The 72089-nt window shown below is 35.9% G+C and overlaps 2 protein-coding genes across 2 annotated transcripts; both read left to right on the top strand.

The window, feature by feature from the left end:
* The first annotated feature begins 14866 nt into the window (after positions 1-14866).
* On the top strand, positions 14867-28755 carry LOC131037943 (ethylene-responsive transcription factor ERF112-like). The gene is made up of 2 exons (XM_057970209.1): positions 14867-14903; positions 28331-28755. The coding sequence occupies exons 1-2, from the start codon at positions 14867-14869 to the stop codon at positions 28753-28755; spliced, it is 462 nt and encodes a 153-aa protein (XP_057826192.1).
* A 21000-nt stretch (positions 28756-49755) lies between these two features.
* LOC131037960 (ethylene-responsive transcription factor ERF071) lies at positions 49756-51582 on the top strand. The gene is made up of 2 exons (XM_057970226.1): positions 49756-49992; positions 50630-51582. The coding sequence occupies exons 1-2, from the start codon at positions 49812-49814 to the stop codon at positions 51256-51258; spliced, it is 810 nt and encodes a 269-aa protein (XP_057826209.1). The 5' UTR covers positions 49756-49811; the 3' UTR covers positions 51259-51582.
* The last annotated feature ends 20507 nt before the right edge of the window (positions 51583-72089 follow it).

Raw genomic sequence — 72089 nt, 5'->3', positions numbered from 1 at the left:
GATTGCTTTGAAATCTTGAAACAATACATACTACATTCATTATATCAGGTCTGGTTTGTGTCAAATATAGTAACCCTCCAATCATAGATTTGTACCTTGTCGGATTTATAGGAGCTGAATCATCCTTTAATGCCAATTTATCAGTTGTAGTGATAGGAGTGCTTACTGGTTTGGAGTTTTCCATTCCAAATTTCTTCAAGAGTTCCTTCAAGTATTTTGTTTGAAATATGAATATACCTTTATGTATTTGAGAAATCTACAAACCTATAAAAAATTTTATCTCTCCAATCATAGACATTTCAAATTCTTCTTGCATCTTATTAGCAAAGTCTTTGCCTAACTCTTCTTCTCCTCCAAAAATGATATCATCCATAAATACTTAAATAACCAAAATGTCATCATTGGTAATTTTGTAATACAAATTATTGTTAGCATTACCTTTTGTGTATCCAAGCTTTAAAAGATATTTATCTAGTCTAGCATACCAAGCTCTGAAAGCTTGCTTCAATCCATATAAATATTTCCTTAACCTGCAAACCATATCCTTGTCATTTGTTAATGAAAATCCATCAGGTTCCTCAATGTAAACTTCTTGTTCAAGATCTCCATTCAAAAATGCACATTTTACATCCATTTGATAAACTTTATACTTCTTGTGAGCTGCAAATGTAAGAAATAGTCTTACTTCTTCAATTCTGGCTACCGGTGCAAAGGTTTCATCAATTCCTTCTTTCTGAGAATAACCTTTACAAACTAATCTTTCCTTTTTTTTGATTACTTCACCATCTTCATTAAGTTTATTTCTAAATGCCCATTTAGTTCCAATTACATTTTTTTCTTTAGGTTGGGGAATTAATGTCCAAGTATTATTATTTTCAATCTATTCTAATTCATCTTCCATTGCTTTTATCCAATGTTTATCTTGACATGCTTCAACAACATATACTAGTTCAACTTGAGAAATTAAACATACCTCTTCATTTCCCAATCTTCCTCTTGTCATAACACCTTGATTTTTATTTCCAATTATCTAATTTTCTAAATAATTCAATCTTACATACCTAGGTTTATTCTGATTTCCACTTGTAGGTTGTTGTTCGTCAGTCACCATTGACTTCTCTGATGATGTCGGTGTGACTGGTTCTTCATTCTGTTCTACTACAATCCATGTTGGTTCATTTATAATCATTTCTATTGTCGGTTCATAACCTATAGATCTTGATTCTCCTCTAAAATGTTCATCTATCTTGACATTAGTACTTTCAATGATTTTCTGGAGTCTTTTATTATAACATATATATGCCTTCCTTCTAGTTGAATATCCAAGAAATATTCCTTCATCACTTCTAGGATCAAATTTATCAATAGACTCATCTCTCCTAATATAGCATTTCCTTCCAAATATTCCAGAATATTTAAGAGTAGGAATATGACCAAACCATATTTCTTAAGGGGTCTTACCGGTTTCACCTTTGATGTGAACTCTATTGAAAGTATAGACCGTTATATTCACTACTTCTCTCCAGTACATATGAGGTAGATTTGCTTCCATCATCATGGTTCTTGCTACATCCAGTATAGTTTTTTTCTATCTTTCAACAACTCCATTCTATTGGGATCTCTGGGGTGTTGATAGTTGTCTTTTGATCCCATTCACTTCATAGAATGCATTAAATTCTCTATATGTAAATTCTCCTCCTTGATCTGATCTTAAACATTTTATTTTCTTTCCGGTTTCATTCTCTACCATTACCTTGTATATCTTGAATCTTCCAAAAGCTCATGATTTCTCTCTGAGAAAAGTAACCCAACACATTCTAGAATAATCATCAATTATTAGCATAAAGTATCTATCACTCTGAGGAGTTCTTGTTCTTGTTGGATCACATAAATCAGTATGAATTAAATCAAGAATATTATTGGATTTCTCATAAATTCTCTTAAATATTATTCTAAATTTCTCTCCCATTTGACATTCCTTACATACCAGATTATGAGGTTTCACAATCTTAGGTAAATCCCTTACTGCCTTGATTGAACTGATCTTTACAATGCAATCAAAATTCACATGACAGAGTCTTTTATGCCATAACCAACTTTCATCAATCTGAGCAATCAAACATGTCTTATCGATGGTATTCAAGTGAAAGATATTACCTTTAGTCTGATTACTCGTTGCAATCTCCAATCGAGTTCTATTTATGATTTTAAATTTTCCATTCTTGAATTGTTATTGAAATCCTTTTTCCACTAATTGACCAACACTCAAAAGATTATGCTTTAAACCTTCAACATAATAAACATTGTCAGTATTGTTCTTACCATCCAAATATATAGTGCCTCTTCCTTTGATTAAACAAGCTTTGTCATCTCCAAATCTTACTAGAACTCCATGGAATTCCCAAAATGATAAGAATTTTCTCTTATCACTAGTCATATGATGTGAGCAACCACTATCAATGATCCATTCATCCCTTTCTTCAATTTTTGCTACTAATGCCTGCTCTACCGGTTTGATAATAGGTGTTGGCTGATATTTTTTTAATGCAACAAATTCCCATCCACTATCTGTTGGATCTTCATCTAAATCATCTGTAACACCTTCATCTACATAGTTTTTAGGATTCCCAAAGATACTGAGAGGGGGGGGGGGTGAATTTGTATCTGACCGGTATATGAATTTTTTGTAACTTATAACATGAAAAGCATTTCAAAACTATGTATCAGTAGACCAAAAATAATACAGTAAATAAGAACAATAACCACAACATAAAAGACACACCATGACACAATATTTTTAACAATGAAACCCAGTGTGGGAAAAACCTCGGTGGGATTTTTGACCCACAATATCCACTTACTGGTCAATAAGGGAATAATACTATTTACAATAGGGGCTTGCACATGCAAGAAGGCCAAGTGCCTAGAGGTCACTGCTCAGTTACAAAAGGAAGTCACACTGACTTACAAAATTGGATTATACAAATCCAATGTCATGTACTAATTCAGATCAGCATCTACTATGCTAGGTTCATTACTGGTTTAAGATTTGCAATAATCATAAACCCATATCCAAAATCTGCCTTACAATTCACACATTAGGTTTGCAAATAATCCTTCCTTCTTTGTACATCCTAAATGATCTACAATGATCTCATACTTATATGAGTCATATTACAATCCACCATGTCGGCTTAGAAAAATATTTTACAGTTAAATATAAAATATAATTAAACAAAATTCTTGTTGGCCATGGTGTCGGTGATCAATCTTTTCAGTGTCGGTGATCTATGTGTCGGTGTAGAATCTGTCGGTGTCAGTGTCTATCGATATCACATAATTTTAAGGTTGTGATCAATGACAATACCTTCAATCACCTATAATTTCTCATTGGAGTGTGCATTTTCCAACAATCTCCCCCTTTGGCATTGATGGCAACACTCACGAGAAAAATCAAAACTGTATATCCAAAAATGTTATCAAAAAAAGATTTGCCAAAATTGTCTTACCAAAACTATGTTATCAAAAAGTGTGCTCCCCCTGAGCTGATGATGTCTTTCCTCTGATCTTTTTTCTCATTTCCACTACTCCTCCTTTGGCATCAATGACAAAGGTTGTCAGTCACTGTCAGTGCAGTGTGGTCCCTACCTAGATCCTTGTAACCGATGGGTTACAATCTGATAGATGTCCACCAATGCAAAATTTTGACTGTCGCTGAACCTTTTGTTGTCTTTTAATGTCGCTTCTGTTCTCTGAACTGTACTGGTGAGTATGTGCATTTTCTCTTCTGGTGTATTAAATCTGGGAACCAGAGCCTTAGAAATTTATTTTCTCAAAGAAATTAGGTAACCTATTTTAGGACCTAGTTTGAATTTTAAATCCTCTGCCTTAACCTTTATCTTTTCTTTATCTTTTTCTAACTTCTCAATTTTCTCTTCAAGATCTGCAATGTTCTTTTCAATTTCCAAAAATTGAATCTGATGTTCCTATTAAATTGTCAGCAATATTGTTAATTTCATCTTATGCTTTGCTGATCTCTGAATCTATGTCTTCTATCAAAATATCAATTTTCCAAGTATCTTTGTACAATTTCTTGAAATCCAAAATTATTTCTCCTAGTGCCCATAATAAGGTTTCCATTTGTTCCTTATTCTTCTTCACTATTTCCTCAAAGATTTTTTATTTCTCCTTATTCATTCTCTCTTTGAATGTGCCTTCATTTATCTGGTCAACTATCAAAATGTTACTGGTGATGTATTTAGACAATGTGTCTAGTTGACCTAAGGAATCTTTACTTCCCACAATGCACTTGGGTACTATCAATTTAAGAATAGGAATTGTGTCATCAATAGCCTTGTAGGCTTGTGCATTACACTTTGTGCATTACAATTTAAGAATAGGAATTGTGTCATCAATAGAATCTAAAAATACCTCTGTCATGTTCATTGGTCTGAATTCTATCATTGAAGTACCAAATGTCTGCCCAACTATTTTCACAATTTCCATGCTACTGGTTGTAGTAATAACTTTGCTTGTTTTGGCCTCTGGTAGGTTTGTTTGTGTTTGCATTTCTACTAGCAAAGGTTTAGGCTTTTTAGCTGTTGTCAGTGGCACTGTCTCGGTTTGAACCTGTACCTCAGCTTGTTTGTGTTCCTCTTTCTTAATCAGTGTTTTAGAGGGTTTCTCTGTGCTCTCTACTACCGGTTTTTTTTATGAAGTCTCAGTATGCACCTCTGCACTGTCCATTGCTAGTTTTCCTGATTATTTCTCAGAGGTGTCCTCTGTCGGTTTCTCTGTCTGAGTGGGTTTTTATGTGCTTATCTTTACAGTATCACTAACCCCAATCTCAACATCTGTAGTCAGTGGCTCAATAGCCATATCTTTCTTCTTATCTTTAGTGGTCTCTTTGTCAACCACAACATTTACCTCTTGTGTATCTATGTTCATAGTGTACAAAATTTTTGACTCAAGATTTGTATCCTCTTGAGGAGTCTCCATACTCTTAGTTGATGGTTGTGTGTCACCGGTTTCTATCGGTGGAGTATCAAAAAGAGGTGAGGGCAAGTTATTAGTTATCTTAAGGCTCGGAGGTCCACCTTTCTTACCTTTCCCCTTATCCCTATCCTTTTGGTATACCCTGATGGTCTTAGGTCTTTTGAGTTCATCTTGTTTCTCATTTTCAACAAAGAAGATGTCACACAAATCTATAGTTTCTTCAGAAACTTCATTCACTCTGTCTGCCATTAGTGTTACTTGTCGGTGACCGGTTGAAAATACTGTCCAGTTGGCCTCACTGATTAATTAATCTATCTCTTTAGGTGAGTTTACTGGGTGTGCTGCAATAATTTTTTTTTTTTTTTTTATCTAACTCAACAATAGCTACCCTTTTAGCTTCTAGTCTTCTGTATAAATCATTAGGTATTTTATCAACAATTTCCATCACAAATTTCTTGTATATGTCTAAGTGTAAAATTACACTATTCTCTATGCTCGCTTTATCATCGGTAGAAAGTGTGTTATACAACTTGCTAATATTTCTCAACTTTCCATCTTCTGTTATTTCACTTAGAAGTTTGTCCAGTGGACTAATAACCTTTTTTTCCTTCATTTTCTTTGGAGTTAACTTCTCAATTGGAGACCTAACTGCCTGTTGCTTTTGTCTTGTTCTTCTAGGTGTGGGTGAGGGTACCAGTGAGGGTTTTCATTTCCTTTCTACCCTTTTGAATTCAGTCGGTATGTCACTTTCAAAAGAAGTTGCAACCAGTGAAAGATGAGCTTCTGGTTGAAGTCCTTCCAACTCACTTTCCTTGATACCAGTTTGCTTCAATACATCTTCCTTAATTGCTTTATCTTATCTAGTGCCCTTCCTCACTGTCTGTTCGATTTTCTTTACTCTTTTCTTAGACTGAATACCACTTTCAATTGTCTCAGCATTGCCAAAGGATTTCTCATCCTGTTTTCTTGGTGCCTCAAGTAGAACTTTTGCATATGTCTCAATTATGTTCTCATCAGCTTCATATCCCATTTTGGTTACCCAAATAGTCCTTGGGACAACTGCTTCCATCTAGATTTCATCTTTCTTTACCACAAAGCATATGTCATCTTTGTATTTGTCAATAATTGCTTGGGACAGCCTTGTTCTAGATTTCATCTTTGCCTTAAATGCTTGGAAATATTCATTGATGTTCTTATCTCTGTTTTCTCCCATGTTGTTCTGTAGGTTCAATAGTTGTTTTCCTACCAGTATATCAAATCCAAAGTCTCTCTTGCTAGTACCAGGTACTTCTTTGGTGATATGTGACATTAAGCTTACAAGTAAGTTGCCAAATCTGAAGGTTCCATTATTGTCACCTTTGATTTTCTTTAGGTTTTCTATTAATTCATCTTTCAGCCATTCATAGATGTCAATCTTAGCATTATTGTTCACTAAGTCATAAGCACTTTTAATACACAAGCTAGAGACTGAGTTTAGTCTATTTGTATGAGTGGCTTTGTAGCCAAGTACCATGATAATGAATTTGACATTTTCATCTTTAACATCATTGACTCTAAGTGATCTCTTGTCAAAAGTTGCACCGATTAAGTTCGTTACAGTGTCATTAGAAACTTTCTTAGTTTTGTCAGACCTACTACCGGTGGAGGGTAAGCCTGTCGCTGCCCTAACTGCCTCTTTCATGATCTTGTGAATTGAATCCAACCAAAAGAATTCTCCATGCATTCTTCTTAGCACAATCCTTATAACATCCTTGGGAAAATCCAGGACAGTAAGGATTTCAGTAAAACCTAGGGTTTCCACTATCTTATGTTCTGGTTTGATATTTCTAGATTCATCACATAAAACAATCTAATACATATTCTTGATTTCATCATCTTCTAGTTCTTCTATGTGACAATGTATGTACATTCTAGGGTCTTCAGCATATACTTCTCCTTTAGGAATTTGAGAGAATGCCCCTAGGGTATCATCTTTCTTTGCAATGTCAGGAATAATCTCAAACACAGGTCTAGGGCATTTAACTTCTTCTACAATAATAGTGTTTCCAATAAATTTAGGAACATAGGAGGATGCCATGGTTATAAATACCTCAATCTGCCTTTAGGATGAGTGCTTGGATGAACTGCTTCACTTTATGCTAAGGATGCCTTCGCTCAGGAATTTTGCACTCTTTGAAGATTTTCATTGCTCGATGAATAAAAAAGAGCCAAAACACTTGCTTTATAGTGTTATTTCCTTCAACTACCACATTTAATGCTTTCTGGTTAAGTCAAACTTAACTCATCTGTCGGTAAAGAAGTAATTCAACTTCTCACCATCAACCGAGGGTATATTAGCATGTTTTTTAGTTTGTTGCCAAACCCCCAAAGAATTTTCCTTCAGTTAGATGAAGAGTCTCCTACCGATGGAGTGTTACTCTGTTCTACTGGTGGAGGAGTATTCTCATCAACATTCTGATCTAACTTTCTAATCCATTGTTTTGAGAATTCTTGCTTTACCTCTTCAACCTTTTCTTTACCGTTCAAGCTAGGTCCTTTGTTATTTGTCGGTGATGCCTTCTACAAAATTTTGCAATATGTCCAATCTTGTTACAAGCATAACAAGTCATCTTATTTTTCTGAATAGCTTTCCCAGATCCTATGCCGGTATGTGTTCTGCATTGATTAGATAAGTGTCCAAATCTTCCACAATCATAACATCTTACATTCATTCTGCAATTTTATGAATTATGACCAAATTTGTTGCATTTAGAATATTGACCGGTGGGTATATCAGTGTTCTGATAGTTTCTAGATCTACACTGATTTTCTCTATGACCATACTTGTTATAGTTAAAATATTTCCCATTACATTTGTAAGCATTAGGTTGTCTTACCAGTTTGCTATGATCATGTTTGTTTGCAGTACCAGAGCTTTCACCAACTTCAAAGCCAAGGCCATTTGTATCACCATTAGGTTTATAATTCTTCAGCATGTTGTCAAGTTCTTCTAAAATTTTCTTGAATTTCTCCTTGTGTTGATTTGTAGTAGCCAACTCATTTCCCAAGAAATCTTTATGTCTCATGAGTTCAATTTTGTCATGTTCTAAGTGAATTAGATTTGTCTTTAGCATATCATTTTGATGACTAAGTCTTGTTTTTTCATTTCCAGCATCATTTAGTCTTCTAACCAAGTCATCTTCATTCTTCTTTCTATCTTCAATTTCTTTACAAAATCTCATAGTCATGTCCTGCATCTCATTCTTCATTGTATTGTTTTCTTGTCTTAGTTTGTTCACCAAATTATTGAGAGTTTCCTTTTCATCTTCATCATTCTGCATCTTTTCAAAAAGTTCTCTTCTTTTAGTTCTTGCTATAGTGAAATTTTCTTGAAGTCCTCGAATAATATCATGTGCAGCCTTTAGATCATCTTCAAGTTTGATATTCTTCACTTTTTGTGCATCATAGCCTGAAAGAGCTATTTTCAATTGATTTCTCAAATTTTCCATCTCTACCGGTGTCAAGATCTTCCTCAAGCTATTAGGCTTTTGAAAATAGAGGACCAGGCTCTGATACCAATTGTTAGGATTCCCAAAGATACTGAGAGGGGGGGTGAATCAGTAGCTGACTGGTATATGATTTTTCTTAACTTATAACATGAAAAACATTTCAAAACTATGTACTGGTAAACCAAAAATAATGCAGTAAATAAGAACAATAACCACAACATAAAAGACACACCATAACACAATATTTTTAATGAGGAAACCCGGTGTGGGAAAAACCTCGGTGGGATTTGTGACCCACAATATTCACTTACTGGCCAATAAGGGAATATTACTATTTACAATAGGGGCCTGCACATGTAGGAAGGCCAAGTGCCTAGAGCTCACTGCTCAGTTACAAAAAGAAGTCACACTGACTTACAAAATTGGATTATACAAATCCAATGTCATGTACTACTTCAGATTAGCATCTACTATGCTAGGTTCAGTTTTAGTTTAAGCTCTGCAATAATCATAAACCCTTATCCAAAATCTGCCTTACAATTCGCATATTAGGTCTGCAAATAATCCTTCCATCTTTCTACATCCTAAATGATCTACAATGATCTCATACTTATATGAGTCATATTACAATCCACCATGTTGGCTTACAAAAAGATTTTACAATTAAATACAAAATATAATTAAACAAAATTCCTGTCGGCCATGGTGTCGATGATCAATCTTTTCAGTGCCGGTGTAGAATCTGTCAATGTCAGTGTCTATCAGTATCACATGATTGTAAGGTTGCTACCAATGACAATACCTTCAATCACCTACAATTTCTCATTGGAGTGTGCATTTGCCAACAATAGTAACATGACTTATCTCTATTTTTCTTAAATCTGTATCTCTGATATTCAGGGTTAGGTTTATATATTATTTTTGCCCCATCTCTTAGTCTTGAATGTCTATTAGGCCACCTAGATGCCATATGACCAACTTTATTGCAATTAAAACATTTGAAAGGTGTTTTACCTTCATACTTACTTCCTACTGGACCTTTAGGCATCTTCCTTGCAAATAGTGCTTCAAGTTCTTCAAGTTCTTCATTTTCTCTTCTGATATCTTCAAGTTCTTTTGCATAAAGTGCTTTCCAATCAGATTTGTTAGATGATGATGATGATTATTTGAAGACTATATTAGTCTTGACTGTAGCAATAGGACCAAATTATTCAAGCTCAAATGTTGAAAGGTTTCCAACTAGAGTATCTCTAGATATTGATGTATTAGGCATTGTTCTCAACTCATTAATAGTTGTCACTTTCATTTTTTATGCTGGTGGCAAAGCTCTTAAGACTTTAGAAACAATTTCATCTTCACTTAAAGATCCTCCACAATATTTTAATCCTACAACAATTTCATTAACTCTTTCCATAAATGCAGAAATTCTATCATCCTCTTCCTTTTTTAAATTTTCATACCTAACCCGATAACATTCCAGTTTTGCAATTTTGACATCAAAATCTCCTTCATTCAATGTTTCCAGTTTATCCCAAATAGCTTTTGTAGTAGATCTATCTAATAATCCCATGCTTTGTTGATATGATAATGTGCTTAGAAGTGTTTCTCTTGCTTTGCAATCATTCTCCAAGTCTTTAGCCAAGGTCGGTGGACTAGGGTTATTCGGAGTAGGAGCAACATACCCATTCTTTGTAACATCCCATATATCTCTTCCAATGTAGTTCAAATGTGTTTCCATTCTGATCTTCCATATACTATAGTTAATTCCATCAAGTTTGGAACTGTCCTTCCTAAATATATTTACTGCCATAGGATCTCCTCAAGTTGTTAGGGTTCTGCAAAAAGAGGACTAGGCTCTGATAGCAATTGTTAGGAACTGGGAAGGACAACTGAGACGAGGGGTGAATCAGTTGTCAATAAATTATAACCCAAAACAAATTATTTCAACTTAAAACTCAGTGTCGGTAAAATAGATTAATAGTTATAGCAATATTGGTACAACTTAATGCATGAAACAGAAAGAAAAACACATCCACAACACATGACACAAATATTTGACATGGAAACCCTATAAGGGGAAAAACCACAGTGGGAAACCTTAACCACAATCAGATGATACTAATGCAGATAGTAAGTAAATACAATAATAAGGTTTGCACATGCAGAAAGGCCAACCGCCTATAGCTCACTACTCAATCACAAAATAGGAGTCATACTGACTACACAGTTGGATGGTTAAATCCAATAACAATGTACTGCTTCAATTTAGTATCTTCAATGTTGGATTCAATACCGATTTAAGCTCTCTGCATGAGGACCAAACACTTTCATGACTTTTAACAACCTTTCTTCAACCTTCAGATGATATCTGCATGATTCGCACAAGGATTTGGTTATTTTCGCTCTTCACAATGATCTTCAATATTTGCACAATCACACACTTCTTCCAAATAAGATCTTAGAATTATTTATACAAAACCTAAGACCTAATCATTAGATTGGCTCCCAAAAGATATTACATTTAAATTAATTACAAACTAAGCCTTAGTGCAATACAATATGTTGGCCTCAATACATTTACACATTATCCAATCAATAAACCATTTCCAAATCGTGTCGTCCTGATCTGGAACATGATATCTTATACTAGTCCATACCCTAGACCTATCTACCAGTTAAGGCAAATATGTGAACCCGATCAAACCAATATGCAAAACACCAAATGTAAACATCCAATCCATGTCTTCGACATAACCAAATGATCTCTAGATGATAACAAGTCATCATGAACTTCCTGAGCTGTCGGTGAAACATATTCCTATGACTGTTCATAAGCCAATATCCATGTCGGGACCACAATGTGTCAATTCATCAATAAACCAATATAACCAAAGTGCCAAATCAATAATGTAGATGTCCAGATAGACAAGTGTTGACATCAATGACAAAACCAATGCAACACATGACAAGGTCATCCATAATACCAACAATTTGTTCCTTAATAAGAGGAAGTTAAGATGTTGAAACACTTCCTACGTTCTGATTAGATTAAATCAAGAGAGGCTCAAACCATTATACACACACTAAAGTGGGAAAAAAATCTTTCTGCATTATTGAAGAAGGAAATATATAGAAAACTTATTATCTAAAATAATTTATAGTAAATACAACAAAATAAAATCATTCTCCATAATATTTATAGAAAAAAATTTAATAGAAAAATCCAACTTCCAAACTCTATTTACCAATTTATTTTTCAATAAAAATTACTTAGAATAAAATTCATGCCAGGATCCTTTATACAGAATTACATGAACACTTGAAAATAGAGTAATATTAATAGAATATAAATACATACAAAAGATAAAGTATAGAAACTTCATCCTAGGAACCCAATAAATAGAGAGCTTTATATATGCAATCATCAAAAAGAAATTTAAAATTCACATATAATTTTCTAAATCCCTAAAAAGTAATTCCTATATCCCTTTTTCAAATTATAACACCCAAATCTATAGAAAAATGTTATAATATTTTGTCATAACATCACATGGCTACCCTCCTAACTCTAGAAATGCAATGCGTTTTCTCTAGACCCTCTAAGGGTGTTTTATATTAGTCATAATGTCATGTCATAAGTCAGTGAAGGATCTTGATCAACACGTGTCACTCTATACTACACATTTTTTATGCATCATAGATGTTGTTACATTGTTTTTGATAAAGATAAATGGGTTTTACATGGACCCAAAACCAAGAGTTTTACAAAACCTTACCATCAACCAACCAAACAGAAACTAATAGCAAAACAAGGGAGCACCCCAAACCAAACACAAAAGAAAAAAGAAACAACAAGCAACAAAAGAAAACAACTCAAATAAGCGAGTGCACAAGCTCCTTGTTCTTCTGGATGGTAACCTTGTTGATTTCCTCTAGTTCCTTAATAATGAACCTGGAGGTACCCTTATTGCTGCTCCTTATTTTGGTCCTGGAACAAGGGATTGTAGTTTTATTGCCGCCAACAACGGAGTCTTCATCGCCCAGATCTTTCTTTATGTTACTGTCATCAAGATCACTCTCACTAGGATTGGATTTGTACTCTGCCACCATTGCATTGATCTTTTCCAGTCCCTCCATACTATTATTCATGGCCTCCTTGCTTATGTCAAGTAGATTCTTAAGGTTTTTCTTGATCTCCTCCATAGACTCCTCAACCTTCTCAAGTATTTTATTCATGTTTACATTTCATAACATCGACATCATGGGAAAGCTTTTGGGTCATGATCATGAGATTCTCAGTTTTCCTAGGCTCAGATGAATCAGTGAAGATGCCAATTATCGCCTTAAACCCCTCTTTCAGGGTATCAGTCTCCTTCCCCACCCACTTCCAATAATTCTCTTGCCCTCTAGTCGCTTCCATCACCAAATTCATCAGAGAAGTTTCCTTCTGTAAACCACTATCCACATCTTTAGGCATAGTCCCTTGGTTCTCCTTGAGGACATTAAGAGGAATGTCCAATTTGATTTCTTGGTCCAATGTCTTGGGACCATAGTCTTTAGCAACAAACTTCTTCTTTTTAGAATAAGGATCAGTTTTATAAATCATCTTGCTTGTCGATTTATATTTACTTGCAGCCCATCTGGGGGGTTCTTGCTGCTATGGGTTCCTAGAGTGACCCACATCTCACCCTCTTCAACCAGCTTATAATCAGGGTCAATGAGAGGTTTGGTGCTTCCACTATCCTCCATCTCCATATCCAAATCAGAGACATCTTGAACATTAGTATTAGGGATTTGGCCTTTCTCAAAGAGAGAGGGCACAACTTCATGGGATTTGGCATACTCCATAATGAGCACAATAAGCCCTTCATGGAGGACCGAATTATTTGGATTATCAACATGTTTTTCAAGACTATTCTCTGAAGAATAAACTAGATAGAAAGGAATTGAAATAACTTTGTCATGCCTAAAGTGATTCAAGATGGTAAAATGATAAGAAAAGATGTTGTTACATTGTTTTTTTTAATCAGTAATGGTAGAGCCGAGATTCATATTATTTTTGAATTAATTACAATATTGTCATAGCTGAGTGGCATAGCATAAAAACCATTCTTAGTATTTCCAACGAAAAATGGTTTTCAAGCAGGCAGAAAACCATAAGCATTATGATTATCCTTATAAAAACCTAACGAAATTATGCAGTCTTAAAATAATAAAGCTAAAAAGAGTTTAGATGGAAGATTCTTAACTACCTATATAAAATAGATTTTAAACATAAATAAGTAGCCAAAATAAACTATAGACAGTCTTGGATTAAGCTTCAAAAAAAATTCACAACACCAAATTAGAAAACCTAGCTTGCACTAGATGGTTCAGATTGTGATGGTTCAATTCTCACTCTCTCATAGCCTCTGCCTGCAAGGCGGCCACAACCATGACCAGAGCTCCGTTGGCCCCTCCTTGCTCCACCCCGATAATCTTGATTGGCTTGAGGTTGTTCGTCTACATCTTTCAGGGGAAGGATTCCATTAAGACTTGCAAATTGGAAGAGGTTTTCCTCTCTATCTTGGACCTCCAGATTTTCCCCTAGGAACCACCATTTGAGGTAGCTCAGACCAACTCTAGCAAAAACCTTGTGTCTGTCCAAGTCTTTCCCTTTCAAGTCCAGCAAGAAAGGATAATAATTGATGAGCTCTCCATGGGCATTGAATAGTATCCGTTCGCTTGGCCGAGTAGCCCCTGAGTCATGGAGGGCCTTACTCAAAATCTCTTGAAATTCCCAAAGAATTTCCTCAGGAAAGAGCTCCTTAGTGAGGCTCCATACGGCTTGCTTAGGTAATTTTTGGTCCAACAAAGAAGCCACAAATCTGGAGGAGATACTGGTGTTGTCTCAAAAATACTCATCCCTATTCAAATGGACGCTACCCAGTATCATCTTTACTGCAAGGAGAACAAGAGGGTCTGAGTGAATGAGGAGACGCTTCAGTCTCAAATATGTGATCTTTCTGAAGGATACCTGACGCGTGGAGGCTGAGAAGGAAATGGGAGTGTCTGCTCCAAAGCATGAGGAAGGCCTTGGATAAACACTCATAATGAATCCATACGGATCCTCAGTCGACATGGTTGATCAAAGAAGGAAACTGAAAAGAGAAAAAGACTAGAATGAACTATGAAATGGTTTTAGTAGGATAGGAATGAAAGCGGCTTGCAGAAAATGCTAAGACAAGATCATCAAACACGCTCTTCAACACCCAATAATGAGGAATGGGTTTGCATTAATATCTCCAGCTAAGGTGGTAGAGAATAATTGTCCTGGGCAAGCCAAATCTCCCAGGCGTAGATAAAAAGGATAACCTATGGACAACACATACCTTGGCTACAAAATGACGGCTCTTACCAGCTGGAGCTTCAGAAAGCGAGGTTAGGAGAAAGATTAGTTAGGTTAAGCATTAGGTTGACAGAAAATGATTCGAACCCACCACTAAACCTATGGAAAAATGAAAATTAAATTCAAATATTATATAACTGTTAACCCAAGACCGCCAAAGGTATGCATATAGACAATTGCTTTAAAAATAATAAGCAACTATAATCTTCCCTCCTCATTCAAGATGATCTAGAGCATTTTTCAAAGACCCTAAATGGACAAAATGTGTTGATTGTTCTGATCTACTTTACCACTAGACCGATCACTCTGCTCCCACCAGTGAATGAGAGTTCATGGAGCTACTAGTTTTGATAGGGCATCTACCACTGCATTTGCTTCCCTATAGATATGTTTAGCTTCATAATGCTCAATTCTGATCAGATTTTCTAATATTTTATCTAAAATTGCTTGAAGTCTCAAGTTTAGAGTTTTTTCTTCCCAATTTAATTAATTGCTATCTCCGAGTCTCCTTCCACTAAGACATTTTTTAAGCCATGGTTGATGCAGTCCAGCAAACCAAGTTCCAGAGCTTTGAATTCTGCTATATTGTTGGTGTCTGGTGGAATCGACTTTGCCATTTTTCCTATGATTGCTCCTGAGTGATCTCTGATTATGTAACCTATTCCAGAGGGACTTAGGTTACCTCTGGAGGCACCATTAAATTTTAACTTTCACCAGCCAGGCTTTGGAGGGGACCAGGTTACAACTTTTCTAGAATTGCTTTTTTTACTAAAGGATGGAGGAATTATGATCCCTTGCCATTTTTTCCTGATACTTTCATCCCATGAAGAGAAGATTTTGGATTGGTCTAAAGAAAAGGCTATTTTGCAGTTGACTGAGTCCACCATTACTGATTCAATTGAGTTTAGAACTGACTCTTGCCTCATAGATCTATCTTCAAATAACCTATGATTCTTTTCTTTCCAGATTTTCGAGACAAAGCATGATGGGGACACTTCCATAATTTGAATCAGGGAGCTCTCCTTAAGTAGAAGGGGCCAACTTTGGAATAGAGACTTGATGTCATTTGACAGGGCAATAAATAAGCCCAACTTAGCACAGAGCCATCTCTAACATTTAAAAGCAAAGGGGCAATTCAATAGGAGGTGATCCACTGTCTCTATCTAGGCTTTGCACAAAATACATCTTGATGGTCCTTCGTAACCATTTTTATAAACTTTTCTGTAGTTAGAAGTTTTTTTGAAAGGCTAGCCATGCGAAGATGCATGCTTTTGGGATGATTTTGGGGCTCCAAAAAAGCTGAAAAGGGATTTCTTGTTTGTCTTGATCTACAAAACTGACTAGAACTCTATATCCATCTTTTGAATTATACTGCCCTATTTTGGATGGTGCCCAGATCAAGTAGTCTACCCCTCTTCTAGGGCTGATATTTCATGCTTCTGGTTGTTCTAGGAGTTGATCTAGATCTTCCCTTGGGATTGGAAATCCCTCCATTGATTTCCACCTCCAACTTTGGGAATTCAATAGCTCATCCATTTCCAAGTAGTCTCTAACTTGGGAACCCCAATGTTGTTTAAACCAGTATTCTGCAACAAGAATATCAGTGGAGTTTTCTAGAGGTGGATAGCCACCCCAAGAGTCCTCCCAGAATAGACTAGATGATCCATCATGAATATCGCATGTGATTGATTCTGAAACCAGATTCCTGCAAGAAATGATGAAATTCTAGGCTCTAGACCCCTTGGGAAAATTGCCTGTTCTAAGATTGTTGAGATGGTCTTGTTCTAGTAGATACTTGGTTGCCAGCATTCTAACCCATGTTGCATTAGGGCTTTTTATGAACTTCTAGAGTATTTTAACCCCTAGGGCTATGTTTTGTAATATAAGGTCTTTGATGCCTAGACCTCGCATTGTCCTAGGCTTAACAATTTTATCCCAAGCTATTAAGGCAATTTTGTGTTTTTCCTCAGTATTTTGCCAAAAGAAATTTCTCATCTTCTAAATTATGAAAGAGTTAGGACTAGATGATAAGGATAATATGGATAAAAGATAAATAGGAAGGGTTGAAACCACCGCTTGGATCATCACTAGCCTTCCCACCCAAGAGAGTCACTTTCCCTTCCAAGAGTTTGAATTTTGTTCCACTTTTAGTTTTAAAGGATCCCAAAATTTAGAGTTCCTTAGACCTCGGTCTATAGGAATGGCCAAGTCAATACAAGGGAGATATCCTTCTCTATAGTTTAGAATTATGAGAATTTTGGTCTGTAATAAGATTGGAGTAGTGAAAAAATAAACTTTAGTTTTATCCTTATTTCTTAATTGGCTTGATGCCTTTCCATAAGTTTCTAGTATCTGATTTAGATGGGAAGCTTCCTTAACTTTTACTGCCCCCCAGAGAAGGTTAGCATCTATAAACTGCTGGTGTGTGACTACAAAATCTTTTGTTACTTTGATTCCCTCTAAAAGACTATTAGTATGACCAGCTTTGATTGCCCTTAACAAGGCCTCCCCCATTATGATGTAGAGGAAAGGAGATAAAGGGTCTCTTGTCTGATAACCCTTGAAGAGAAAAAGAAGCCCATTGTCTTTCCATTTATCAAAATTAAAAATTTCGGAGTTGATATGCATAGAAATACCCAGTTCATCCATTGATTGTCAAAGCCAAATGCTTGCATGATTTTGCAGAGAAAGCGCCAATCTACATTATCATAAGCTTTTGTTATGTCTAGTTTTATTATCATACCTAGCCTATTTGTGCTTTGAAGAGTGTGGATTGTTTCTTACGCTATAATCACCCCATCAAGGATTGAGTGACCAGGGATAAATCCTATCTATTCTTCTGAAATGATGTTGTCCAAGAGAGGCTTCAATTTGTTAGTCATAACTTTTGAGAGAATTTTATAAACTGTGTTGCATAAGGAGATAGGCCTATAATCTCCAAGATTTTCTACCTTCTCCTTCTTTGGAATGAGAACTATGAATGTGTTGTTTACTTCTTTGAGAATATTTCGTGATCTTCTTGAGCACTCTAGAGCTTCTGAGAGGTCCTATCCTAAGATATGCCAACACTTCTTGAAGAAATCCGCAGGAAAGCCTTCCGAGCAAAGTGCCTTACCAAATGGGAGTTGATTAAGAGATTGGAATACTTCTTCCAACTTAATTATCTCATTTAGGATCTGATTTTGCTCGTCTGTTATGATCTTGGGAATCCCTACCAGAATCTTTTTTTTTTCCAACAATTGAGATCCTTCATTATTGTTTCAGAGATTAGAATAAAAGGAGATTATCTCTTTCTTTATTTTCTCCAGGTCCTCTGAGATTTGGTTATGCTCAATTTGCAGTTTTGATATCCAATTCTTGCTTCTTCTAAGTTTTGTTACATTATGGAGGAACTTGGTGTTTTTATCCCCCATTCTGAGCCATTTCTCTCTAGACTTTTGCTTCCAGAAGATTTCTTCTTTAGAAAGAATGTCCTCATACTCCAAAAGGAGGGTCCTTTCCTATTGAAAGGATTCTTGATCCATTCCCACCGAGATGATCCTATCATTAAGAGCTACTAATCTCTCTTCTAGTGATCTTTTTGTTGAGAATGTGTTTTTGAAGTGCTGAGAATTCCATTGTAACAATTTTTGCTTAACTAATTTTAGCTTTGCGATGAAGCAGAAGAGTTTTGATCACTCAAATGATGCTTCCTTCCATTAATTTTCTATTAGGGTAAGAAAATTTTGGTCTTTCATCCACATATTTTCAAACCTGAATGGAGTCCTAGACATTCCCTGAGTTCCTTTCAAAGAGAGCAAAATGAGGTAATGGTTTCAACCTGAACAAGGAAGGATAGTACAAGAGGGAGTGAAGGGAAAATGCCTCAGGTCTCCTTGCCAAAAGAATCTATCTATTTTTTCTACTATATTACTAAATCCTTTTCTTTTGTTTGTCCATGTGAAGGTGTCCCCTGAATATATTTCCAAAAGACCATTCCTTACAATCCAATCATTGAAGTCTTGTTGAGAACCACCTAGCCGGATGATTCCTCCCCTTTTGTCTGAAGCACTCCTGAGAGCATTGAAGTCTCCCCTAATGAAGACTTGTTCCTCAGCTAAAGTAGACAAGACTCCATCTAAAGAAGACCATATGAGTCACTTTTTGTGTGGGGACACTAGGCCATAGGTATTTATAATAAAGAATGAAGTGTTTGTTTGAAGATGAGTGATTTTGGCAAGAAGCCAATTCCTGTTGGATGCAATACCTTCAACTTTGACTTGAGAAGACTTCTAGATTATCATTAAGCCTCTAGATGCTCCTTCTGAGGCTATTGTCAATCGAAGGGATGCCTGGAACAGGGGGCTAATTCCACTTCCAAAGGAAATTGCTTACTTGTCCTCTAGTTTAGTTTCTTGCAATAGGATTAAGTCTGCACTAACCAAAAGAATCCTTCTTTTGACCACCCTCTATTTGTTAGGGGCATTGAGGCCCCTAACATTCCATGATAGGATTTTCATTGTTGTTACATTGTTAAATTTAGGCTAACTTTTATATTTCATAATTGTTAATTGATAAATCTAATTGAACTCATTTTGATAAAATTGAAGATCTTTAACAACTCCACGTTACCATAACTATATTTAAATAATTAAAATTATTTCAATTATGTTTTAGGTCAAAATTTACCTTTATAGCCAATAAATTATTCAAATGTCTTTCATGAAAAACTCAATTATCATTGCCAAGCATCCAAAATTATTTTTCTCCAAACTACTTGGTCTTACATGTTGAGATTGTTGCTAGAAGCTATGCCTTTCCTATAGAAAGGGAAATACTATGTTATTTCTTCAGTCTCCAATTATGATATCACTACAAAGACTAAAAATAGATCATGAAGTTAAGTTTTAAACATATATTGAACTAGTCCAATATAAAAAATGAAAAACTAGATGACTTCATAATCTCCTTTTTTGTGTAATGATCATCATAATATATGTGCCTTTGATATTTTGATATGGCATTCCCCCTACCCCTCACCTCTAATATGATTATCATGTGGGTCTGCTATGAATCTCAAAATGAGGCTTAATACAAAAATAATTTATGGTCTTGTAGTTGTAAGATATTTTAGAATAACTATCAACCATTTGTAAACACAATTTTATTGATGTTTCTTGAGACGATTAAGTGAGTAAGTGAACAAATTTTCAAACAAAAAATGCAATAGATTCAAATGCACAACATAATCTTCAAATATGGATTTGTAGAGATTAGATCTCCAATTGACAAGATAATCTAAAATATAACATAAACAATTTCATATTTTTTTAATAATCTAATAAATATCTATTCTTGAACGTTATTTTATACATATTTGTATACTTGATTGTAAAACACATACATTCGAATTTTTTTTAAGTTTCTTTTATTCCTGATTTGGAGTTAACCCACCCTAGATATCAATCTAACGAGAAACCCATTTTTACAATGTTTTCCTAAGATTAACGTTTTTATAGACTGATTTATGATATTAATTAAAATATGTTCTAGAAACCTGTAATGTCCAACCTGTCATCTATCTAAACATTACCCTTGAGTCTATTCAATACTTGTATTTGACGTCGATATTCAAAATCCACCATAAAAAGTCAATGCCAGAATTTTTGTTTCAATTCTTTTGATTTTTGCATGAGATGTATTTAAAAATAGAAAAGTTTGTGTTGAACGTTAAAATCATTTTGACTTGCTTGCATTTCCATCGAATAAGACAACGAGAGCTTGCCTGACTTGCCCCGCCGAACACGCATTATGTGAATGACAGCAAATTGGGTCTGTCAACAATTAAAACGAGACTCACAAGTGAGGGAGAAAATACAGCAACATTTTAAGGACAAACTTATCTTGAGCATTCAAAATTCACCTCTAGGGAAATGGGTTTTCGGTCTTCCTACGAAATAAAAGGTAACAAGTACAAATTTCAATTTCAATTTCACTTATAGATAAATTAGGTTAAAGGTCGAGAGATCAAAAATAAATTACAAAATCTAAAGTTTATATTATTAAAATAAGTGTGAAAATTAAATTAGAAGGCTACAACATATTTGACACTACCAAGACTTTAGGCTCATGTGAGGATGTTTCGGGTAGTGAGGACTTTCATTAGAATGGTGGTGCTATTGTGTATATCATCCCCCTTTTGATGCTAAAATGACAGAGGTAGGGGGATGAGAGAAAGTGGTTCTGAGAAAAAGAAAAATGTTAGTAGAGCTAATAGTGCTAAATTGGAGGGCGAAATAGGAAAAGGAATTGATATTCTAGAGTGCTTTGAATGAATTTATAGAAGTGGTAATGCCAAGCCCGAGGAGAATTAGATGATGTTACATTTCTTAAGTTGGAACATTCAGGGATTAGAATCCCCATAGAGGAAGTATATAGTTATAAATCTATGCAAACAAAGGAAAAACCTAGACTTTCTTATTCTACAAAAAGTTAAAGCTGTTAGATTTTAACTTGAATGTAGTACTAGATTTATCTAGAAAGATGCTAAGGCTTTGCTCACCAAACATGATAAAGGGTGGGGGGGCGATTTGACTCTTTGTCAACCCTAAATGGAATGGACATATAAAAGGAATATGGTGTCTCCTTGTGTAATAGATGTATGTGGGTAGAAATTGAGAAAGATGATAAACACTTTGGTATTTGTGTCATTTAATTCTTCCAATGACTATTGAGAACATACAACCCTATGAAAATGGATGGTTGAACATCTACCCAACGTGCTTTGCAGTGTCCTCTGCTTAAATTATATTTTTACAAGCCACTATTACTGCCATTTTTGAGAACCTATATACCACAACATACACACAATTGTGGCCTCTTTTGGTGGAAGGAAGGCCAGACACAAATTCCATAGAAACTGAATGCAAAGGTTTTTCAAGAACCCTATGTGGTGAATATAGTCCAAGTTTACGATTGGCGGGCTTAGCAATAGCACATGTGGTACAAGCTTGAATATATGAAATGACATTATTTCTCAACTTTGGCCAATAAAAATACCTCTCAAGTATAGCAGTAGTCTTATCTATGCCAAAATGATCAGCAACCTTACTATAGTGAGCTTCCCATATCATCTTTTTGTGTTCTGCATTGGGCACAAAGATTTTGCCAAGGTGACAAAGCATTCCATCCTGCAAATAGAAGTCATTCACTTGATTTCCATTCGCCAATCAATTATAAACATCAGTAAACTCAACATCATTCTCATACAAGCAATCTTAGGCTTCATTTTGATGATCACATGAGTCCAATACCATACTTATTGCTGCTATCGGAGGCCTGCTCAAACAGTCTACTACTTTGTTAGTGCTTCCCCTCTTGTGGTGAATATTGAGATGAAATTGTTGAAGACAAGCTGACCATCGTTGATGTCGATCATTCTACAACTTCCCTTGTGTTTGCAAAAAAATGAAGAGGTTTGTGGTCTATGTCGATGACAATATCCTTATCCAAAATATAATATTTCCATTGCTTATAGGATTAAACGATAGCATATAGTTCCTTGTCATAAGTGGCATACCGATGCACTGTATTAGAATAATTCTCACTATGATATGCAACTGGGTGACCATGTTGCATGAGGACTACTCCTAGGGCATATTTTGATGCATTAGTTTGTATTTCAAATGGTTGTTGCAGGCCAGGAAGAGATAAAACTGGTGTAGAACATAACCTTCATTTTAACTCCTTGAATGCTTCTTGTTGAACACCTGTCCATTTGAACTTTTCTTGTGTCACCCCCCCCCCCCCCGCAATGACTTTTTTAAAGGCCAAGGCAAATGGGAAAACCCCAACACAAATATGCGATAAAACTTAACCAACCCAAGGAAACTTCGTAACTCTGTGAGATTTCTAGGAGATGGCCACTCCTTAATCACTTGTATCTTGTCAGGATCAATATGGACACCCTCATTGTCAATAACATACCCTAAGTATCTAATACTTTGCATACCAAAGGAGCACTTTTCTTTGTTTGCATAAAGCCCATGATCTTGTAAAGTTGAGAGAAATTTTTCCACATGTTGCAAATGTTCCTCCCAAGTTTTGTTGAAGATGAGTATGTCATCCAGGCCATAAAGGAATCAATGAACGATCTAACTACATAATTCATCATTCTCATGAATGTTGTTGGGGCATTTGTTAGACCGAAAGACATCACTAGCCATTCAAACAATCCCTCTTTAGATTTGAAAGTTGTCTTCCACACATCAGCTAAGTCAATTGGTACTTGATGGTATCCCGATTTCAAATCATTTTTTGTGAAAAATCGAGCCCCTCCAAGATGGTCCAAAAGGTCATCTATCTGGGGAAGTGGATACCTATTTTTGACTAAAATTTTGTTCAAGGTCCTATAGTCAATACAATATCTCCAAGTTCCATCCTTTTTCTTTGCTAGAACGATGGGACTGCCACAAGGTTATGCACTTGGAAGAATATGTCCCTTCTCAATATTTGACTCTTAATTTCATTATTTTCTAATACTGATCTACAATAGACCAGTTCATTAGGCAATGGAGTTCCTGGTATCAAATCAATAGTGTGTCTCACTTGGCAGTGTGTAGGTACCCCAGTTGGTAACTTAAACAAATTCTCATATTTTATCAAAATCTGATCTATTGATCTTTTCTGCAGTGTTGTGGTGTTTGTGATGGCATGGGAATTATATACTGGTTTCCTTTTTTCTTCAGAATGAATCATCAATAATATGAATGTTCCCATTTTGGCAGCCAATCTCCTACATTAGTTAGCACTAATCAAAGATGTAGAGTATGCAAGGCTTACCTCTGGTATTTGGTATTTCTACTCACCTAATCTGATTGTCACATTGTGAGGTTTGGACTCATAAACACTATGGCACTAGTATATATATGGTTGTCCCAGTAGAACATCACAAACATCTAGAGGAGCTAAATCATAGATTACCTCATCTTTGAAAGGATTTATAGAGTATGAAAGGTGGCACTGCTAGTGCACTTGAATAACTCTCCCTTGACTTACCCATCCCATTGAATAGGGTTGCGGGTGTGCTATTGTGTTTAGATTCAATCTCTTCATAGCTCTGTTGATATTAGGATCTTTTGACTTCCACTATCAAGAATAAAGTGCAGGGTTTTCCACTCACCCACATCTATGAGTGGAACCATCTTTCCTCATCCTCTCAGGGCAATATCTTTGTAGTAGCTATTGTTACATATGGATCAACCTCAATGACATGTTCATGACTTTCTTCTGTGCAAGATTCTGCCGCCTTAGGTTCTGCGTTATCCTCATGTGTCTCCATCTTTAAGATTTTTATGGTTTTGCATTTTTTTGTGTTATGAGAGGGACTTTTATGGAATTCACACCACATACCATTCTCTTGTGCATTCTTCATAGCCCATGCCTTTTTCGGTGGTGAATTGGGAGAAGATTCCTTGGAGGTTTGTTTCCATGCAGTTTTGCCACCTTCACCCTTCCATTTGTTGTTTGTGAAGTTATCCCTCCTTCCTTTTTGTTTGAATTTCTCCTCAATTTTTGTAAAAAAATTATATGCACTAGGTAAAGTCTCTATGTTCAGGAATTCCATTTCAGTTTGGATATACCTATGGAGCCCACTTTGATATTTCAAAACTCAGTGCTTCTCACAATCTTTGATGCCAACCTTTGTTGCTAAAGCATAAAACATATTAGTATATTCCTGAATAGTATGGTCCTTTTTCTGTCAAAGCAATTGCCACTACATATATTTATGTTCATATGTATCTACAAGAAAATATTCTTCCTTTATGTGCTCCATGACTTATCCCCATGTGGGTTTTTGATCAAAAATAAAAGTAGTGTCAGTTTCTTCTGCCTTGGATGCTAACTTTGCTTCCAATGAATCTTTCACATGCTTTTTATGTTTGAGTAGAGCGAAAGTTATTTTCTCTTCATCTGAGAACTGGTTGATAGAGAAATACCTTTCCAGCTTTGAAACCCAATCATCAACAACATCTGCATCAATATCTCTTTAAAACGTGGGTATATTGAATTCACTTGCACCTTGAATAGTGTATACCCTGTGAATGGTGGGTTTGCTTGTGACGCATGACTTTCTAGCATTTGCTTGAACTACTCCATCATTTCTTCACGTTGTTTTGTTAATGCATCTGCAACTAACTCTTTAATGCCATTGTCGGTCTACAACTTAGCCATCTGCGATCGTGTGCATCTCAAAGGAAGGTAGTCTGAAGAATTTCTTGTTTCTAACCCCAATATTTGATATGTTGATCGCATGTGATATGACATACAAGAGCGTACTTTCTCTGATACCACTAATCCAAATTATGGATTAGGATGACAACACTTGAGTGAGAACCTACGGTATTATGGATTTGTTTACACGAACAAGGTAAAGATAGAATTGAAGAAAGCCAAAAAGTAATCCATTCAATTCGAGAATCCAAAATATAACAGTTCATGAGATTCCAAGGGTCACCAAAACCCCTTAAGAATCAAAACTCAATATTCATATTTGTTTATTACAAAATAAACTCCAAAACTGCGAAATTTACAAAAAACTATATGAAATTTTGTCCTAACTTTAACTAGACATAACTTTCTACTCAGGACTCAAAATTACGAGCTGTTTAACTCATTGGAAAGGTCTCCAAGAGTTGAAGGCAAAGTTTCAAGGGCTGAAAAAGCACTAAAGGCCTTCAAAATACCCAATTTCTAACATGTAGAAAAAACTAGAAAAAATATGAAAATATTTTGTTCAATATTTCAAATTTGTTTCTGATTAGTCTTTGCCCATATAATACAGCAATAGACTGCATCTTCTTGTGAATGCTTCCTTCTATAGCCTTAACTCTATATAAATACTATTGTCCAATGATCTGCTCAAACTAGTAGAGCCCAAACAATATCGACTAAATATAAGGTAATTGAATTCTACGCTTTGTTTCTCATCAAAACATTTCACTTGCAGTATCAAAGCTCCTCGTTCTGCACTCTATTTCTCATTTCAATTGATTAATATTTCATTCTCAGATATACAACTATTGTTGTTTTGGTAAGGAATAATTTTCCCTGTTTGAGCATTTTGATTCAATGGTTGGAACATATAGATTTATGGTTGTTTGTATGGCTCATTTCCATTAGTTGCACATTATTTTGGATCAATTTAGCTAGACATAACCTATTTAGATTTTTTTTTGCTCAACAATATCTACTTTTATGTTTAATTCTTAATCCTAGATAGGTAAAATGTCCCTTGCTTACTATAATACCCTAAAATTGGTCATCTAAACCATGGGCCCCTAATCTCGACAATATCACCAAGGTCCTAACAAAAGACAATTAAATCAATCTTGAGCACATTAATTAATTCTTCAATCATCAAATGTCACATGGCAAGTGAATTTTTCTATATTAAATAAATATTTATTTAATTAATTGAATCATTCCAAGAATATCATTTTGATCAATTATCGTGTTTAATTTATTAAATATCCTAGCATATTTAATTAATTAATAAATTTTCTATTTAATTATGCAAAAAAAAAGAATTAATTTATTACAAAAGAGGAATTAATCACAAAGCAAGAGTTAAATTAAAAAAAAAATAAAAGAATTAAATTGAGAGAGAAATCAAACTTGAGATATTATTTATTTTTCTAAATTGAGAACTTAAAATCAGAAAAACAATTAATTGAATTATTAATCATTCTCTAAAATTGGTACTCAAAGTTTTTGAGAAAAAGAATTTCAGTTGCATTTAAATAACTCTTTTCTTGAATAAATCAAAGAATTACCTATTTTTATCACAAAGTGCATGGAATTAATTAATTCTTATTTCTAATGCAACTTGAACTTCTTATCAGAATACATTTCAATTAAACTATAATTGGAATCTATCTCAAGGTTAACTGAACCTGATTTTTCAATTATTTCAATTAATTCTAAATTGTGTTTTTTCTTGATCTCTCTTGCGAATTTCTATAAATCCAGCCTTCAGCTCTCATTCAAATCACCCAAGAGATACTTGAGAAACACCTTGAAGATTATTATTATGTTGATTATGCTCTGAAGTCATTGAAGATATTGTGCTTGCTTTTTTGAGATTATTGCATCTTAGTTTAGCTTTTTGCATATTTAGTTTATTCATTATTACTTGAATCCATATTGCTTGAATTATTCATCCATCTTGCATCCATATAGTTCAATCTCATGCTCATATATATTAAATCCTTCATCTTGGTGTAGTCTAGTCACTCGTATTGCTTGCATCTTTTAGAAGGCAATTAGTCGCTTTGTTATGGTTTTATTATTCATGCTTATATCTGTCTAACCATGCATCTAATGAGTTAATTGAAATGTTGTGCATGCAGCTATGAGACTTCTTTTCACTTTTTCTCACACACACTTACTGTAAAGCTCAATTTTTTATTCGTCTTATTTAATTTTTTTTTTTCTTTTTATTATTATTGTGATAGAGTTTCGTAAACTAATCCTGCAAACTCTCCCCATTTTTTTAATCTGCATCATTGATAGCACAACACATTTAGTGCAGAATTTTCACGCAAGTCATTTGCCATAAGTTATATGTTTGGAAATCTGTATGCGGCTGGACCATTGTTTTTGTTGCATTTCTTTCATATTTATCTATTGACTTATCCCTTGGCACCTCCTACGACTGCAAGTGCTAGTTAATACATTTACATCTGTTGTGTCTACATATCTTATTTGTACAATTTCTTATAAAGATTTTAAGTTAAATTTAAATTCTTCTAAATAAAACGTTACTCGTTAAAAATGAAAATTAACATACCAAAAATGTCATATTTCCTGAAAATATTTGTTAGGAAAAAAAAAATGATAACAGAAAACATAACACAAACCCTTGAACTAGAAACAAAGGATATCTTTGTATTATTTTGTCTTACTGATAACTTTTTAATCAGCAACCTCCTGAAAGATTTTCTTAACTTGTAATTTCTAATCAGAAGTTTTACAATTAAATTTGAGAATTGAAGCTCCCAAAAAATACTGCCAGAAAAACAACTGGATCTCTCTAGATTTTTTCTAATATGTAAACTTTACTCAAAAAAGAAAATATGAAATATTTCAAAACAACTCAAGAAAAATCAATGAACAATCTCCTCGAATAGTTGAAAAGTCAGGTCCGTGATCAACAAGATCAGGCGAAAAGTGGGAAAAAATAAATTACTAGAAAATGGCTGCCAAAGCCTCACCTCTTACACCTGAGTGACAATCTACAGGAGCTCAAAAAATCCCTACGAATCCACTCGCACTTATCATAGTCCTAAAAAATTCCATACAGTGTAAAGATATTCTGTGCAGTTAAGATTCATTAATTTCAGCAAATATGAACATAATTGAGCAAAATTTTTTCCCAATTGTAATGCTTTTTTTTGTGATGGTTGACTGTCAAGTGTAGACACAAACAGTATTGAAAGAAATCAGAAAAAGAGTGCTTCCGAGCAGGACATATTGAGAAGAAAAGATTATGAGCAGTGTGCAGTGAAGAAACAAAATTCGAATCTACAGCAGCAAGAGAGGAAGAGGCGTTACAGAGGAGTGAGAGAGAGACCCTGGGGTAAACGGGCCGCACAAATCAGAGACACAAACAAAAGAGTTCGGGTTTGGCTCGGCACTTTTTCCACTGCAGAAGACGAGGCCAAAGCATACGACGATGCTGCTTTTATATTCAGGGGTAGAAGAGCTAAATTGAACTTTCCAGAGCAAGCCTCCCTCTCTTATAAAGTCGGTGTGAATTCAAATCAGAAAAATGTTGACAATGGTAGCAGTATGAATAATCCAAGATTAACAGATTCTTTTTTACCACCAACTCATGAAATGTGAGGCTCGCCGCTAATTCTGACTTGCATTATTCCGCACAATGTTTGTCTCAATTCGCCGACATTTGGGAGAATATGGAAGTCGTGAATAATGCTGGTAACCCACCTTATGATGTTTGTCAGCGGTATTCTGGATTTACAAGGCAGCAGCGACGCCAGTTGGCTGCATTGTCCATCCAAAAGTTAGCCCATGAGCAATTTATCTGGACAAACCTTAATCAATTTGGGTGAATTGTTATTTCTACTCAGTCTGCCATTTTGGATCTGCAAATTTGGGTGAATAATAGGTGAGCGCATATGTCATGATCCAATCTGATTGAATTTATGAGCAGACTTTACTAAAATGACCCATGCCTTGCTTTTAATTAGGCTGCGCCTCGTTTCAAATGCTTATCTATTTATTAGATACGCTATGGCTTTAAAAGAAGTTGCGCAATGTTCCTCCACTCCGTGGCACTTATGCCATAGTCCATTCGCTTTGTGGCTGGCTGTGCAATTATTTGTTGATTTTCCGTTGTTATGTATGCCTGGATAACATGGCCACTCCTCTGTGAAGATGCTGCGTTAAATTTATGGCTATATTATTATAATGCTAAATAAAATGAGAAATGGTACTTGTTGATTCTTCTAAACAAATCTATATATTATAGGAGGGACATATTTCTAATACCCAAATTTGAAAAGAAGTCTAACAATATTTTGTCAGGACATCTCATGCTTATCGTCCCAACTCATAAAATGTAACTTGCTTATCGTCCCGACTCATAAAATGTAACTTGTCTTATCTAGACCCTCTCAAAGAGATGTTTTATAACTTGTCTTATCTAGACCCTCTCAAGATGTTTTATATTAGTCATAATGGCATGTCATGAGTTGGTGAATGTTCATGGTCGATGTGTAACTCTCTCTTACAAATCCCTTATACATCATAGATGCTCTTACATTCCTAAATTGAGACTAACTTCCCTTCTTTATTATTTTAACCTACTTATTTATATTCATATTTGTATAATATTTCTAAAACACGTGCATTTGAGAATACAATCCCGATATAAGGAGGGAGATGGCATTGGCTCTGCATGTAAAAGAGTTTCTTCTCTCGAGGCATGCAACTTGTAATCCACTTGGCTCATCCTTGCCTTGGTCGTTGTGCATTCGTTCTTTCTCGATTTTCTTTGGATGTCATTGGTCTTTGTATGTTTTCTTTTCTTTGGTTTTTTGGATTGATTGATTGCTTGTCGTAAGTTTGTTTGTAGAGGTTTGTTAGTAAGGCTACATGAATGCCATCGTGTGTTGTTTGTTTATCTTGTATGGACCCGAGACAGATTGTTGAAGGACAAGAGAAACCTAGTGGCTTTAAGTTTGAACAAGGGAGGCTTAATGGAGAAGATAAAAGTGGCGAAACATTCAAATAAGTTGTATAGGAGGAAGAAGTAGAAGAAATGATAGTGGAAGCAATATTCAATGTCAAAGGAAATGGTACAAGGCCCCCCAAGGGGAAGGAGAAGAAATTAGAGAATCGGTCAAAGGAGGTAAGGATTCTATAACTCTAAGGGTATTTAAACTTATCCCTAACGAGGAAATGATTAAGGCCATCAAAAGAGAGGAAAGTTGGGTAAAGAACACTGCAATCTTTTTTGTGTGCTTAGATAATAAATCTTTGGGCCAGCAACAAGGTTTCTTGACAATTGGTTGAACATAGTTTGGGCAATGAAACTTGGGGCTTATATAACCATTTGTAGAATGATTAAATCTAGCTTATTAATTATTTTTCTTAAAAATCATAGCAGGTAGAAAAGAGTGATTGAAATGAAATACTGGAATGTAAGCAACTCCTTCTTCAAAGTCGTATAATGGGTACTAGATGTCTCTCAAAATGATTCTATTTTGTTCTTCACTTAGGTGGATTCAAGTTAAAAATGTTCATGTGCTAATTTGGATATTTTTCTCTAAACTCTTAGATCCATTAGGTAGAACATTGCAAGTAGAGGAGTCTCGTATCACTCTTTCGCATATGAATGCTAGGGTTTTCATATCCTTTAATGGAGTTCAAATCCCTAAGATAATTGAATTCCTTGTGATAGATTACATTGTTAAATGCGAGATAGAAGCTCTGGAGGCCTAATATCTCACTTTATGTGTGAAACTAATAGGCACCATAAAAGAGAGTCCTAAAATTGGTAACAAAAAAGGGAAAAAAGTGAAATGAAGGCTTTAATGTTGAAACTACAACACAACGAGTAGCTTGCACTCTTTGTTGGCCTTTGGAGGTGGGTAATGAAGGGAATCCTGCAACCCCAATAAATAAGCAAATTTATCCATCTCCAAAGGATACCATAAATGGAACCCCTGATGTGCTATAGTCTAATGTAGATGATGATAATAATTCTAATAGGAAGATTAATAATAAATAAGGAGGATTACCAATAGACAATAATGAAGATATATATAATACGATGCATAACAAGCAAGAGGGCTCATCCGGTCAGAAACATAGAACTTTAAATGCTGAAGAATTGGTTCTAGAAAAGATGAGAGTCTTGAAAAAAAAAGAATCAGATTATAGATGACCCTTAAGGTCCCAATTATGTTCCTAAGGACTCAAAACCTAAAGGTACAATTCTTAAAGAACCTTCACCTCCTTGCATAGACAAGAACCTTGCCCTTGCCATCTTGGATAGTATCCCACCTTCTTGTAGTAATCCGACATCTGACATATTTGACACCACCAAGAGTTTAGGCTCATGTGAGGATGTTTTGGGTAGTGAGGACTTTGATTCGAATGGTGGTGCTATTGTGTATATCATCCCCCTTTTGATGCTAAAATGACAGAGGTAGGGGGTGGGAGAAAGTGGCTCTAAGAAAAAGAAAAATGTTAGTAGATCTAATAGTTCTAAAATGGAGGGCAAAATAGGAAAATGAATTGTTATTCCAGAGTGCTTTGAATGAATTTGTAGAGGTGTTAATGCCAAGCCCGAGGAGAATTAGATGATGTTACATTTCTTAAGTTGGAACATTCAGGGATTAGAAAAGCATATAGTTATAAATCTATGCAAACAAAGGAAAAACCTAGACTTTCTTATTCTACAAGAAGTTAAAGCTGTTGGATTTTAACTTGAATGTAGTACTAGATTTATCTAGAAAGATGCTAAGGCTTTGTTCACCAAACATGATAAAGGGTTGGGGTGGGCCGGGGGGATTTGACTCCTGATCAGCCCTAAATGGAATGGACATATAAAAGGAATATGGTGTCTCCTTGTGTAATAGATGTCTGTGGGTAGAAATTAAGAAAGATGATACACACTTTGGTATTTGTGTCATTTAATTCTTCCAATGACTATTGAGAACATACAACCCTATGAAAATGGATGGTTGAAAACCTACCCAACGTGCCTTAGATTGTTATAGGCGACTTTAATATGGTAAAGAATGATAATAACAAAAGGAGGGTAATAGATAAAATCAGAAAAAAAAAAGGGGGGTAATATGGTTGAGAAGTTATTTTGATCAAGACTTAAAAGGATCCTAAAAATATATGAAGCTTTGGATGGAAGAAAAACACATAGCAAGAGTTTTTGGTTTAGTTGGTGTAACAACCAAGGGGCTGGGAAAAAGTATATTGTAAGTTGGATAAAATGTATGTGAACATGGACCTATTCTTCTTTGAGGAGAATCACATTGTAAACTATTTGCAGGTTAAGCCTATGGCCATGTTAGACCTTCACCCAATTGAGGCTAATACTACTATAAAGGACAAAAGCATAAACATGATAAACATGAATAGTAGTTTGTTTGAAAGCTAAATTTGGAATTTATAAAGAAAAAATGCATCTTTGATAGAATCTCTACTCTCAAAATCATATCTAAACCTCTAAACTATAATGGAGACCCAGTAACATATTGGAGAAGACAATTGTGTCATTTCCTAGAATAACTTTTATTTGAATTGGTAACTTATGAATGGAGCAAGAGTAGGAGTGAGAGTTTTGGTTCATTCATATTTGAATTTGAATGGACCTGGTGTGGGTTTCCCACATGTTGGGGGTCCAGAGGTTTCCCCCATGACTCAACCCTCTTCCGAATTGGATCCTGATCCCAGAGACGGGGCCTCAAACAATACTTGGCATGGTGGTACCCTATCAAATACTGCTAATGGTAATCTGTCATCTCTGACAAACCTAGTGGTGTTGAGGGCCCCAATAATGTGGAGGTATTATTAAGATTCTATCTGCAGAGTGCAATAAGAAATGGGCTTCTTTATTTGGGTCTGAGCTTAAGGGTAAGGCCATTTCATCGGTTCCACATAAAGTTGACTTGGAGTTCGGTGCTTCCTCCATCTCTATCCAAGACTATATTGTGGATCAAAATATGGCTCACATGAACTTAGTCTTTGCGGGTAAGTTTTTTGGGTTCCACGTCCCAATATTGAGGCTATTAGAGCCTGGGTGTCTAGAAAATGGAAGGGTAAGGGCCAAATTGATGTTGTTGCTATGTTTGGTGGTTTCTTCTCTTTTTCATTTGCTTGTGAGGAAGATCTTTGATCTATTTTGGTGGGTGGCTATTGGGTCAGATTTCCAGGTTTACCCATGGAGTTCTGGGGAGAAGAGATTTTTGCAGGAATTGCAGCTTGTTTTGGTGAGCTAATTTCAGTTGACCCAATGACTGCAGCTAAAAGATGCCTTGTTTATGCCAGATTATGTGTCAATATCAAACAGTCTACAAACCCGCCAGGAGAGATTGATCTTTTCTCTAAGTTGGGAAGATGGGTGCAGAAAGTGGAGTATGAATCCATCCCTTTTGCGTGTTTCCATTCTAAAAAAGTGGGTCATTGGGCCAGGAAGTGTCCATCAAAGCCAAAGAGGGAATGGAGAAAAAGGAATGCCAAGCCACTATTAGAGAAGAGGGATGCCTGCCCTTTGATCCTCCTCTAGAAGGATTGTGCAATGATTCAAATGGATCTATTGATCCCTCTATCCCTCCCTCGATTGTGGGTGATGGGGTCTTGCTTGGAGCTGGTTTTACTTCAAATGTACCTGTGGCCCCTACTCCTAACCCTCCGCTCTTGGTGGAGAATGTTTGGGAATCCCCTGTTGCGAATGCTCCGTATGAAGAAGGGATTATTGTTAATACTACTGGGACTGTCCTAGATATTCCCATTCAATTGGTCATTGATATGGGTAACTCTATTGAGGCGAAACCTCAGGTTTCTCTCACTTTGGAATCATCCCAAGAGGACTCTTGTCCTTTTATTGAGGTCAAACCCAAAAATAGAAGAAGGAACTCCCCTATTGGCAAATCTACTATGGTCTTTGAGGGGCTTCAACCAAAAATAGACAAAAAGAAGACTATGGGTCGGATTCAAGGGGGGTGGGGAGGCCACCCAGTGCGTTTAGTAGAGATAGGTAGAGTGGGGCATCCATTGCGGATGGATCCCAGAGAACGTTACCAGAAATGGGGATGGGATCCCCCTCTCTTGCTAAATGAAAATTATTTCATGGAATATAAGGGGATTGATTCATCCCCATAAGTATGATCTACTATCCAACTTGGTTAGGGATCATAAGACGGATATTTGCCTTGTTCAAGAGACTAAAATGCCTAGTAATAAAGTGGAAAAGATTAAATTGGTGATTTTTGGAGATTGTGGTGTTCACTGTGTTGATGCAGATGGCGCCTCAGGCGGTATCACCACTCTTTGGAATCTAGAACTGTTATATGGTAAGGTGGTTCTCTCTTCTCCTAATTACATTGCTACTAGGTTCTATAATCTTAAAGATGGATCCTCCTAGTTTATTTCCAACATCTATGCTCCTAAAGGGAGAACTACTAGGAAAGTTACTTGGTCTTCCATTTGTCATGCTAGATCGCTCTTCCCTAATGAGAAATGGATTCTGCTGGGTGATTTCAACACCCCTCTCTCAAACTTGGAGAAATTTGGGGGCATGCCTATTTCTATTGATAGTAGACAAGACTTGGGTGACATGATTAATTCTTTGATCCTATTGGACCTGGATCTTATTGGGGCTAAATTCACTTGGTCTAACACATGTAGTGGGGAGGATCTCATTCAAGTTAAGCTGGATAGGGGCCTTGTCTCTCCTAATCGGATTTAGAATGTTTCCTGTAACTCAATGCCTTTAATCGATTAGGATCTGATTACTTCCCTATTTGTCTTTTGATGACTTCATTGTCTGGAAGAAAGGCATACCCCTTCACATTTGAGAAAATGTGGCTGATGCCCCCTAAAATCCATGATAAAATTATGAAGTGGTGAAATATTGATATCCAGGGTATGAAATATATATTTATATCCAAGGTACGACCATGTTTTGTATTTCCAAGAAGTTATCCAATGTCAAGTCCAATATTCAATGTTGGAACAAGTCCTCTTTTGCTATTATTTTCAAAATTAAAGATAAGCTCAAGTTGGATCTTCAGGAGGTTCAAAAGCATATCCAAGACTTTGGGTTTGATAATGACGTCTCGAATAAAGAAATTCGGATTTTAACTAAACTGTATGCTATTATTTCCAAAGAGGAGGAATAATGGAAGAAGAGATCTAGAGCCTTATGGCTCAAAAGTGGTGACAAAAATACTAAGTTTTTTCATATGATGACCCTCAAGCACAAGGCTATTAATAGAATCAGTAAAATTCAAGTTGGCTAGAGATGGATTGATAAGCATGAAGAGATTTGCTGGGAAGTCATCAATTACTTCACTAATCTCCTATCGGTTGATGATCCTCTTAATGCTTTGGCCCAAGATGAGATCTTGCAAGAAGTTCCCAACATTGTCTCTCAGGATATGAACTTGGAGCTAACCAGAATCCTCACTCATGATGAATTTCGCAATGCGGTCTTTTCTTTCGAAGGTAACAAAGTCCCTAGCCCTGATGGATTCCCTTTGTTCTTCTTTCAAAACTTTTGGCAGATCTTAAGCTCTGATTTGGTCATCACTGTGCAAGAATTTTTTGGGTCCCACTCTCTTCTGAAGGAGCTGAATGCCACCTTCTTTGTCCTCATTCCCAAGAAACCTGATGCCTATTCTTTTCTAGATTTTAGACCTATTAGTCTATGCAATTCTATCTATAAAATTTTCACCAAGATCCTGGTGCTCAGGCTTAAGAAGTACCTCCCCTCTTTAAATTCAAAACACCAAAATGGGTTTGTTCCTAGGAGGCAAATTTTGGATTCCGTTATTGTGGTGCATGAAAACATTCACTCCTTATCTATCAATAAAAACCCAGGGTTTTTCGGAAATTGGATTTATTGAAAGCTTTTGATAGAATCAAGTGGAGTTTTCTTGTCATGATCCTTAGGGTGTTTGAATTTGGAGATAACTTCATCCAGATTATTGATCAATATGTGTCCACTTCCAAATTTTCAGTCTTGATCAATGGAGCTGCCTATGGTTTGTTCTCAACATCAAGGGGCAATAGACAGGGGGATCCTTTATTTCTTTTCCTCTTCATTTTGATGAGTGAAGCTCTCAGTAAAATTATCCAAAGAGAAGTTAGGAAAGGTAATCTTTTGGGATTACAGCCCTCTTCTCAAGCCTCTACCTGCTCTCACCAACAATTGTGGATGATACTTTGTTGATGGGGGAAAGTTCAGTTAAAAAGATAAGAATTTAAAAGAGACTCTAGATACTTATGAGCACGACACCAGGCAAAAAATTAGCCTAGCTAAAAGCTCTTTTTTTTTCTTTAACACCCCGGAGCACAAGAAAATGAAGATTGCCATGATTCTTGGGTGTAAAGTTGGGGTTTTGCCTGACACTTATCTAGGTCCACCCCTCTGCCATGGTTCGGCCCCAGATTCCTTCTGGGAGAATATTATTTATAGATTCTAGAATAAGTTGGCTGGGTGGAAAGGTGATTTGTTAAGCGAAGTTGGTAAGCTCTAGCTGCCCAAAGCCATGCTACAAAGCCTCCTGGTGTATGTTATGAGTTTATTCAAAATTCCCGCCAAAATTGTTAATAGACTAGAAAGAATTCAAAAAAGATTTTTGTGGACTGGGACTAAAATTAAGAATAGGTTGCATCTTATGGCTTGGAAACAAGTTTGCCTTCCAAATTCCATGGGGGGGTTGGACATTAGAAATATAAGATATTTCAATAAAGCCTTGATGGCCAAGAAAATATGGAGATTTCTTAAAGAGAATAATGAATGGATTGACATTTTCAAACATAAATACCACATCTAGGGTATCCAAAACATGATGGAATCTTATGACCTTCCCAACTCTGTCTCTGATTTATGAATTAATTTCTTTGGTTCCACCAATATTATTTTGCATGGTTGTAGATGGGTTGGGGAATGAAACTAAAATCATATATTGGGAGGACTGGTGGATTGGTGATGGCCCCCTTTCGGATTCTATTTGGGCTCCTTCTTTCAAAGAATTATGTCTCAAAAAAATTGGCTCTTGGGTGGCTAATTATATTAGAGATGGAGCCTAATTCGATCTCAAATCTATGGATAATGCTTTGATACATTTGCAAACCTGGTTAAACTGTATTCATATACCTCACTCTCATGTGGAGGATGAAGTATTCTGGAATTTCTCCTCTTAAGGGAAATTCAAGGTTGCTGATGCCTACAAGTTCTTCTCCAGAAATTTCCCCCTCCCCCTTCTGGGCTGGTATCTGGAATAAGCTTTTAATTCTAAAAATTAACATCTTTTTTTTGGCTTTTCATGTAGGGTAAGATTTCGACCATTGACAACCTTTGCAAAAGATGTCTTCCTATTACTAACAGATGCTTCCTATGCAAATAAGCAGAGGAAAATGTTGGTCATCTGTTGTTGCACTGCTCTTTTGCCATGGATATTTGGAGTTTCTTCCTTTATATCAGGAACACTATTTAGGTCTTCCCTGATTCTATTCAAAAGCTGTGGTTTGAATGGAAGTTCCCCTTCAACAATCAGGCTTTGGGAGTCCTCTGGAATATGTCTCTTCCTCATATTGCTTGGGGTATTTGGAAAGAAAGAAACAATAGAGTTTTTAGAGATTTGGGATCTCTTGCGCTTGCTGTGGCTATTAGAATTAGAAATGCTATCAAGGAGAATTTTCTTCACTTTTGCCCTAGTAGAAGGAATGACCATCCCCTCCCTACTCTCCAGGAGGAGTGGGATACTATCAAACGGTGGCAAATTGACATGAATATCTCCATTCCTATGCACAAAATTAAACAGTGCAGAGAAAATGTTCTATGAAATCCCCCAACTGTGGGATGGATCAAAACCAATGTGGACGGGGCAGCTAAAGGTAATCCTAGGCCAGATGGGTGTAGGGGAGTTGCTAGTAATCATATGGGTCAACTGGTTTATGTTGTGGTGCTCCCTCTAGGCAACCAATCTAACCATTTTACGGAGGCTAGCGCTGCCCATTTTGGGTTACACATGGTTAAAAGCGAAGGATTTAGAAAGGTCTGGCTGGAATGTGACTCACTCACCATTATCAATTGTTTGAATGGGGCATACGGATCCTAGCTGGACTATTGCCAACTTGATCAAAGATTGTTGTGAGATGATTAAAGAGTTGGATGAATTCAAAATTTCTCACGTATTTTGGGAAGGCAATAAAGTGGCGGATTTACTAGCCAATATGGTGGTGGGCTACATGGTGGCAAAATGGTGGAGCAATCAGGAATCTTTCCCGAAAAACTTGTGTGACCTGGCATATGATGATACCATCCACTTGTAGTAATCAATGAAGAACAATCATGATTTGATTAAGTTATTGAGGAATTGGTTTCCTTTCAATTTCCCTATTCGAAGATCTAGAAACTTCCCTTGTGCATAGAGTTTTTGTCTTCTTGTCTAGCCCATGTTGTGCTTCTATTTGGAGACTTGTTTGGTGTGGCCCATTTCCTGCTTTTGTTTGGCGACCCAAACCATTATGGTTGGGGACAAGAATAGGCAAGAATTGCCCACTTTTGATAAATGGAAGAAAAATAAGGAGGTATGGCAGGAAATTGTTGATGGGGGAATGGTTCCCTTCTTGGAAAGACTCCATGGCCCTTCTCCTTTGCTCATGGAAATGTTTTTCAACAGGTGGAAGAAAGGGGTTTTGAGGGATTATGGTCCCGATTATCAGCTGGATGAAACCTTGGTGGCTACGGTTATGAGTTTGTCTATGAATGGCAGAAGGTTTCATGGTGACAGAACAATAGGGGAGGAAGACATGGTGAATTCTTTTTATAAAGATAAGGAGCATTCAAGAGTTAATAAAATGGCTGATGGTGGCTACAACAGAAAGGATCTTATGGCTCCTTGGGCAGACATGGTTGAGTTCATCATGAGGTACATTACACTTGATGGCAGATATGCTAGTATCTTTTCTTATCATTTTACCATCTTGAATCACTTAAGGCATGGAAAAGTTATTTCAATTCACTTCTATCTGGTTTCTTCTTTGGAGAATAGTCTTGAAAAACATGCTGAGAATCTGAATAATCCAGTCCTCCATGAAGGGCTTATTGTTATTATTATGGAGTATGCCAAAGCCCTTGAAGTTGTGCCCTCTCTCTCTGAGAAAGGCCAAATCCCTAATACTAATGTTCAAGATGTCTCTAATTCCGATATGGAGATGGAAGATGGTGGGAGCACCAAACCCCTTATTGGCCCTGATTATAAGCCAGTTGAAGAGGGTGAGATGTTGGTCACTCCTAGAACCCATAACAGGAAGAACCCCCCTAGATGGGCTGCAAGAAAATATAAATAGACCAGCAAGACGATTCTAAAATTGAGCCTTACTCCAAAAAGATGAAGTTGGTTACTAAAGACTATGCTCCCAAGACCTTGGACTAGGAAATCAAATTGGACATTCCTCTTAATGTCCTTAAGGAGAAGTAGGGGACTCTGCCTAAAGATGTGGATAGTGGTTCATAGAAGGAAAGTTCTCTTATGAATCTGGTGATGGAAGCAACCAGAATCTAGGAGATTTGCTGGAAGTGGGTGGGGAAGGAGATTGATGCCCTCAAAGAGGGGATTAAGGAGATAATTGACATCTTCATTGATTCACCTGAGCCTAGAAAAATAGAGAAGCTCATGATCATGACCCAGAAGCTTTCCCATAATGTCAAGGTTATGAAATGTAAACATGAGAAAATAATTGAGAAGGTTGAGCAGTCTATGGAGGAGATCAAGAATAACCTTAAGAATATGGTTGACATAAGTAAGGAGGCCATGAATAATAGTATGTAGGGACTGGAAAAGATCAATGCCATGGTGGTGGAGAATAGATCCAATCCTATTGATAGTGATCTTGATGACAGTAACATAAAGAAACATCTGGGTGGTGAAGACTCTATTGTTGGTGGCAACAAAACTACAGGCCCTAGTTTCAAGACTAGAAGCAGGAGCAGCAATAAGGGTACCTCCAGGTTCATTATGGAGGAATTGGAGGAAATCAACAAGGAAACCATCCTAAAGAACAAGGAGTTGGTGCACTCACTTAATTGAGTGTCTGTCTGTGTTTTGTTTCTTGTTGTTTCTTTTCGCTTTTGTGTTCGGTCTAGGATGTTCCCTCATTTTGCTGTTGGTTTCTATTTGGTTGGGTGATGGCCAGGTTTTGTAAAACTCTTGGTTTCGAGTCCATGTAAAACCCATTTATCTCTATCAAAAATATATTGGAGAAGACTCATTCACAATATTTAGAAGTTGGTGAGGATAATAGCGAAAAGTAATGATATCAACACCAGGAAGGAGGAGTATCTGCTCTAGGAGAATTTGATGGATGCTAAGGAAATTCTAGAGAAGAACCCCAATGATGCAAAATTGATCAACAAAATTAAGGACACTCAACATGCTTTAAGAAAATTTCAAACTACAAGAGCACAAGGGGCCAAACTTAGGGTTGGGCTTAATTGGATTGAGGAAGGTGATAAAGGATCCACTTTTTTCTTTAACATGCTAAAAAATAAAAAAGACAAAGAAGATATAGGTCCCATCCAAGATGATAACTAATGGTTGCATGACACTAGTGACATTACCAAAGTCTTCTATGATTTCTACAAGTCACTAATCACTAGGTAGGATAAGATGGTAGATTGTCAAATGGCTCAAAATATTTGCAAATGGGTAATCCCTAAAAAACTATCACCAAGCATGGTGGAAAAATTTGGGAAGATGATATTGAAAGATGAGATTAGGGATGTCATCCTTTCTTTCAAGAATGGTAAGTCTGCTCAAAGTTGATGGCCTTCCTATTAAATTTTATAAGGCCAATATCTCTTGGATAGTTGATGACCTTTTTAAAGTATATTATACTGCAATCAGTAAAGGCTCTCTAGGGATGGATATTAACAAAGGTATTATCGAATTTTTTTTACCAAAGATGGAGATAAAAGTAATATCAAGAATTGGAAGTCAATTACATTGCTGAATGTATCATTTAAGATTTTGGCCAAAGTTCTTGCTTGAAGACTTACTGACATTTTTCCTAACATTATTAGCCTGAATCAAACAATCTTCATCAAGGTTCGGTATATTCTTGAAAATATTATAACTATTTGGGAAGGTTTGAGTAGGGCTAAGAGGGATAGACAAAATGTTGGTATCCTCTTGCTAGACTTTGAAAATGCATATGGTAGAGTTGAGTGGTCTTTTGTCACCATTGTTCTTGAAGCAATAGGATGAACCCTAGTTCATTTTGTAAAATGGTTCATATGTTATTTAAGGATGCTAATGTCTAGGTGGAGATCAATGGTGATATTTTTCATACCTTCCTCTAAGGCAAATCCATAAGGCAAGGCTGCCCACTAGCCCCTGCCATTTTTGTTATAGCCTTAGAAGCTCTTCACTATATTTTAAGATCAGAGTTATTGGGAGATGTCTCTTAGGGAATCAAACTACCTAATAATTCCCTCCTAATGAATATTCAATTTGCAGATGATACTTCCTTATTTCCACTCTTGGATGAAAATAATATGGAGAATCTTAGAATCAAGTTGGGCCTTTTTTGTGTTGCTTCTGGGGAAAAATTTATGAATCCAAATCCATCCTTTTGGGATGGAATAATGAGGCTCCTATGTGATTGTCAAGGTTTGATTGGCAATGGTGGGGACCTGACAAGACAATTAGCCATCTTGGAATCCCCTTCTCAATTTCCCCTACTCTTTCCATTATGTGGAAATGAATGTTTAGTAAAATGGAGATAAAGTTGAATAGTTGGAACATAACATTCTTATCACGAGAAGGTAGAACTTAGGTTTGCCAGAAGATTCTCCCAACATACTAAATTTACTATGTTGAAGTGTGGTTCTTATCTAGCTATCAAGTGAATATCATTCAAAAGGTCATCAGGAATTTCCTCTAGTCAGATAGTAAAGGGACCAAAAGGAGACATGTAATAAGATGAGAGTGGTGTTGTATGAATGAGGATGGGAGTTTGGGGCTAAAGGATTTGAAGCTACAAGGTATAGCCCTAGACACAAAATGGATTGTGAAAGAGATGGAGGGAAATGAACCTTAGAAAGTCCCAGTGAGACAGAATATCTAGAAGCCCACCCAAAACTTGTAAAGATATGGGATAATGTCCATATCCTAGATAGCCTCTTTTCTAGTTTTAGCATTGTGCCTTCTAGTTCTATTGTCTTTCGTAGCATCTAGAAATCTTGGGAGACTTGCAGAGGTCTGATTAGAGGTAACAAAGAAGTAATTATCAATTAAGGAATTGTTTGTGGTCATAGACCCCATGGTGGAAATGAAAACACAAAAACAAACCTTTCGCTTTGTTACAAGGTTGTTCTTCTAGAAAGTGAAATAAATTGGGCATCTCTTCTTTCAATAAGATATTATATGATGGTATGCTGAAAAATTGGAATGTAATGCAAGAGGAATATGATCTATCAGCCAACAATAAAAGAACCTTCGCTATTCTTGAAATAAGCCTTATGTGTCTTAAGCAACCCGTGCAACTCTAAAATGTTCAAGTGATTGCATCTCCAGTGCTAAATGGGCAGACGGTTCTCCTTTCTTGAAACTTAAAGTCAAATGTCTATAAAAGGTGTTAGTCCAATTGGTTGCATTGTCGTTAACAAAGTCAGAAAATTGAATTGGGAGGATATAGTTTTATTTAATTTCTTGAATTCCTCATTTGCAGTCAACCCACCATAGTTAATCGACCTAGTATTGTTCCTCGCACTAATAAAAAACCCCGTTTTTACAATGTTTTTCTAAGATTATCGATCTTAAAAACTGATATTTAATATTAACTCGAAGATTCTAGAAGCCTCTAAAGTCCAACCTGTTATCTATCCAAAGTCTATTCAATACTCGTAATTAATAAACAGAATCTTTAAACTTCTTCCTGCGCCATTTGTCATGAATTTCCTTCAAAATTCTTCAAGAAAATACGGTAGTGCCATTTATCATTTAGTAGGAATATTTTTAAGTAATTAAAAAATATATAATTACCTGGCGTACAACTTTTTTTTTTTTAATGTCTTTCCTCCCTATTTCGCGTGAACATTCAAATGCCACCATAAAAACTTGGCATATTCCAGAAAGAACGACGGAGGATGAGTAGTTTGTGTTGAGCATTAAAATCATATTGACTTGGTTGTATTTCCATAAAAGTCAACTACTACACAACAACCATGCTCATGTTCATAAATATAAACGATGTTTTTTCAATTTATTAAAATGAGCAGTAAAACTATAGTATGGTGTTAAATAAACTGTGATTCGATCCATACAAAATACGTATAATGGATTTGATGAATTGTATAACTTCAAAATACAGTGCAAGAATGGGTGGCATGGAGGTTTGAGATGGTAGAATGGCATGAGAATGTTTAGTGTTTTCTATTCCTTTGGACTAGCCTACATCCAGGCCTACCCATGCATTGGAATGGAAATAATTGGATCTTGAGAGTAATGCCCTATTATAACTCAACCAATCCATGAACGTACCCTTATCTGTTGTAGCAAGGTAGTAAGAAATTGCATTCCTATCACGAAAGTCTCAATGTTAAAAATATTTTATCCATAGGAAAAAAATGTTATATGAGAGCAATAACATTAATGGATGCACTGCTAATTATATTTACCAAAACTAACAAAACTTATCCCATTAAATATGCCAATCATTATATGAATTCCAGCTCATTCGTATCCTAACAATTTTAGAATAATCCTGGAAACAATAGCATAGTGCAAAATTTATGTATCATTTTATAATTGTAGTGTCATAAATTCTACTCTTTTAATTATGGAGTTCAATTCTCATACTTTTTTTTTTCTCTCATTTCTCAATGCATTATTGGATCTTTATTGATTTAAGTTAATATTTAACGTAATATTATGAGTCCTATTTCATTTAAATACATCAACACTTTATTATTTGGGCCCTTATTTAAAAGTGTTCCCTTTATCTTATTTCATTTCATGCTTATATGGGCTTTATGTCATTTTATAGCTCAATGGACCTTTTCCCCACTTATATGAGTTTTATATAAACATTATGACTTTTTATATAAATTAAATTTTTGGTATCACGGCCCTATATCTCACGATCCTAAAAATTTAAGTGTCGGGACAATTTCGGTTCGGTTGACATTGTTTGGTCAATGTTGCTCGAGACAATATGGTCTAACACATTTTGGCTATAATTTTGGGAGGATAATATGTCAGTCTTGCCATTTCCAAAACTATCCCCAATGCAAAAATATAGTGATTCTATGTCAACCAAAAGTTAATTTTACTTTGAGATCCCGATATAAGACATCTCCCCTAATTCATTTCATTATCACATTCTTATCTCACTACTATCATTCGAATTCAAAAGAAACACTTCAAGAGAAGATCTGAATCTAAAAGAGAAGCAAGCTACGTCAAGGCATTTTCAGTTATGTTTTTAATTATTATTTTATGATGCATTTTATGATGATTTATCATGTTATTGTATCAACACATGGACTTATCCTAAGAGAATTTCATCATCAATGGAAGGTATAATCATTTCAATTTAGATTTCTACTTCCAATTCTTTATCATTGTAGGGTTGAGTCCCAACCCGAGGTTTGACCAAGGAAAACCCTTATATAGCTTGAGACACTATTTTATCCTCTTATGTGTAGATTAGGGTCCAACTATAGGCTTCTGACAATGACCGAAGACAAAAAAGTGCAAAATAAAAACCATACAATGTATAGACAACTATATGACTATGGATGAAATAGAAGATTTCATAAAATAATATTTTCTATACTAACCACAAAGCATGACAAAACTGCAAACAGAACAATGGGAAAATTGTACTAGATAATGTGAAATTTGTTGATGTGATAAAGGACAAAAAGGATGAAACCAATTTTAATCCTTATCAAGATCTACTTACAAGATCTGTCTTTAATGCTACAAATATCTTCGTGCATATAGAGGATATAGACGTTGTATTTAAATGAGTAGTTGGGATTATATCCAACCCCGCCCCCCTTAATTACAACTAAAAATTCCCTTCCTAATGTTTTAGTATCTTTCACTAATGCCTCGACATATAGATCTTCAACTTATAGAGATCAAACCTTGGATATCACATGATTCTATTAGGATACTCTAACCTTGAGCTCTAGCCCATCTCGTTACCAGTCCATTGTATGTTTCTATGTGAAACACTTATTTTTTCAACAACTCCAGTAGAGTCACACTTTATGTGCTTGAGGATCCTAGTTTCACTAGACTCTGGTAGCCGCAAACAATGCTTACACAGAAACAAAATGTTGTGGCATTCAACCATATTACTTCCTAAATCTATTTACAGATTCGCTTAACTTTTATCTATTTTCATCTTTTGATCTCATTTATCACCTCATCCCGCTTAATTTGCTATGTAGACTTTAGATATACTCTTCTATAGTCTTTCACTCTCCCTCAATCTAAAAATTACACATGCAACTTTCTTCATACAATTAAAGCCTACAATCATCTTCCTGTCTTACACAAAAAATAAAACTCATTCGCAAACAACTAAGAACACTTCTAAACATCAAGTTCTATGACTCACCTGACAATCAACATTAAAAAGAGATACAAACCTTCCTTCACAGTTCTGATCTCCTCTTCAAATGTGATAGGACATAGACTCATAAACAACAATTTCACAAGATCTTTAGATCTATTTTCATTATTTGTTAACAATTTCACCAAACGTTGTGAGCATCTTCAATCTTAATAGTGACAAAAAACTACACTTTTTTCCCTCCATTGTTTAGAGAGAAATTTTCTATGAATTTCTTTGACTTGTCATATTTGATTTTTTTTTCAAAAGATGAACTCCAATTGAGAGAATCATATGATTCTATATTACCTTGGGAAGGTAACAACATACTCGACTAAGTTCTCAATTTTGTATGCCTTCTTTCTCGTTGTTAAATAATGCAATGACCACCCTTGGTGTGGTCTAGTCAACTTTTTCATTGGTTGTAATCTCTCTCATTTTTAATCCTCATGGTGGCTTTTAAACTAATCATCCTTGTAATGAAAAGAGAATGACAACAATATACCTTTAATTACTTTTCTTGGCTACATATTATTTCTTCATCCATATGATTGCCTAATTTGAGAGAATGATCTTTTTCTATCTTCAACTAATTCTCTAACTTCTTTCTACTTGCCATTTTAATCAACAACCATCTTCTCTATGTTGGCTTCAAACTTTAATAAAATCACATTCTCCTTTACAAATAACCCACTTTAATCCTTGGTGTCTAGGCTTTATAGATTGCAACTACTACTAGTTAATGGCCTTTCTTTCTAATCGACACTTCCATGGCCTACTACATTTCTTCCTCTTGACATAGCTTTGTAAATGCTACATTCTAATCTTCTAATTTTTGGTAACTACAACTATGGTTGTTGAATACAATTTCTTCAACAACAACACTTCCTTGACTCCCATTTCTCTCCAAGCTCCTAAGATTCATATGACTTTCATTTGTCTTAAAATGACTGCTCTTAAACACCTTAGCAACTTCTCTCAAACACTCACAACTTTTGTTTTCCATGACCTTCTTGTCTTTTGCAATTTCCTATTTTCTCTCCGTCTTCAAACAAGCAATCTGTCTTATCTTCAACTCCTTAGCATCTTCTTAACCTATTTTTGTGATGTCTTAAAACTTCTGCAACCATGGCTAGAACTATCTTATAACTTCTACAACCATGGCTACAACTACCCCATGGAACGCCTTCAATATCAAGACACTCTCTGATCTTTCCTACTTTGATACCAAATATAAGAAGGAGGAGGAGTAGGAAAGAAACAAGCAACTAAAATTTATATTCATCAAAATTGAAACATTACATTTGGCTAAGCTAATTGAGCTTCCTCTCATTCATGCAATCATTGTTGCATAAAATTAAACATCTTATAACTCTTTACAAAATTAGGAAAACTTACTTCATAACATTGATCAACGTACACATTACATCTCATAGCTCTATAGAGCTAGACTCTACTAAGATAGTGTTTAGCAAAATGCAAACCATACAATATATATACAACTAAATAGCCATTGACGAAAGAGAAGATTTCATAAAATAATATTTTATATACTATCCACAAAGCATGAGAAAATAGTAAATAGGACAATGGGCAGACTATAGTAGTTAATGTTAAATTTTCTGATATGATAGAGGATAGATAAGATGAAATCAATTCAAATCCTCGTCAATATCTACGTACAAGATATGTCTTTAATGTTGTGGATATCTTTGTGCATACAAACATTATAAACATTGTCACATTTAAATGAGTAGTTGAGATTATATCCAACACCTCCTTCTCCCTCTCCTCTCTCAACCATCCTTTCACCTCTCTATTTAGTGAATTTTGTTTTACATCTCACTCTTTTGCATCTCCGTGAACACTCTTTAATCTCGATAATTGATTATGTAGTATGATCCAAAATATATTAATGATAAAATTTTAAACGATCAAAATTAGAAACAACAAAAAGATATTTGTATAGATTTATTTTTAAAAATATGAACTCCAATTAAGAGAATTGCATGATTCTATATTACCTTGGGATGGTGACAACATATTTGACTAAGCTTTCATATTTCTTATGCCTTGTTTCTTGTTGTTAAACAATATGACGACCACCCTTGGTGTGTTGTAGCCCCCTTTTTATTTGGTTTCGATCTCTCTCCTCTATCATTCTCATGGTTTCTTTTAAACTAATCATCCTTGTAATGAAAATAAAATGGCAGTGGCATACCTTCAACTACTTCTCTTTGCTGCATAATATTTCTTCATCCATACGATGGCTTAATTTCAAACAACAATCTTTTTCCAGCTTCAACTAATGATCCAAATTCTTTCTACATGCCATTTTCATCAACCTCCATCTCATCTATGGTGGCTTCAAAATTTTTGAAAATCACATTCTCCTTTTCAAATCACCCACTTTAATCCTTGGTTTTTGGGCTTTATACATTGTAGCTGCTACCTGTTAATGGGCTTTCTTTCTAATCAACATTTCCATGGCCTGCTACTTTCCTTCCTCTTGACATAGTTTTGTAAATTCTACATTTTGATCTTTTCATTTTTTACAACTACACCTACGACTACTAACTGCAATGTCATCAACAACAACACTTCCTTGAACCCAACTGCTCTTTAGGCTCCTAAGATTCAAATGACTTTCATTTTCCTTAATAGGGCTTCTCTTAAACACTCTAGCATCTTCTCTCAAACACTCACAACTTTTTCTTTGCCATGATCTTCTTGTCTTTTACAATATCCTATTGTCTCTTTGTCTTATCTTCAACAACTTAGAAGCTTCTTAATCTCTTTTTGTAATGGCTTCAAACTTCTACAAGCATGGCTTCATCTACCCCATGAAATTCTTATAGCATCAAAACTCTCTTAGATCTTTCCTAGTTTGATACTAGATGTTGGAAAGAGGGGGAAGTAAAAAATAAACAAGCACTAAAAATTCTAGTCATCAAAACTGAAGCATTACATTTAACTGGGCTAACTGAGATTTGCTTCATTCATGTCATCACCAATGCATAACATAAACATCTTACAATTCCTTACAAACTTAGGGTAACTTACTTCATAATGTTGATAAACTTACCCATTACATCTTATAGCTTTGGGGAGCTAGACTCTGTTAAGAGAGTGCTTAGCAAAATGCAAACCATACAATATATAGGCAACTAAATAGCTAAAGATGAAAGAGACTATTTCATAAAACAATATTTTCTGTACTACCCACAAAGCATGAGAGAACTGTAGAGAGGATAGTGGGCAAACTGTAGTATTTAATTTGAAATTTGTCGATTTAATAGAGGACAAATAGTATGAGATCAATTCAAATCCTTATCAAGATCTACTTACAAGATTTGTCTTTAATGCTATGGATATCTTTATGCATACGAAGAATATAAACACTATCACATTTAAATGAGTAGCTCGGATTATATCCAACACTTTGTGCCCCCTCCCCTCTCTCTTGCCACCCTTTCACCACTCTTCTTAGTGAGTCTTGATCTACATCTAACTATTTTATATCTCTGTCAACTCTCTATTTCATCTTGATCATAGATCATGAAATATGATCCGAAATATATTGATGATAAAAATTTAAACATCAAAATTGGAAACAACGAAAAGATATTTGTATAAATTGTAAATATGTAATAAGATTGACACTTAGATGTTAAAGAATTATTTGTTTGTTGAGAACGACAAAATAGTATTCCTCATAGGAGACCAAGAGACAGGGGCAATAACAATTATATGGCTCAACACACCTCCCTTGAGGGTATTAAAAGAGTACGTGAGTGAAACGACAAGCGACACCTGAATAAAATAATACCTTCCAGATAATTGACCCAAGACTTCACGACGACCTGTGCATCAAGTCTTTAAAGTCGTCGTACTGGGACTTGCGTGAACGGTAAAAAGCGTAGAGTGCAAGTCAAGTCCGTAAATTGACTATTGCCCAAAGCTAAGTAAGATTCTCACATATCTTGCTCAATGATCTCCACCTTGCAGTAAGCATTCTTTGGATTTGTGGTGAGTGAAAGAGCAAGTACAAAGCAATGGATCGAATCCAGAAAGGCTCTCAAAATTTCAATGCTAATAATGATACCCACTTCTTCTCCTCCTCTTCCTCCATTGATCTGTGTAGAAAGGATGCATCGCCCATGACTAGTGTTATGTCGCGTGGAGATGATCACAACACTTTCACAACACCCATCTGCTCCGTCAACAACCAAACCGGTGATCACCTGCATCTCCTCAACCTTCATATGTTAGTACATAGCTTTTTTGCAGCATACAAGTTACTCTTTACTGTTAATATTGATTTGTAATCATGAAATTTTGACTGACTTTTTCAAAAAGTAATATATAATCTGTTTCTTAGAATTGTCAGATCTATAGAAACAAGTAGTCGGAGTACTCTATTGGGGTATTTTGATTTGGTAAACACGTTTGATAGAGTTATAAATCAGAACATGATGAAATTAGAACCGTAAAAAAAAACTGATTTGAAAACTAGAAAGACTCTTGCAAAAACAAACAAAAGAACAACCAAAACCTCAGTTAAGAAGATTTGAAACCAAACCATTAGAAAGAGTTTACCCACTTGGACGTTCATAGAGTGTTAATACAGAGTTTGGTAGCTAGATTTTAAATGCCAAGACTCCCCTAGAACAGGGGAAATACATATCTATTTAATGGTGCCAATACGCGTGCGCTTTCCTTTCTTTTCTTCCTTTTGAAAGCAAAGTGAAAAGGTTTTCATTTTATTTTATTTTGATGCAAAAGCACATAATACCTAAACTGAACAGCACTCCAGGAATCGGCTTCAAAGTACAAAATTTATTGGGTAAAAATAATTTATTTGCGTGTGCAGAAACCAAAATCAATGGAAAATCAAAAAACGAGCAAAAGACTAGAGTGAGGAGAAAAGAGTATAAGCATCCTGTCATCAATCATGCGAATTCGAATAAGAAGCGTTACAGAGGAGTGAGAGAGAGACCCTGGGGCAAATGGGCTGCAGAAATCAGGGACCCAAACAAAGGAATTCGGGTATGGCTTGGCACTTTCTCCACTGCGGAAGACGCAGCCAAAGCTTACGATGATGCTGCTTTAAATTTCAGGGGCAGGAGAGCCAAACTGAACTTCCCAGAGGAAGCATCACTTTCCCACCATAATGATAGCAATAATAATGGTGGTGTGAACTCAAATCATAAAGATGTTTCCATTGCTTCTACTGTGGAGATTCCAGCCGCACCCTCAATATTAACAGATTTCTCTTTCACACCCACTTATGAAATGCAATGCACAAGCACAATTCGACAAGCCGCCGCTTTTTCTGACTTGGTCTCTTCTTCACCATCTTTATCTCCAACCGCCGACTTTTGTGAGAATTCAAGTAATTGTTATCTTCCTTATGATGAAACTCGGCGCTATACTGGATTTACAAGGCAGCAGCAACAGCAGTTGGCTGCTTGGTTCAGCCCTACCCAGCTAAGGAAATAGGTATGAACATTAGCAGCAGCAGCGGATGCTTCTTTAGCAGTTATTGTGATCAGGATTAAATTGGGAAAATATTGAAATCTAATTTTTTTCAAAATTTTCTATGTTTTAGTAAATTGCAATTTTGAGGGTCTTCGGTGCATTTTTGGACAAATGTTGTGAAATTTGGTTCTAGATTATTTGAATACCTTTCCAACGCATCAAACGGTTTGTAATTCGGAGCTAGGATGAGAAAGTTATGCCTTCTCAAAGTGGACTGAAATTTTATATTTAGTTTTTTGATAATTTTGATAGTTTTAGTAGTTTAATTGTAATAAACATTATGGTGACTCTTCGTTTCAATTCCAAGGGATTTGTGTGACCCTTGGGATACATTCGACTTGTATAAACTCCAATTTTGAATAGAATGGAGACAGTTTTTTTTGGTTTGCAATCCTCTTGTTGTCAATTTCTTTTTGTGTTGAAATCTACAATACCGCAAGTATCACACTAGGTATTGTAATCTAGTTTTCATAAATCAGATCATATTGGCTGAGAACTTTTACTGTATCGCAGAACAAGACTTCTACAATTTTCAGTCAAATTCAGTCATACATCAGTACTTAATCATTATTTATATCAATTTTAAGAAAATATCATTAGATGTTATTCAGCTTTGTGCATATTAGAATAAACAACCCTTAGAACTTTGCTTATTACCTTTTAATAGTAGGTTGAAATTGTTATTATTATTATTTAATCATTTCATCATAACTTTATTTTCATAATATAATGAATGTTATGGACCAGATAAATTTTACTTTAGTGTGTAATAAATATATTTGAAGTTTTAAGGTAGTGAGGATTTTTTTTCAAATTTATAGTGTTTAATCTTGAAATAAACATATAAATATCAAATTTATATTTTATTTTAAATTGATATATAAATAAAATAATTAAAAATAAAATTATATTCTTATGTCAAAGGGAGAAAGACTAAGCTGATAGTGAGAGAGGACAAATACATGGAATTGAATACTATATTTAGAATGAGTATATTGGAGGAATTATATTCTATGAAATTTAAAATTGTGCATGATCTTGCATTAGATCCACATCTAAAACCTTGAATCTTTTATACAATTTTGAAAATTGAGCCTTCAAAACTTTGGACTTGTAATATTGTTCAATTGTACCTTAAATTGCAAATGAAGAACTTTGTATTGTTAAAAAGAATTGTTGGAGTTTAATAAATTAGGGTGTGAAAGTATACCAACTTTACCCTTGTACCTTGGTTAAACTGTATTAGTAAATTAAACAATTTATAGAAAGTTTGAAGACATATAAAAATGTGTGCAGTAGATTTGTAAATAATCATCAATAATGTAATATAATGATAATTTGATGTTGAGATTAAATGCTATAAGTATTGATAATGAACCAATGTGTAGTACATGACCTATAGTTGTAATTGTAGTGACTTATTTTCATTTTATACATGTATTGGGTACATAATTTAGAAGTTTTTTACTACAAAAATAATTTATGAAACAAAGATGTTAAAAGAGTTTTAGATGCCGCCAAGGAGAGGCACCTTGTATGCAAATGCCACTACATTGGTGATTCGCTACTACAGAAAACAGGGTTTGGGTTTGAAAGATAGAGAAATGTATCATTAGAAGCCATGCAAGGAAAAAAACGCCAAAGACTAGGTTTTAATCTACATTTTTTGGTCTAGGCACTGAAATCTGTTGACAGTCTTTGCCTACATAAAAGAAGTTGCAGTTTATGGCCGAGAGGTGCCATAAAATAGTGTAGGTGTCCTATCATTCTTGCAAACAATTTTGAATCACAACATTCAAAAGCAATCTTTTGTTGTGTTGCTTGAGCAAATGCCATTTGGGAGATGCAGTGTCACGTATTCCTAATTACATGCAATTCAAGTATTCTAAATTGGGATGCATGAAGTAGCTTTTCCAAGCACGACGCAACTAATTTGGGGAAAATGATTTATACATGATAAATATGTGATGTTGAAGTTCATAGTTTGGAAAAGTATATAAAGAATCTCATAAGGAAGTTCCCTCTTCTAAAGACTTTTGAAAGTGCATTTCTTAAGGAGAGAAAGAAATGTTACATTTGCTTGGGGATTAATGTATGGTTGAAATTATTTTACAAATGGATATATAAGGAGTTGAGTTTTGTTTTTGGAGTGAATTTAATTTATTTAGTCTTTGGGGAGAGAATGTAATATTGTTGTAGAGATGAAATATTGATATTGATATTTATGGTCATTTTGTATGAGGTTTTATATAGATTTTTTGTAAGATAAATTTTTGATCAAGGAAATATATTTTATAGATTATTTTTAAATAGGTGAAGTCGTACATATTGACATTGATTATTTCTATCATGTCACCTTAAACTTAGGCTCTTACAACTATCTTTAGTACACCAAATAGGGCCTCCAAAGATTCACATGAGACATCAAATGGATAAATGTGTAATATGGCCGTGCATTGGAGGCTAGTGACACCAAATCATGGAGGAATTGCAATTATCTCAAGTCATCTTCTGACTTTGAGATGGTGCTCTGCATAAGAAGCATTTTTGTTTTTCTCTTTGCTTTATCCTTTTATCTTTGTTTTCTGGTGTTGATGGATTTGAAAAATACAAATATTGTGAAGTTTTTTCAAAAATATAGGTAAGGGATTTAGTGGACTCACTATAGATTGTTGTCCACTGGGTTCACAACATTATGGTCAAGAATTATACCCTTCTAAGAGTCATGAGAAAATTTGATGGACTTCTATGAGGGTAGCTTAGTATGGATTGTTGTCCAATATTTCAAGAATCTATGATTCAAGAGTTTGGGGAAACAGTAATATAATAACCTAGGAATTTCACTCATAGCTACACCCTTTTGAGGGTCATGAAGAAACTTGATGGAGATCCACCTAATTCAAGATTTGTTTTTTCAAAGAAATATCTTCTTAAGAATGTGTATTTATTTTGTGTAATCAACATTCTTTTTTTTGTAATTTGAATCCATAAGGGGGATTCCTTGGCAAGGTTCATTTTTATTTTTCAAGGGTATATTTGTAAGAACATTGTAGTAATTGGGGGGATGCTATAAATCACATTATACAATCACTTATGGTGCAATTATCTTTGGTGGTTATACAGTTATAGTTGTATTAACCATGCAATTCACTTATTAAATATGCATTACAGTTCCTCAAATAAATATAAAACTTGTCACCATATCCCACAATTATTTATTTGATAAATTTATTTTAAGTGTAAAAAATTTCTAAGCATAAATATGTTTTTTTGTCAATGTACATAATAAATTAGTGCAAAGAAATATGAAATGAAATAATATTAACTTTAAAAGGGTCACGAGACAACATCATGCGGTTCTATGAGGGTAGCTCAATATGGATTGTTGTTAGATAATTCAAGAAATAGTCATCAAAGAACTTAGGATTTTAACATAGACTTGCGTCGTTCAAAGGGCCACGAGGAAACTTGCTGAAGTTCCACCTAATTGAAGATTTATTTCTTCAAAGAAGGGTGTGTGCAATAAGTTGACTCCCCCCTTTGGACAAAAAGTTGAAGTGTTTTTCTTGATTTTCATATTTTGCCACATTTGACCTAAAAGTTTGAAGCATTTAGAGATTGAATCTTGAAAAAAGTCACTAATATGAAATGTAGCACTTGGATTCTAGGTTTCAAACATGTAATCTATTTTCTCTCTTGATCATTTGAGTTATTCTTCCTCATCGACTACATTAATTATAATTTTCTTTTCCTTTGGATTTTTAAGTGTATTATATTTCCTTTCAAAATACCACATCTATACTTATTGCTTGTTTTATTCTGACTAAATAATAAAGAATGTATGTTTTATCTTTTGATAGATATCTAATGACAATATGTATAAATACTATTTGATCAAACATAAATATTTTCTCTTTTGGCATCCACACATAAGCAACACAATGAAACACCATAAAATAGTCAACATTTGACTCAATTTCAAACCATTATTATTCTAAACAAATTTCTTTAATTTTTTTTTTGTAGGACTCATCTTTAGAATATCTACAATTGTATATAATAGTTGTATATAAAATATCATCCATTTTTTATATTTTCATCATACTCTTGTCATGTTTTTGATAAAGATAAACGGGTTTTATATGGACCCAAAACCAAGAGTTTTACAGAAACTACCCATCAGCCAACCAAACAGAAACCAATAGCAAAACAGGGGAACACCCCAGACCGATCTCAAAAGCAAAAAGAAACATCAGGCAACAAAACAAAGCACAGATAAACACTCAATTAAGTGAGTACACCAACTCCTTGTTCTTTTGGATGATAACCTTGTTGATTTCCTCCAAGTCCTCCATAATTAACTTGGAGGTACCCTTATTATTGCTCCTCCTACTGGTCTTGGAACTAGGGCCCATAGTTTTATTGCCAACCACAGTAGAGTCTTCATTGCCCAGTTCTTTCTTTCTGTTACTCTCACTAGGATAATCATTGTCAAAAGGATTGGATCTGTACTCCACCACCATGGCATTGATCATTTCCAGCCCATCCATACTATTTCTCATGGCCTCCTTGCTTATGTCTACCAAATTCTTAAGGTTATTCTTGATCTCCTCCATAGACTGCTCAACCTTCTCAATTCTTTACTCATGACTAGATTTCATAACCTCCACATCATGGGAAAGCTTCTACGTCATGATCATGAGCTTCTCCATTTTGTTAGGCTTAGGCGAATTAGTGAAGATATCAATTATTTCCTTAATTCCCACTTTGAGGATATCAATTTCCTTCACCACCCACTTCCAACAGTTCTCCTAGCTTCTAGTCATTTCCATCACCAGATTCATCATAATACTTTCCTTCTGTAAGCCACTATTGGTGCAGGAGCACCCTTCTAAGGGCTCCCACCATTTTATTTTGTTGGGGTTTTGCTTCTTTAAGAAGCCATGTAAATGTAATAAGAGCCAAGAGCTCATTGGTTTTGTTTAGGTCCTAGTTTAGGTCCTAGGTTCACAAGTCTAGGTTGAGTTTTCTCTTGGAATTGAGGGTATGTGTGCCTATTGGTGAGTTTGGGGTCCTTTTACCATGGTTGTGTCCATAGGATAGACTAATTTAGGCCTAAAAGTCAAGAAAAGCAACATTGCAAAAGTTGCTCAAAAGTTGCAAAAAGTTGCATGACAACTTTTCAAAGTTGTCATGCAACTTTTCAAAGTTGTAATGCAACTTTTCCACCAAATAGGTCATAACTTTAGCTTGGCATTGGGAACCTTAACCTTGGCATACAAACTGAGGCAAATGCATTATAAATTTGTGCAAACCCAAAAATGAGGGGTTGGATGTCAGATTGTACGGCCAAAAGAAAAAGACCTTGACTCTGACTGTGTTTTTGTTGCCAGTCGGCACAAATGGAGCATTAAAAGATTAACAATGGATTGTTCTGCAAACTAAATTGTGTTGAGAGTCTTGTGTAGTTTTGACACTTTTATTTTGAGCATTTAGGTTAGGGTTATTGTGCAGGTTTTGTGTGCTTGTAAATATTTTGTGAGTTACTCTTTCACTGTCCAGTTTTGGACTATTTTGTGAAAATGGGTTGATAACTCCTATCCCCATTGTGGAAACACCATGAAACCATTGGGTATAGGAGTACACACCCTATACAGTGTCTCAAACGAAGCAGGGCCCTGCAAAATGTAGGCAACCCCTTCAAAGACCCACTCCTAGGCAAGACTGAACTGTGCCCGACTAGGAAGGGTTAAGGTTGCAGAGGTCCATGAAAGCAAGGAAGGACAAGGAAGGAGGCACCCTGTGGAGGAGTTATAAAGGGGTGTGTGGAGCATCATTGGTGAGAAGGAGGAGCTTCCACCAATCCAGACAAGGTGGTGAAGACAACAAACCATCACTGTGACCCTGACAGGCCTAAAAACCCTTAAAAAAACCGTCAAAAACCCTTAAATTCACCTAGGGCAGTGTATGAACACTTGGGGTCCCAAAACAAAGAAAATCCTTGAGCCTTTGCTAAATGAATAGCAGTCCCTTTGGGGAGTTTCACAAGTTTTGCCATTGTTTGCAAGAGGAAGCCCTAAAAGTCTGGAATGGAGGCCTAATAGGGGCTTATTCCTTGTAGCCCTATTTTGTAGGAAAAAAAGAAAATTTGTGAAAGCGGTAACAAGAAGGATTGTCAAAACCTCTTGGGGGCACATGAGTGGTTGGAGAAATATGTCAAAGACCTATCCTTTCCTTGCTAGGACCTGAGAAGGTGTAGGAAGAGTTAAACCCTTATTAGCCTATGTAAGGGTTTTTGAAGCTTGTGAGTAGGTGAGAGCTTAGGAGAAGAATCACATGTTGTTGGTTGGTGGATTGGGCAAGGTCAGGGGATTACACAAGCAAGGGAATTCCTAGAGACCCCAGGGTGTGGTTGGAACACCTAGTGATCCAAGGAGAGGATCAAAGAGCATAGACTAGGTTAGTCTATCCCAAGCTCATTCCCATTAGATTGGTATCAAAGAAAGTTAAAGATTTGGTGGATCGTGAATATCTCTATATCTTGGTGAATCAGTAGGGGAGAACATAATGGTCACTAATGCAAAGCTGGCTAGGGAGGTAGAAGAACAAAAGGAGAAAAATAGACTCCTTGAAGATGCTATGAGTGAGATAAGGAACAAGCTGCAAGAAGTGGTTGATCAGAGAGCACAAGAACTCTGGGGTGCGGACACCAGTGACAGAGGAAAGAAAGCTATTGATCTAGATTACATCATACTTGAACCAGACCCCTTAATCAATGAAGAACCTTTTGTAAAGGCAATTAAGGCTTTGAATACAAAATCTTTTGAAGGATTGCCACTTTTCAGTGGAAGAATGGATATTGAAACTGTCATGGAATGGATTGAGGGTATGGAGAACCATTTTGAGTGTGAAGGGGTGAGAGAAGCCCAAAAGGTTAAGGTTGCCAAATCAAAACTAAGGGGAGTAGCCTTGACATGGTGGAAATACTTGCAAGAGGAGAGAATTAGCATGGGAAAGCTACCTATAGCAAACTAGAAGGCCATGGTGAGTAAGATCAAGGAGAACTACTTGCTAGAGGATTATGAAGTCCAACTTCATTAGAAGAGATAGGAATTGAAGCAGAAAGATCTTGATGTGGCCTCTTAGACAGAGGAGTTTCATAAGCTTTGTCTTAGATCCAAAGTCCAAGAAGAGGAATCTATCAAGGTGGCTAGGTATCTAAGTGGCCTAAAGTGGAACATCCAAGAGTAGATAAGCCTATGGACTCCTACCACTACCCAAAAATGTCATCAGCTTGCTGCTAAGGTGGAAGAGAAGAACAAAAGGAAGGGAGACCCCAACAATAGGGGTAGAGGTAGAGGTAGAGATCAAATGAGTCACTGAGGTGGTTACCAAAGCAAGGCAAGTGAGCAAAGGAATCAAGGAGAGTCCAAGTTGACTGAGCATAATAGTGAAACCACTCTTAGAGGAGGCCATTCTAGAGGAAGAGGTGCACAAGGGGGTCCAAATAGGGTCAGAGGTACCGGTAGGGGTAATTCCTACTTTGCAACCATGAAATGCTATAATTGTGGTCAATTGGGACACCCGACCTATAGATGCCCTGACAAGCCTACCTCATCAAACAGTGGAAAGAGGGTTTCTTATGCCCATGAAGACACATCAAGCAACAAAAAACCTGAGGTGGACCATATTGAATCAGAAATTGGAGGAAATCTGATGTTCAATAGGGTCTTGATAAGACAGCCGGTTAAGGATGAACCTAAGCATAGGAGAGCATTGTTTAGGGTGAGGTGCAAAATCCTTGGTAAAGTTTGCAAGGTGATAGTTGAATCAGGGTCAACTGATAACATCATATCAGAAGAGGTAGCCAAGAATTTGAAACTCACAAAGATACCCCACACTAGTCCTTCTAAGGTGACATGGTTGAATCAAGAGCAGAGTGTGCTTGTCAATGAACAAACTTGGGTAGAGTTTTCTGTTGGAGGGTACAAGGACAAGATCCTTTGTGATGTGTTACCCATGGATGCTTGTCATCTACTACTAGGCAGACCCTGGAAATTTGATAGGAAGGTGATCTATGATGGAGAGGAGAACTCCATTTCCTTCAAGAAGGATAGCAGAACCTTTAAGATTCAGTCTCTGATAGAGAATGATGAGGGAACCTCAAGAACACCTATTGTCTTACTTAACACTGGTAAAGAGTTCTTACACCTGCTGGATGAAGAGGAGATAGTTGGATGTGCCATCTTTGTGAAGCCAAAGGAGGAGGAAGGTAAGTTGCAGACAGAGGTACCTAAGGAAGTAAAGCAAATGTTGCAAGAATATAAGGACATAGTGAGTGATGGAGCACCTGCAACACTTCCACCAAGAAGGTCTATTAGCCATCAAATAGACTTTGTACCCAGTGCATCCCTACCTAATAAAGCATCATATAAGCTCACACCTGATCAAAAAAACGAGGTGGAAAGGCAAGTGCAGGAGTTTTTGGATCAAGGACTGATCAAGAAGAGCATCAACCCATGTGCAGTCCCAGTAGTGCTAGCATCAAAGAAGGGAGGCAAGTGGAGACTTTGCACTAATTCAAGGGAAATAAATAGGATCACCATAAGGTACATATTTCCTATTCTTAGAATAGAGGATTTGATGGACTATTTAGGGGGTGCCATGTATTTTACTAAGTTGGACCTTAAAAGTGGTTATCATCAAATTAGGATCAAGGAGGCTGATGAGTGGAAGACCGCTTTTAAGACCGTAGAAGGGTTGTATGAGTGGCTTGTGATGCCATTTGGACTTACCAATGCCCCAAGAACCTTCATGAGGTTGATGAATGAGGTGTTGAAGGACTTCACAGGCAGATTTGTGGTGGTGTACTTAGATGACATACTCATCTATAGCAGAACCAAAGAGGAGCACCTTGAACATTTGAGGTTAGTCCTAGAGAGGTTGCATGAAGAGAAGTTGGCAATCAACTTAGAGAAGTGTGACTTCTTGAAGCAAGAGTTAGTCTACTTGGGGTTTGTGGTGTCTTAGGGAACCTTGAAGATGGATCCAAGAAAAGTGGAGGCAATCTTGAATTGGCCTACCCTTAAAACAGGAACTGAAGGTAGGAGTTTCCATGATTTAGCCCAATTCTATAGAAATTTTGTGAAGAACTTCAGTGGCATATGTGCACCAATACTTGACATTATAAAAGGAGGCCTAAAAACTAAGTTCGAATGGACTGAACAAGCTGATGAAGCATTCCAATTATTAAAGAAAGAAGTAGCCACAAAACCCATGCTACTCTTACCTACTTTTGACAAGCTATTCACATTGGAGTGTGATGCAAGTGGAATTGCAGTAGGGGGTGTTTTGAGTCAAGAAGGAAGGCCTGTGGCACTTTTCAGTGAGAAGCTTAATGAGGCAAAGAAGAGGTATTCAACATATGATCTAGAGTTGTATGCATTAGTTTAGTCTCTCAAGAAGTGGAGGCATTGCCTACTCCCAAAAGAATTTTTGGTGTTCATAGATAACCAGGCTTTGAGCTACATTAACACTCAAGAGAAGCTTAGCAATAGACATTTGAAGTGGATGGAGTACCTCCAATCCTTTACCTTTACCATCAAGCATAAAAAGAGGCAGCTCAACAAGGTGGCAGATGCTTTAAGCCGGAAGTTATTGACTGTCCAAGGATTACAATTGTAGAGCATAGGGATAGAAGGTTTCAAGGATCTCTATGAAGAAGATGAAGACTTCTCATCAGTCTACAAGGTCTGTAAGGAGTTTGAGGATCATTTTCATGGTGATTATGCAGATTACACTCTTCAAAATGGTCTCTTGATCAAAGGCAATCAGTTATGTGTGCCTAGAGGATCCATGAGAGAAAATCTCATACAAGAGAAACACAATGGAAGCCTAAGTGGACACTTTGGAATCAATAAAACTTTGGATCTAGTACAAAGATACTACTATTGGCCTAGGTTGCCAAGGGATGTGAGAAGGTAGGTGGAGAAATGTGGTGTGTGCCAAAGGGCAAAAGGAGGATCAGGCAATGCAGGCCTCTATCAGCCATTACCGGTCCCAAATAGGCCTTGGGAGTGCATGAGCATGGAATTTGTGGTAGGACTCCCCAAGACAAAGACAGGTATGGATAGCATCTATGTGGTGGTAGACAGATTTTCTAAGATGAGCCATTTCCTTCCATGTAGAACTACTCATGATGCTAGCTACATTGCACATATTTTTTTTAAGGAGATTGTAAGGATTCATGGACTCCCATTAAGTATTGTTTCACATAGGGATTGCAAGTTCATGGGCCATTTTTAGAAAACCTTATGGAGAAGACTAGGAACTAATCTATCATTCAACTCAGCTTACCATCCACAAACTGATGGTCAAAATGAAGTCATTAACAGTGTGTTAGGCAGCTTGCTAAGGTGTCTAACCAAGGAGTATGGGCAGACTTGGGATCTAGTTATTCCACAAGATGAGTATGCCTACAATGACAGTGTAAATAGGACCACTGGAAGGAGTCCTTTTGAGGTTGTCTATGTCAGACATCCTAGAGGAGTGTGTGAGCTAAGAGAACTTGGTTCCATGGAGATGAAGAGTGGGCAAGCAGAGGACTTCAATCAAACCATCAAGGAAGTACAAGAACAGGTCAAGAGAGCCATCCTAGAGTCTACTCAAAAACTGAAAGCTAAAGTGGATGAGAGAAGGAGAGAGGTTTAGTTCAAAGTGGGCGACTATGTGATGGTCCATTTAAGTAAAGCTAGAATGCAAAGCGACAAGCCTACTAAGCTACAAATGAAGAGGGTAGGACCTTGTAAAATTTTGTCCAAATATGGTGAGAGTGCCTAGAAGGTGGATCTTCCATCAGGTTTAGCCATATCACTAGTCTTCAATGTTGCTAATCTGATATTGTACAAAGGTGAAACAACAGGGAAAACTGAGAATCAAGCCAAGGTGCTACAGAACTTGGATGTGAATGCCTTGCGTCAACTGAAGTAGCCCATAGCAGAGGAGATCTTGGAGTCAAGGGTGAAGAAGTTTACTCGACACCAGGTCTACATGGAACACTTGGTGAAGTGGGCAGGTCAACCTAAGTCTAAAGCCACTTGGGTTGAAGATGGCAGGTTCAAGAAACTTGGTATTGACTTGGCTCTCATCTCTCCCCTAGTTCCTTAATTTTGTGCGAAGGGGGAGTATTCTGTAGGAGCGTCTTTCTAAGGTCTCCCACCATTTGATTTTGTTGGGATTTTGCTTCTTTAAGAAGCCATGTAAATGTAATAAGAGCCAAGAGCTCATTGGTTTTGTTTAGGTCCTAGTTTAGGTCCTAGGTTCACAAGTCTAGATTGATTTTTCTCTTGGAGTTGAGGGTATGTGTTCCTATTGGTGATTTTGGGTTCCTTTTAGCATGGTTGTGTCCATAGGATAGCCTAATGTAGGCCTAAAAGTCAAGAAAAGCAACATTGCAAAAGTTGCTCAAAAGTTACAAAAAGTTGCATGACAACTTTTCATGCAACTTTTCCACCAAATAGGTCATAACCTTAGCTTGGCATTGGGAGCCCTAACCCTGGCACACAAACCAATGAAAATACATTATAAATTGGTGCAAACCCTAAAATGAGGGGTTGGATGTCAGATTGTACGGCCAAAGGAAAAAAACCTTGATTGTGACTGTGTTTTTGTTGCCAGTCGGAACAAATGGAGCATTAAAAGATTGAAAATGGATCGTTATGCAAACTAAATTGTGTTGAGAGTCTTGTGCAGTGTTGATACTTTCATTTTGAGCATTTAGGTTAGGTTTATTGTGTAGGTTTTGTGTGCTTGTAAATATTTTGTGAGTTACTCTTTCACTGTCTAGTTTTGGACTATTTTGTGAAAATGGGCTAATAACTCCTATCCCTATTGTGGAAACACCATGAAACCATGGGGTATAGGAGTATAGACCCTTTACAGTGTCTTAGAGGAAGCAAGGCCCTAGAAAATGCAGGCAACCCCTTCAAAGACCCACTCCTAGGCGAGACTGGACTGTGCCTAGCTCGGAAGGGTTAAGGTTGCAGAGGTTCGTGAGAGCAAGGAAGGACAAGAAAGGAGGCATCTTGTGGAGGAGTTGTAGAGGGGTGTGTGGAGCATCATTGGTGAGAAGGAGGAGCTTCCACCAATCCAGACAAGGTGGTGAAGACAACAAACCATCATTGTGACCCTGGTAGGCCAAAAAACCCTTAAAAAAACCCTCAAAAACCCTTAAATTCACCTAGAGCAGTGTACAGACACTTGGGGTCCCAAAACTAGGAAAATCATTGAGCCTTTGCTAAATGAATAGCAGTCTCTTTGGGGAGTTTCACAAGTTTTGGCATTGTTTGGAAGAGGAAGCCCTAAAAGTCTGGAATGGAGGCCTAATAGAGGCTTATTCCTTGTAGCCCTATTTTGTAGGAAAAAAAGAAAAATTGTGAAATCGGTAACAAGAAGGATTGTCAAACCCTCTTGGGGGCACATGAGTGTTTGGAGAAACATGTCAAAGACCTTTCCTTTCCTTGCTAGGACCTGAGAAGCTGTAGGAAGAGTTAAACCCTTATTAGCCTATGTAAGGGTTTTTGAAGCTTGTGAGTAGGAGAGAGCTTAGGAGAAGAATCACATGTTGTTGGTGGGTGGATTGGGCAAGGTCAAGGGATTCCACAAGAAAGGGAAGTCCTAGAGACCCTAGGGTGTGGTTGGAACACTTGGTGATCCAAGGAGAGGATCAAAGAGCATAGACTAGGCTAGTCTATGGCAAGCCCATTCCCATCAGCTATCCACATATTTAGGCAGAGTCCCATGCTTCTCCTTCAGGAAATGAAGAGGAATGTCCAATTTGATTTCCTGATCCAAGGTCTTGGGACCATAGTCTTTAGAAACCAAATTTTTCTTTTTGAAATAAGGCTCGGTTTGAGAAGCCATCTTGCTGGTCGACTTCTATTTACTCGCAGCCCATCTGGGGGGGTTCTTGCTTCTATGGGTTCCAGGAGTGACCAACATCTCACCCTCTTCAACTAACATGTAATCAGGGTAAACAAGAGGTTCAACGCTCCCACTATCCTACATCTCCATATCTGTATCAAAGACATCTTGAACATCAATATTAGGGATTTGGCCTTTCTCAAATAGAGAGTACAAAACTTCATGGGCTTTGGCATACTCCATAATGAGCACAATGATCCCTTCATTGAGGGTCAGATTATTCGGATTCTTAGCATGTTTTTCTAGACTATTCTCCAAAGAAGAAACTAGATAGAATCGAATCGAAATAACTTTGCCATGCCTAAAGTGATTTAAGATGGTAAAATGGTAAGAAAAGATACTGGCATATCTGCCAGCAAGCATAATGTACCTCATAATGATTTCAGCCATATCCACCCAGGGATCCATTAGGTCTTTTCTGTTGTATCCACCATCCACCATTTTATTAACTCTTAAATGCTCCTTATCTTTATCAAAAAAATTCGCCATGTCTTCCTCCTCTATTTTTCTGTCTCTGTAAAACCTTCTACCATTCATAGCCAAACCTGTAACCATAGCTACCAGAGTTTAATCGACCTAAAATTTAGCAACATAAGCCTTCAAAACCCTTTCTTCCACCTATTGACAAACATTTTTGTGAGTAGATGAGAAGGGGCATGGAGTCTTTCCAAGAAGGAAACCATCCGCCCATCAACAATTTTCTGCCACCCCTCCTTATTTTTCTTCCATTTATCAAAAGTCGGATGTTCTTGCCTATTCTTGTCCCCACCCATAATGGTCCAAGTTGCCAAACAGAAGTAGGAAATCGGCCACACAAGACAAGTCTCCAAACAAAAGAAGGACAGGGGCCACACAAGAAGACAAAAAATCTAGGCACAAGGGAAGTTTCTAGATCTTCGAATAGGGAAATAGAAAGGAAATGATTTCCCCAAAAACTTAATCAAATCATGATTGATCTTCATTAATTACCACAATTGGATGGTATCATCATATGCCATGTTGCACAAGTTTTTTGGGAAAGAGTCCTGGTTGCTCCACCATTTTTCTGCCATGTAACCCACTGCCATATTAGCCAATAAATTCATCGTTTTATTGCCTTTCCAAAAAATGTGAGAGATTTTGAATTCATCCAACTCTTTAATCATATCACAACAATCCTTGATCAAGTTGGCAATAGTCCAGCTAGGATTCGTATGCCCATTCAAATAGTTGATAATGTTAAGTGAGTCAGATTCAAGCCAGACCTTTCTAAATCCTTCCCTTTTAGCCACATGTATCCCTAAATGGGCAGCACCGACCTCTGTAAAATGGTTTCCCTCCATACACCCATTCAAACAGTCGATAATATTAAGTGAGTTAGATTCCAGCCAGACCTTTCTAAATCCTTCACTTTTATTCATGTTGACAATGGCCATATTCTTCATTTTGGAAAATCTATTTTGTTGTGAAGTGAAGGAAGTAATAAACTCTCTTGATTCCATTATTTTTGAAAAATAAAAAAATTGGATGATTTTTTAAATTGAAATAATATATTAAATTGTATATAAGGTTTTATCACATAATAATCTCTCCATGTTGACAACGATCATATTCTTCATTTTAGCAGCTTCATTTTTTTGTGGAGTGTAGGAAGTAGTAAAATTTCTTGATTCCATTATTTTTGTAAAAATTAAAACATTTATTTGATTTACATTCACATTTATTATCTAACATGACTAATTAAATATAACTATTGTTCTATTTTATTATAAACTTGTTCAATTATACGAATTGGTCTAATAATATTGAATTTAGAGATAAGAAATATACTCCATTTTTATTGATTAATCATTAACAAAGATTAAAAAATACATTGAAATTTCCAAAGAAAATGCTTCCACAAAGCCATCATAATTCACATCTCAATATAAATTGTATCAAGAGTTTTTTTAATGCTTTCAATTTACCAATTAAAAGTCTCTCTTTATGAATTATCAAATTTCATTGAGTAAAAGTAAACCACTAAAACTAGGATGCTCATGTATTTGTTACAATTTTTACTTTAGTTAAGATCACTAGATTTTAATGCTTAGTCTTGTGAATTGAATAGAGATGAAACATCCTATCACCTATCATTTATATTCTTCCAACAACTAAATTTATTTTTTAATTTCAATCTAATTATCCAATCAACTACTTGATAATTTTGTTAGAACATTTATTTAATAAATAGGTTCTTTCTAAGTGCTAGAACTATTAGTTCTTGATTAATATGTTTTACCTCACAATTTTTAACTATGACTAGAATAACATCCATGCCTTTTGTTTTATGAGACTAACCATCTATCATTTTCATTGTGGTGTTATTATTTTCATCTTGATTGATGAGAAAATTCTTCTCAGATGATATCCAAGAATAAATATTGCAATAAATATAGCATACATTATTTTCACTTTCCTTTTTATTAAAATATAAAAAGAGTAAACATTGTGTCATTTCAATAATACTTAAAACATTCATTTTTTCCACTTCAACTTGTTTCATGTAATATTTTAGTTCATAAATAAAAATATTAGACATTAATTTTGTAATTATCTATCATATTATTCTTATATCTCCCTCTTTATTTGAATTCAATACTTCTCTCTAAAAAAATTCCTCTTCCTCATAGAAGAGTTGTTAAATTCATCTTTGATTCATTGATATGGTTAGAAGTCATCTCTATATTCACGTTTTTCTATCTTTTCTTGAATAATGTATTTCCTTTACCTTTTATACCTATTTAGAGGAAAATATTTTTTATAGTTTTTTTCTTCACTCTCAAGCTTTCTTTGGAATTTGATAAAGTTTCACTTAATTCATTTTTATTTTAATGGAAACAAGTTGGAATACATAAATGTTTTGGATTAAGGAAAAAATAGGTTTTGAAGGGGCCCTAAAGCCCTTTACAAAAAGGATTCTAAAACAGTTATAATTAAATCTTTATAAAAAGTATCCAAAAAAAGACAAGCTGTGAAGTATAGAATGTTACAAAGAACACCCAAAAAGATAGCAAAAGCCTAGATAGGCAACAAAAAACCAGCAAAGAGACTAAACCCACAAACTAACAGAACCAACAACCTAGCTACATGAGGCACTTGAGGGTTTCAGCCACCTCTGTATCTAGGATACTCATCTTGTCAGTTGCAGCCTTTATTTCCTTGTAGTCCACATTCTGAGTGGTCACTTTCTTCTTCAAATTGCCTTGAGTCCTCTTACTGGGTCCTTCGTTAGCCTGGATCACATCATTATCATCTCCAATGGTTGTATATGGTGAAAATGGATAAAGAATGTTGAAAGTCTAAATGAATTCAACCACAAAACCCCAGCCTAACAACAACAAAGATCCACCATAACATATGAAGATTGCCTAAGACAATGCAAATCAAATGAAATCACAAAGATTATACCATCACATGTCCAATAGGGTTTGGATCTCCATTCTTCCTATCTCCATTGATCTTGCTTGATATATTTGCTCTCATATTTTATGTGCAAAAGAGCTCAACAAAGAACGGAATGTGGTTGCAAGTAGGATCGCCTATGTTCAAAAGCATAGTGTAGTCAAGTAGTCAACGGGGGGTTTGATAATGAAGGAATCATCTCCTTATATAGAAGACACTATATGAAATGGAGGGATACGATTGAGAGGTGTAAAAGGAGGTCAGCTATGATTAGAGGGTAGGTAAAAGAAATAATAAAATAATGAAAGGGGTAGGTAGTGTATGAATTAAGAGATGAATGACATGTGTCATGGGTAGAAAAGGTTAATGAATTAATTAAATAAATAAAGATTTATTTAATTAATAGAAGAAGTGGGATAATTAAATAAATAAGATATTTATTTAATTTAGAAAAAGGAAAATTTAAATAAATAAATGTATTTATCTAAATGAGAAATAAGGCTAGAAGAGGATAAATGAATTAATTAAATAAATAAGGATTTATTTAATTAATAGATGAATTAGGCTAAAGTAATTAAATAAATAAATATATTTATTTAATTAGACATGACAATTTTAGGTGTCTACAATGGTAACAATAGTTTTGTCATGTTGCATACTATCAAGGTTGTTCACCATTACATTCATGGCATCTACAGTTTGCTTAACAATCTTATGGCTACAAGACATAATAGTCTTAAGGGTAGCCTGGATTTTCTTATAGCTAGATTCCACATTAGAGATTTTATCTTCAAACCCTTTTTTCATTTGGTCAATACCTTCTCCTACCCTTTTAATGCACTCCAACACCAATATCTTCTCCTCCTTCATCCACTGCCCAACCTCTTTCTGATTTCCTTGGATATTACCTACATGAATGGCCTCCACCTTGCTTCCCAGTGCCCTCTAGCATTTGCCTTCCTATAATGTATTACAAAAATATCAGTAAGAATACTTCTAAACCACAAGCCACCTAATCCATTTATTTTAATAGTTGTGACATCTATAAAAAAATTCACTAGAGAAACTACATCACAAATATTGAGAATAAAGTACCTCAAAATTTCTTTATAGCATGTTTCTTAGTTGCATCTTTATCTAAATTTTTTTTTAACTACTTGATCCTTTCATATTTAAAAAAAATCATAGTAGATTAACTATTAATTATTCTTATATTTTTTTTAATATCAAAATTTAAAATTTTGTAATTTGTGCATTTTAATATGTACAGATGAATATATTTATGCTTAGAATGAACATTTCCACTTATCATAAGAAATATCATCTAACTAATTCCATATTAAATGAATAAAAATTTATTTTCTATTTTTAAAATCATGTAAGAAGAACAATTTAGTGAAAGTTGTGAAGGAATTGAGGAGGAAATCTACTATCTTAGGGGTTGTCAATCATACTTTCATCGCCTGCATTCCAAAGAAAAAACATGCTACCTATATGAGCAATTATAGGCCAATTTCTCTATACAATACTTTGTACAAAATCATTACCAAAATCATTGCAAACAGGATAAAGAAGTTTATTAGGAAGGTTAGTTCAGAAGAACATAGTGGTTTTGCACTAGGAAGATCCATTGTAGAAGGTATCATTGTGGCCCATGAAGCAGTTCACAATTCTAGAAAACTAAGGAAACCCATCATGATAATCAAACTAGACATTGTAAAAGCCTATGACTTGGTGGATAGAAATTTTCAGCTAGATTTTCTAATCAAGTTTGGTTTTGGAAGATCATGGGTTGATTGGGTCAAAGCATGTATAGAGACCCCTAAATTTTTAATATTAGTCAATGGACTGCCACAAGGCTTCTTTAGCACTTCTAGAGGGCTTAGGCAACGTGACCCCCTATCTCCTTTTCTATTCATCATCATAGTAGAGGCACAAGGGAGAATCATTACACAGGATAGGGTGGATGGTAACAGGTTTGGAATAGAGGTCACCCCAGGAGTGAAAGCAGTAACTCATCAGCAATTCATCGATGACACTATTTTATTTGGGGAGGCAAATAGGAGAGAGGCTAGGGGTATCAGATCTATGCTGGATAATTATAGTAAGGCCCTGAGGAAATCAATAAAATAGAGGAAGTTAGAAGTCTTCTTCCTCAATGTGCAATTGGGATTGCAGAGAGACATAGCATGGATCTTGGGCTTAAGAGTGGCAAATTTTCTAGGGAGATTTTTGGGGATGCCTCTATTTGTGGGAGTCAACAAAAGGTGCTATTGGGACAAGTTGTTGGAAAGTTGCAAACAAAAAATGAAGCTCTGGAAAGGAAAATGGCTCACATCAGTGAGAAGACTTTTAATGGTAAAGTTTGTTCTCTCAACAATCCCTATCTACTCAATATCCTGCTTGAAACTTCCAGCCTCAGTTGAAGATAGTTAAATCAAATCATGCATAAATTCTTTTGGAGTGGTCCACATGATACATATAAATAGTCCCTACTTTCCTGGGATAAGGTGTACAAGACCCAAGATGCTAGAGGAGATGGAATAAAAAAAGTAAGTATCATGAACTCGGCCCTAGGAGAAAAAATCACCTGGATGATGACCGTGAGAAATATAAAGTGGGCCAGGATATTAAGAAGAAAATACTTGGATTCAGAGGATTCCATTAGTGTAATCAAGATCAGGAACCCTCTTAGAGGATCTGCAATATAGAAATTTATTTGCAATAGCAAGGAGATTATAAAAAGGCACAAAATGTTGAAATTTCACTATGGTCACTCGGCCTCCTTCTGGGAAGATTCCTAGGATGGGAATCCAAAATTGTGCAACAATATAGATATGCAAGAGATTAGGAGAGAAATGGTTAGGGTGTGTAAGAATTTGTCAAATATAACCAAGATCTAGAGCACAATGAATAGCACAAAAGAGAGACAATAGATTTGAAAAGAATAAATTATATTCTAACCAAGATGAAAATACTATCAACTGAATGATTAGTGGATCATTGCATACAATGTAGATGAGCCTTCTTATAAAGGCAAGGCCTTATGGATATGCCATCACACAATCATGACATGTGGCTCAATGAGAAACATGGTTAGGTAGGAGTAGGTAGGTGAACTAATAAAATATTCCACAAGAGGTGGATCACCCACCGAAGGTGAAATGTAACAACAAGATAAGACCACAAAGGTGGAATTTCTCCTACATACATCATCCCTATGTGCACATTTCCCTATGTGTCTCATATCCAAACTACTATGAAATGCATTACCCTAAGTCAACTTAAGTAAAGTGTAATTATGAGACATAATTTACACCAACACGTCCCTTAAGTGCAACTTAGGGGAATGTAGACTCAAGTCAATAATACAAGATGGGTCCCAGTTACGAGGCCATGTTAGGTACCATGTACAAATGCACACAATGTCCCACAAACAAAGAAAGAGAGAAAAACCCAACAAGAAAAAACTCCCCCGCAAAAGAGAGAAGAAAAATATACAAAATAACTCTCAAAGAAGTATGAGAAGGACAAAACCCCATGTGAGGAAAAATTGCCCCCCATAAGAGAGAAGAAGAGAGACTAATTAGCCCCCCCTAAATGTGGAATCTACACCAATGGTAGAAACTCAAAATTGAATGAAGAAATTGCTCCATGATCATCAAAAAATGTTCCTCCAATTGGGAAGAAACAAAACCAAAGGTGTATCCATGAAGTCTCCCCAATCATGAAGGGAAGATGTAGGAAAAAAACTCATGATGTATGGAGTCTCTTAAAATTGTTCAAGTGTCCCCATGTTGATGTTGAGAGTTACCCCCTCCAAATTAGGTGTACTGGTCCACACTGTTGCAAAAGGCAATCCAAGATATCTAGTGGAGATGAATGTAGAACAAGATCCAAAGACTCACATGTCTCCTCTAAGAATAAAGAGACCCCCTCCCAATGTTGTGCATAAGAATCCAAAGTCATGTCAACCTCTAAAGAATGATCATGTAGAGAATGAACAAGAGGTTTAGAGTGTTCCCTCACAACAATCAAGGAAGGACCATCTTCATCAAAGAAAATATGAATGTCATCAATGATGTCTCCCAAATATGCAATGTAGGACTCAACAAACAAACCTGCACTGTTTGTCAAGTAGTCATACCAATGAACTGAAGCTGGAAGACAAGGAATATTCTATTTTCTTTGAATCACAAGAAGGCAAAACTATTGCAATATCTGCATCATAAAGTGCAATAGGTTATGTGATATCAATAGGAGATGAAATGCAAGGCTCAAGAATAGGTTCACATGTGAGAATACCCAAGTTCAAGTACCTAAAATTCTCCTCAATATCTGAATCATCACAAGAAATGTGGTCAGCATATGATGAATCAACCTCATCA

This window comes from Cryptomeria japonica, chromosome 9 (assembly GCF_030272615.1).
Source record: "Cryptomeria japonica chromosome 9, Sugi_1.0, whole genome shotgun sequence".
In the NCBI taxonomy this organism is placed as follows: Eukaryota; Viridiplantae; Streptophyta; class Pinopsida; order Cupressales; family Cupressaceae; genus Cryptomeria; species Cryptomeria japonica.
Note: the sequence above shows the minus strand (reverse complement) of the source record. Positions and strands in the feature narration are given on the sequence as shown.

What these genes read in the sequence shown, in the direction of transcription:
- LOC131037943 (XM_057970209.1), top strand. Translation starts at nt 14,867, where the DNA reads ATGACGGCTCTTACCAGCTGGAGCTTCAGAAAGCGAG. An exon ending in CTGGAGCTTCAGAAAGCGAG is followed by an intron (nt 14,904 to 28,330) that starts GTTAGGAGAAAG and finishes TGTCAAGTGTAG; the next exon opens with ACACAAACAGTATTGAAAGA.
- LOC131037960 (XM_057970226.1), top strand. Translation starts at nt 49,812, where the DNA reads ATGGATCGAATCCAGAAAGGCTCTCAAAATTTCAATGCTAATAATGAT. An exon ending in CTCCGTCAACAACCAAACCG is followed by an intron (nt 49,993 to 50,629) that starts GTGATCACCTGC and finishes TTGCGTGTGCAG; the next exon opens with AAACCAAAATCAATGGAAAA.